We start from the raw sequence: 72089 nt of genomic DNA on the forward strand, positions 1-72089 counted from the left end.
TATTTACATGCTTTGATTTATATATGAAATAATTCTTTTGAATTATATCATTATATTTTGGGTGATGGAATTATATACATGGTGGATATTATTTATTGAAGGAATACATGTCCTGATAATATTCGGGTTAATGATGTCCCCTTGAAAGCTCAAAATGATTTAATTATGTGAAACCCTGCAGGTGGAATTTATTCTGGCATAATTAAATAAAGGTTGAGTGGATGATCAAGGATAAACGATATTAATTAAATAAATTATCAGTAATTTATTTAATTAATGGACATATGATATTTTAAACATGGGGAATTTAATAAGCAAATAATATTGGAACCGAATTAATTAAATTACGGTATTAGGAAAGGTAGTACAAATATTAATTCTTTAGTGGATTGAATTAATATTTAATTACATTGGGCTAGGATCAAGATGTAATTAGAAGGCCCAAACTAATTATCCATGGTCCCTATTGTAGCCTATATATATTCTTATTCTCTTCTTGCTTGGAAATTGTGTGGAAACATATTGTAGCCATCAAGGAGCAAGAAGAGAGGATAACTTGAGAAGACGGAGGCCACACTTCGCTCAAGGGAATTTGGGAATACAATAGAAAAGCGTGGAATCAACCATTAACAAGGTAATCCTCTTTTCGTAATCTTTATCAGAAAAACATAGTAACACCCTAAGTCCGTGGTTCCCAACAATAAAAACCCACTCCCCCTTCTTTTCTTTTCTTCACCCGGCTCTACTCTCTCTCTTCTCTCACTTTCTCTCATCTCTCTCTCTCGTCCTCTTGGTATATTGCCTCTCTCTCTCTAATTCTTTGAAATCTTCCATCAAACTTCATCCTTGTTCCATATATATGCTCCAATTCATGTGAATGTGTGTATAAATGCTTGCATGCGAGTGTGTTTGTGTGTTTGGGTTCAGTTTTGAGCCAAGGCCCGAGTTTTTCTTGATCGATTATGTTTCCGTGATTTTTATGATGAAATCATATTGTATGCAGTTGTTCTGCATTTTTATAGAAAAATCGGAGGTTTTAAGGTTGGAAACCCCCGAATGGGGGCACCACCGTGAAACCACCGCCACCAGTGATGAACTCCGGTGAACCGGTGGTGAGTAGTGATGTATAAACTGAACTCTAGAGCACTAAAACTCAATTTTCTGTAGTTGCATGTGATGCTTCTTTAAAAAGTCGAATGGTTCTTAATTTTGAAAAGATTAAGTCAATTTTTGTTGATGTAAATGGTTTATTATTGATTGTTTTTAGAAATTATAGAATACATAGATTGAGTTGTGGTTTAAAGATCCAAAGTGATGCATGCATGTTTCGTTTCTTGGAAAATTTGAATGTTCTTACTTGTTTTTAAGAAATTAAGTTGAATAATGTGCTAAAGTGAATGATCAACCATGTTTAGGATCTAAATTTTGTGTTTAAATGGGTTATAAGGATGAAATCGAATTGGTTTGGGGTGAAGTATCGAATGCATGTTAAGTTATAACCTTGCATGTAAATATTTGAGTTAAAAATGATGAAAAAGGATAAGTGAAGACTTGATCTCAAGTTTATATGTGATTTCATTACTTGCATGTCGTTGTTCGATTTTTGATTGTGTTTTGTGATCATAGCTGTATGGTTTTAAGTATAAAAGTAATCGATTTGATTCCAATATCTTACCAAGTGAATACATGTGAGATTTCTAAAAGTTATGTGATGTATTTGTTTGTTTTGGTTCGAATTAAATGATATAAAAAGGAAGGATTGAGTCGTTTTGATATGAAATGGTATACTTGCTATTATAACTCGAGTATAGAGTTTGGATACAAGGATTATATGCTATGTGTCGTAATTGCGTCACTATATGTGATTCGATGACTATTTGGTTAAAGTATACAAGTCATGGTATATCATGCTTTGTGTTATAATTGAGTATATATATGCACTCTTAGGGTATTTGTCACACCCTAACTTAAACAGCAAATTAAATATAACTATTATAACATTTAATAATAAATAAACATACCCAAATCCAAGATCTTACAGTTTAGGGTTTGGAACAGCCTAACACTACCATCTGTTACAATTGATTGTAAATATCGAGTCCTCACACAACTACTATCATTTATTCTACCTGAGCTCGAACATAGGCATCGACATCACAGGTCTTACGGGCAGTCTGCTTGAATCTAACCATAACTGCTAGCTGTAATATCAGGGTAAAGCAAGGAGTGAGCGAAATGCTCAACAAGTGCTAAACAATACGATACAAAACATAAATCGAGAGATATATATTAAAGAATGTCAATGGGAGGACATGACCAATGATAATGAGAGAATAAAACTTTGGGTGATGGCATCATTTTGTTGGTATAAAAACAATTTAAAAAAAATCATATCTTAATAAAATTATTTTATGACGCTACGGATTACAGCCGGTGATCAGCCGCGAAGTAATCCCAAACCTCGCTGGGTTCTAAAACATTAATGGGAATCCCTAGGCAACTTTTAAGCCTAATATAAGTGTAGAAAGGACTCACGTCTCAGTCCAGATCCACTATTCAAGAAAACGTTTATCCCCCTTTGGGACTGAAAACCCACATTTTATTAATTTCAAAAACTGATGCCGAATTATAACAAAATCTCTTTTAACGGAAACATTTTATCAAGGAATTATAGATCTACTCGAAACACGGGAAAGATGGTACTAAATTTCAGGGCCATGATTCACAAAACTATACTCTATTAAAGTAACTGAATGGTTTTCATATATCAAAGATTGGACAAGGGGATTTAGTGAGGCTATTGGATATTATAAAGGGTAATGCCAAATTGGGCTTAAAGCAATGGTTTCTCATCAGGGTTCAAGTGCTGTATCATCAAGAAGATAAGCTTCATGAATACTAAGGGTGTTAAGGTATGCAGAAATGATCTTTAACTCTGCATATATACGAATTGTCAAGCTTCAGGATAAGAAAGAGGGGTATCAATCAATGAGGAATCACTTTGATAAGTATCTGGCTTTTAGGGTTCAAGGTAATGTTCTAAAGGGGTTCAAGTATCAGGATGAGATATCAATACTTAGGAATCATCAGCATGTTAATCAAGAGAATCAACCAAGAGTTATAACTACCCTTTCTTTTATCCTGGCATTCGAATTACTTTAATATACTATCATGATAAGACCACTTTGCAATACGTACTCGAGGGTTCATGGCATTTTTATATAATTCAAAGATAAACATAAGATACGCTTGATTTAATATATCAAATGACACAGGATAGTTGCAGCAATGTATGAACTATTAGCAGTAAATATGAAGGACAAGTTGAATCACTTGCCTTGAGAAAGGCTGGTCTGGTCTGACTGGTAGGAGCAACTGGAGCTTCACTCGACCTTTATGGCAAGTTTTCCCTCGACTCGAGATCCTACATAAATAATAATAATCCTCATTATAATATATTCTCACCAACTTAACCTATTTACAACCCGAATTTAAACAGGGATGGCACTTAGGCCTATATGCACTTAATTTATATTCACCTTTAATTTATAATTGCACACACATAGCCACATAATCATATATCATATATTAATACCAAATAACACCATATACACCATAATGCAACACTAGGCTTGGATGATCTCGATCCCCCAACTTAAGTCACTTGGTCGCTAAACTAGACAAAGTCTTCTAATTTTGGCTTCCTAACTCGATGTGCCTTTACTAAACTATCCAAGACCTATTGACCCTCACTTGTGCCTTTTATTCTACTGACCTTATACTATCTTACAACTATGGTGGTTAACCAAGACCACACTCCTAAGTGTTGTAAAACTATGCGATGAGTGAAAGTGTTTACTGGTGCAAATTTCAGAATGACATCCATGGTTTCTTGAGTGCATTTGACACCATCAAACTATAGGTTTTCCTTCAAAACTTCTTTTTTTATCTTGACCGGGATCTCATAAGTCTCTTACACAAGACTCTCCTGACTTAAGGGCATCTCCCAAACTTGATGTGGCTCAAGGGCCTGGCTTGGGCCTTCTTGGGCCTAAGCTCAAAGTCTATGGTTCCCCTGTTTTCCTTGGCAGAAAATACCCTAACTTGAATTAACTTGTGACACATGGTTCTAACTCACATCCTATGAAATATGGTTGGAAAAACTTCTCTGACACTCCCTCTAACTAAGGCCCAACAGGGAATAATGAGGGCCTACCCATGACATGGTCAAATCTCCCTATTTCTAAGTTGCAACAAAACTGTCCCCTGCTGGACAGATTTTGTTATTCTACTTGTGCACCTAACCAAATGACATGCAATCCTCCAACCAACGCCTAAAACCTTTTATATACTCCTAGTACTAACTTCTGGTGGCTTGGGCCTCAAAGTGCACAACAATGACATGGTCAAAACTCACTCTAAACCTCAGGGTACTAAACTGATTTTCTGCAGAAATTATAACTCTCCTTTCTCCAAGGTTTTGACTTGACAAACTCAACCACCAATAACCCAATACCCAAACCAAGACTTAAACATGGTGATCTACTAAACTAACTCCCTTATACTCAAAATAATCTTGGTGGAGATCATCCTTACCTAAGGTGCAATCATGGCAAAACAAAAGAAACCACATTTCACAACTCACAAATCATCAAGTTTTTGAAACAACAAGTTATGCATTTTATAAAAGATATACACGACTTATTACCATGCATCAAGAAGCATTAATCAATATTAACACATTATTCCTACTGAAATTAAAGCTTACTAATAAAATCTTTCCAAATGATCAAAATCTTATAACATTCTAAGTGAAATCCATATGAATGCATGTCTTCGAGTTTTGCAAGCCAAACAACATGTTTTCTAAATATGTTTTACCAAGAAATTTACATGCAAGCCCAGCATGAGCTATATCTAGATGATCACTTAGCATGCAAGGAGTTTCATCAAATTTTTACAAAAAATTCAAGCCATTATCACATAAACATGCAAAAATTGAACAAAGCAACAAGAATGGTCTCAAGAACCATTCATTCGGCTCCCCTATGGTCATGGCCGAATGAAATGGAAGGAAATGGCCATTTGACATCAAGAGTTTCCTTCTCAAGACTTGGCACTTCACCATTCCTTGTATTCCTCTAAAAAACAACCTTAAACTCACAAGAATCAAGGTTGTACTTTGAATTTCAACTAAAACCTTAACATGCAACCTTAAAACTTAAACTTTCTACTCAAAACTCTTTGAAATATATGTGATCATGGTATGGGAAGTAATATTTACTTGTGTAGGAGGTGGGAACTTGATTGATAAAGAAAGAAAATGGGGAGGGGGGTGGTTTCGGCTGAAAAGCCGAGAGTGAGAGGGTAGGAGCCGAGAGTGAGAGAGAGGAGGGAGAGAAGAAAGAGTGTGGTGTGGGTGATGTGTGAAATGATCATGTCTTTTACTTGTTTTATGGTTTTTGTTTTGACAAATGTGAGTGGGAATAGGAATTGACATGACTACCCTTCCACTTATACTTGGATCATTTTGCATGCAAGGGTAAAGGAGGAATTTGGCTAGAAAAATAAGAGTTAGTGGGGTGGTAATTGTCTCTTTAGCCCTTTTGGATTGAATAGAAAGGATTTGCATGCAAGGACAACTATGTCATTTGCTAATTATAACAATTAACATTTATAAATATTTATTTTTGTAAAATAAAACACAAGTTCAAAAATTATAAAATTTATACCATAAAATAATTTGGATTTTTAGAAATTTTATAAAACTACTTTTGAAATTTGTGAACAAAATAACTTTTAAAGAGAAATTTATTCAAGGTTTAAAATATTCCTTATAAATCAAAAATCAAAGAAATAAATAAACTTTTGCTTTGAAAATTCATATACCACATAACGAAAATTTAAGACGCAGAGTTCTCATTCACACAAGCATACAATAGTTGCATATATTGGCATTCGACTTTTAAAGTTGTACTAAATTTACAATTAATATTACACAAAAATGTCGGTTGTAACATCCTCTCCCCCTTAAGGGATTCTGTCCCCATAATCTAAGAGAACATATGAGGATACCGGGAACGCATATCAGACTCTAACTCCCAAGTCGATTCTTCGACCTTAGGGTTCCTCCAAAGTACTTTTATTAACTTTACTGACTTATTTCTAAGACTCTTCTCTTGCCAGTCGAGTATTTTGACCGGTTGCTCCACAAATGACAGGTCTGCCTGAATTTCTACTGGTTTATATTCTATTACATGGTTAGCATCAGGATTGTACTTCTTAAGCAATGACACATGGAACACATTATGCACGTGCTGATACTGAGGTGGTAAGGCCAACTCGTAGGCCACCTTCCCTACTTGACTTAAAATTTCAAAAGGATCTATGTATCTAGGTGCTAACTTCCCTTTCTTGCCAAATCTAGACAACCCTTTTCTAGGTGACACCTTCAACAAAACAGCTTCGCCAATTTGGAATTGAACATCCTTACGTGCCGGATCCGCATACTTCCTCTGTCTATCTTGAGCAGCAAGTAGCCTTTTCTGAATTAACTTGACTGAGTCATGCAATTGTTGTACCAATTCTGAGCCGAGAATCCTTCCTTCTCCTACTTCATCCCAACTTGTTGGTGATTTACATTCTCGCCCGTACAAAGCTTCGTATGGTGGCATGCCGATACTGGAATGATAGCTATTGTTGTAAGAGAATTCAATCAACGGCAAGTGGTCATCCCAACTTCCTGCAAAATCGATTGCACAACTACGCAACATGTCTTCGATTGTTTGAATTGTCCTTTCGCTTTGTCCATCAGTCTGCGGGTGGTACATCGTGCTCATATTCAATTTCGTGCCAAGACATTCTTGAAATTGCTTCCAAAATCTCGAGTTAAATCGGGGATCTCTGTCTGAAACTATTGATACAGGTACTCCATGCCTTAGTACGATTTCGTGCACATACAGATGAACCAATTTGTCTAATGACGACTTCTCGTTAATTGAAAGGAAATGCGCTGACTTTGTAAGACGGTCAACTATAACCCATATAGCGTCATGCCCGGATTTCGTTCGCGGTAGTCCTACTATAAAGTCCATAACAATATTTTCCCATTTCCATTCTGGAATCTTTAGGGGCTGAATTAATCCGCTTGGTCATTGATGTTCTGCCTTCACTTTCTGAAAAGTATAACACTTCGCAACCCATTCCGCTACGTATCTCTTCATATTTGGCCACCAAAAGTTTTTCTTTAAGTCCCAATAAATCTTGGTACTTCCCGGGTGGATTGAAAATTTCGAATTGTGGGCTTCGTGTAGGATCTCATTCTTTATTTCAGGTACATGAGGAATCCATATTCTGGAAGAAAACCTTAGTATCCCTTGCTCATCCCTTTGAGTATTAATCTCCTCTCCAGATAACTGATTCTTCTCTTTCTCCATTACTTCTTCTTGAGATTTCTTTATCTTTTCCACTAGTGTTGGCTGAAAAGTCATTGCACGACAAACTTCTTCAACTTTTCCACAATCACAAAGTTCCAGTTCAAATCTCTTGATTTCTTCAGATAATTCCTTTGATGTTGTCATCATATTCAGTCTCTCCTTCCTACTTAGAGCATCGGCCACAACATTCGCCTTTCCAGGATGGTAATTTATCGAACAATCATAGTCCTTGATCAATTCCAGCCATCTCCTCTGCCTCATATTGAGCTCCTTCTGAGTGAAAATGTACTTTAAACTCTTGTGATCCGTGTAGATTTCACACTTTTCTCCGTAGAGGTAATGTCTCCAAATCTTAAGTGCGAACACTATGGCGGCTAGTTCCAAGTCATGCATCGGGTACTTCAACTCATGCGGTTTCAACTGTCTTGATGCATACACGATCACCTTACTGTGTTGTATTAACACACAACCCAATCCCTTATGTGAAGCATCGCTGAATATCACAAAGTTTCCTTGGTCATCTGGAAGTACTAACACCGGAGCTGTTACCAATCTCTGCTTCAACTCTTGAAAGCTATCCTCAGATTCTTCACTCCATTCAAACTTTTGATTCTTTCTGGTTAACTTGGTCAATGGCGTGGCGACTTTCGAAAAATCCTTGATGAACCTTCTATAGTATCCTGCCAACCCTAGAAAACTTCGCACCTCCGTAGGAGTCTTTGGCCTCTCCCAACTCATAACTGCCTCAATCTTTGCCGGATCCACTTTAACTCCTTCATTTCCAATGACATGCCCTAAAAATTGAACTTCCTTTAACCAAAACTCACATTTGGTAAACTTGGCATACAACTTCCCTTGATGAAGTATTTCCAATGCTATCCAGAGGTGCTGTTTATGTTCTTCTTCCGACTTAGAATAAATAAGGATGTCATCAATGAATACCACTACAAACTTGTCCAAATACTTCTTAAATACTCGATTCATCAGATCCATAAATACGGCCGGGGCGTTGGTCAATCCAAACGGCATTACTAGGAATTCATAATGCCCATATCTGGTCCTAAATGCTGTCTTGGGAATATCTTCTTCTTTGATCTTTAATTGATGGTATCCTGATCTCAAGTCAATCTTTGAAAAGCATTTTGCTTCTTTCAGCTGATCAAAAAGGTCATCTATTCTTGGTAGCGGATAGCGGTTCTTGATCGTTACCTTATTCAACTCTCGATAATCTATGCATAGTCACATACTCCCATCTTTCTTCTTGACAAACAGAACAGGTGCTCCCCATGGCGACGTACTTGGCCGTATCACTCCTTTATCTAACAATTCTTGTAGCTGGCTCGCCAACTTTTTCATTTCTGCTGGTGCCATCCTATATGGGGCCTTTGAAACTGGTTCCGTGCCTGGAGCAAGGTTGATCTCGAACTTGATTTGTCGATCTGGTGGTAAGCCTGGTAGTTCATCTAGAAACACATCGGGAAACTCGTTAACTACAGGGATATCTTCTATGTTGGGGTTGCCCTTTTCTGAATCTGCTACATATGCTAGGAACGACTCACAACCTTTTCTAAGTAGCTTCTTAGCCTGAACGATTGTGATAAATAGTTGTTCTTGCCTCTGCCCCTTAAATACTATCTTCTCTCCACTCTTCGCCTTTAAATACACTTTCTTGGTCTTACAATCAATCTGAGCGTTATTTTCTCCTAACCAATCCATGCCTAAAATTATATCAAAGTCTCCCAACTTGAAGAGTATCAAGTCGGCTGAAAACTTATACCCCGAAATATAAATCTCACACTTCGGACATAATTGATTCACATGAATCTTCTCTTGGTTCGCAATTACCATATTTACTACCTCGCTCATAATCATTTTATCACATTGAAGCTTATCAACAAAAGTTTCTGATATGAAAGATCTTGTTGCTCCCGAATCAATCAATACTTTAGCTTTGACATTATTGAGTAAAAGTGTACCTGCTATCACCTCAGAATTCTGAACAACATCCTTCATCTTCAGATCAAATGTCCTTATTGTTGCTTGCGGGGTTGGTGTAGGTGGTGGAGGTAATGCCAATACCTCAACTGGCACGCTCGCACTGGTGTTTGCCACATTCATCAAAGCTTTGACTGGTCCGATTGCCTTGCACTCCCTAGCTATGTGTCCAGTTTTCCCACACTTGTAGCACGTAACTCCTGGCTTCGGCATCTTGCACTCATTTTCCAAATGTCCCTTCTGATTGCACCTATAGCATGTCATGCTCAACTTATTACACACTCCGGGGTGCCTTCTTCCATAGTGCTTGCATTCGGGTCTCTGGAATCTATTTTCTCCAACTTGTCCTTGGCTTACCTGGTTGTTCCCCTTTGATTCTTGCCTTTTACCCAAATTTCCCTTCTTTTGAAAATTTTCGCCCTTCTGGAATCCGATCCTCTTTACATTCCGATCTTGTAAACTTCCTACTTCAGACTTTTCTCCATAAAATGGAACCTTCCTCTTCTTGTTATCCCTCTCCTTCCTTGACTGCATCCCATTATTCTCAATCAGAGCAGCTTTCTGAACTACTCCCGCATAAGTTTCAAGCTCAAACATAGCCACTCTATCTCTGATCCAAGGCTCCAATCCTTGCTGAAATTTCTTTGCTTTTTCATCCTCGGTGCTGGTATACTTTGTCACAAACCTTGACAACTCAGTGAACTTCTTCTCATACTCCAGTACAGTCATGTTCCCTTGCTTCAGCTCCAAAAATTTAAGCTCCATCTGATTCTGCGTGTACTTAGGGTAATACTTATCCAGAAATAACTTCTTAAATCTCTCCCAAGAAACCTATTGAGTTGCTTCCATAGCTTTTACTGATTCCCACCAATAGATGACTTCGCCCTTCAAGAAGTAAGTAGCATACAGTGTCTTCTGATCGTCTCCTAACTGTACCAACTCAAAAGCCCTTTCCATCTCCTTGATCCATGTGTTAGCTATTACTGGATCAGTGGTATCATGAAATGCAGGTGGATTCACATTCTGAAAAGCCTTGAAAGTGATAATTTGTCTAGGTGGTACTGGTGGTTCAGGTGGTTGGTGTGGTTTACGGTTATCTTGGTTTTCAATTCGCTGTTGAGGAGTTAGTTGTTGTTGGGCTATAGCATTGGTTTGCTGTTGCAAAGTTTCCAGTAGTCGAAGAATATTTGGGTCTGTGGTGGATGTGGTTGTTGGGTTCTTCTTTTTGGGAGGCATGATCCTGAAATAAGAGATATGTCGAAACAGATATGAATAATAAAACAATTCGAGGGTATCGCATGACATTCTTATTTACATGTGAGGTCAGGTTTCAAATTAAGCAGATATGATGATGCATATAAAAGCGTATAATAACAGTTGAGAGCAATTGGAACAATAGAGCATGATTATTGAAATTTAAAGGTCACAATACATGGGATTAGAACAAAGTCTGATTCTAGGATCAACAGGCTTATTTAAAGGAAATAACGGAAACAACTGGGGAATTCTACAGAGTCTGATAGTACAACAACATGAAAGGTAAATGGAAAGAACTAAGGCTCCACTCCATCTGAACGGAGCTTGGTAGTCTTTTCCTCTCGAAGCGTCTTCACAATGCTTTGGAGCTCATCCGCCACCATCTGAATGACATACTGGCTGGTGCGGTCCCGGTGTGCTGGCATCTCCTCAAGCTTAGTGTTGACGTACTGAACCAAGGTCTCAAGTCTCGCAGTCATCTGCTCCTTGGGCTTCCCTTCATAGTTTCGGCTGTCCGGGTACACGTTCTTCAGTCGGTCTATCAGTCGGTCGTACTTTCCCTGAAGCATGTCAAACTCGCGCCTCAACTTAGCATACACAGTGAAAGCAATAGTGTCGTCCGAACCAGAGGATGACGAGAAATGCGCCCTTTGCTGACAAACCAATAAGAGGAGTATTAATAATAAACTTACTTAACCTACTCTCTCGCATATTATCTATAACCTACACATATACCCTTTAACCTATTTGGGCTGTCCAGGGACTCTAAACCGTAGCTCTGATAACAAAACCTGTCACACCCCAACTTAAACAGCAAATTAAATATAACTATTACAACATTTAATAATAAATAAACATACCCAAATCCAAGATCTTACAGTTTAGGGTTTGGAACAGCCCAACACTACCATCTATTACAACTGATTGTAAATATCGAGTCCTCACACAACTACTATCATTTATTCTACCTGAGCTTGAACATAGGCATCAGCATCACCGGTCTTACGGGCAGTCTGCTTGAATCTAACCATAACTGCTAGCTGTAATATCAGGGTAAAGCAAGGAGTGAGCCAAATGCTCAACAAGTGCTAAACAATACGATACAAAACATAAATCGAGAGATATATATTAAAGAATGTCAATGGGAGGACATGACCAATGATAATGAGAGAATAAAACTTTGGGTGATGGCATCATTTTGTTGGTATCAAAATAATTAAAAAAAATCATATCTTAATCAAAATTATTTTATGACGCTACGGATTACAGCCGGTGATCAGCCGCGAAGTAATCCCGAACCTCGCTGGGTTCTAAAACATTAATGGGAATCCCTAGGCAACTTTTAAGCCTAATATAAGTGTGGAAAGGACTCGCGTCTCAGTCCAGATCCACTATTCAAGAAAACGTTTATCCCCCTTTGGGACTGAAAACCCACATTTTATTTATTTCAAAAACTAATGTCGAATTATAACAAAATCTCTTTTAACAGAAATATTTTATCAAGGAATTATAGATCTACTCGAAACACGGGAAAAATGGTACTAAATTTTAGGGCCATGATTCACAAAACTATACTCTATTAAAGTAACTGAATGGTTTTCATATATCAAAGATTGGACAAGGGGATTTAGTGAGGCTATTGGATATTATAAAGGGTAATGCCAAATTGGGCTTAAAGCAATGGTTTCTCATCAGGGTTCAAGTGCTGGATCATCAAGAAGATAAGCTTCATGAATACTAAGGGTGTTAAGGTATGCAGAAATGATCTTTAACTCAGGATATATCATAATTGTCAAGATTCAGGATAAGAAAGAGGGGTATCAATCAATGAGGAATCACTTTGATAAGTATCTGGCTTTTAGGGTTCAAGGTAATGTTCTATAGGGGTTCAAGTATCAGGATGAGATATCAATACTTAGGAATCATCAGCATGTTAATCAAGAGGATCAACCAAGAGTTATAACTACCCTTTCTTTTATCCTGACATTCGAATTACTTTAATATACTATCATGATAAGACCACTTTGCAATACGTACTCGAGGGTTCATGACATTTTTATATAATTCAAAGATAAACATAAGATACGCTTGATTTAATATATTAAATGACACAGGATAGTTGCAGCAATGTATGAACTATTAGCAGTAAATATGAAGGACAAGTTGAATCACTTGCCTTGAGAAAGGCTGGTCTGGTCCGACTGGTAGGAGCAACTGGAGCTTCACTCGACCTTTATGGCAAGTTTTCCCTCGACTCGAGATCCTACATAAATAATAATAATCCTCATTATAATATATTCTCACCAACTTAACCTATTTACAACCCGAATTTAAACACGGATGGCACTTAGGCCTATATGCACTTAATTTATATTCACCTTTAATTTATAATTGCACACACATACCCACATAATCACATATCATATATTAATACCAAATAACACCATATACACCATAATGCAACACTAGGCTTGGATGATCTCGATCCCCCAACTTAAGTCACTTGGTAGCTAAACTAGACAAAGTCTTCTAATTTTGGCTTCCTAACTCAATGCGCCTTTACTAAACTATCCAAGACCTATTGACCCTCACTTGTGCTTTTTATTCTACTGACCTTATACTATCTTACAACTATGGTGGTTAACCAAGACCTCACTCCTAAGTGTTCTAAAACTATGCGATGAGTGAAAGTGTTTACTGGTGCAAATTTCAGAATGACATCCATGGTTTCTTGAGTGCATTTGACACCCTTAAACTATAGGTCTTCCTTCAAAACTCTTACACAAGACTCTCATGACCTAAGGGAATCTCCCAAACTTGATGTGGCTCAAGGGCCTAGCTTGGGCCTAAGCTCAAAGTCCATGGTTCCCCTGTCTTCCTTGGCAGAAAACACCCTAACTTGAATTAACTTGTGACACATAGTTCTAACTCACATCCTATGAACTATGGTTGGAAAAACTTCTCTGACACTCCCTCTAACTAAGGCCCAACAGGGCCTAATGAGGGCCTACCCATGACATGGTCAAATCTCCCTATTTCTAAGTTGCAACAAAACTGTCCCCTGCTGGACATATTTTGTTATTCTACTTGTGCACCTAACCAAATGACATGCAATCCTCCAACCAACACCTAAAACCTTTTATATACTCCCAGTACTAACTTTTGGTGGCTTGGGCCTCAAAGTTCACATCAATGACATGGTCAAAACTCACTCTAAACCTCAGGGTACTAAACTGATTTTCTGCAGAAATTATAACTCTCCTTTCTCCAAGGTTTTGACTTGACAAACTGAACCACCAACAACCCAATACCCAAAGCAAGACTTAAACATGGTGATCTACTAAACTAACTCCCTTATACTCAAAATAAATTTGGTGGAGATCATCCTTACCTAAGGTCCAATCATGGCAAAAGAAAAGAAACCACATTTCACAACTCACAAATCATCAAGTTTTTGAAACAACAAGTTATGCATTTTATAAAAGATATACACGACTTATTACCATGTATCAAGAAGCATTAATCAATATTAACACATTATTCCTACTGAAATTAAAGCTTACTAATAAAATCTTTCCAAATAATCAAAATCTTATAACATTCTAAGTGAAATCCATATGCATGCATGTCTTCGAGTTTTGCAAGCCAAACAACATGTTTTCTAAATATGTTTTACCAAGAAATTTACATTCAATCCCAACATGAGATATATCTAGATGATCACTTAGCATGCAAGGAGTTTCATCAAATTTTTTACTACAAAATTCAAGCCATTATCACATAAACATGCAAAAATTGAACAAAGCAACAAGAATGGTCTCAAGAACCATTCATTCGGCTCCCCTATGGTCATGGCTGAATGAAATGGAAGGGAATGGCCATTTAACATCAAGAGTTTCCTTCTCAAGACTTGGAACTTCACCATTCCTTGTAGTCCTCTCAAAAACAACCTTTAACTCACAAGAATCAAGGTTGTACTTTCAGTTTCAACTAAAACCTTAACATGCAACCTTAAAACTTAAACTTTCTACTCAAAACTCTTTGAAATATATGTGATCATGGTATGGGAAGTAACATTAACTTGTGTAGGAGGTGGGAATTTGATTGAGAAAGAAAGAAAATGGGGAGGGGGTGGTTTCGGCTGAAAAGCCGAGAGTGAGGGGGTAGGAGCCGAGAGTGAGAGAGAGGAGGGAGAGAAGAAAGAGTGTGGTGTGGGTGATGTGTGAAATGATCATGTCTTTTACTTGTTTTATGGTTTTTGTTTTGACAAATGTGAGTGGGAATAGGAATTGACATGACTACCCTTCCACTTATACTTGGATCATTTTGCATGCAAGGGTAAATGAGGAATTTGGCTAGAAAAATAAGAGTTAGTGGGGTGGTAATTGTCTCTTTAGCCCTTTTGGATTGAATAGAAAGGATTTGCGTGCAAGGACAACTATGTCATTTGCTAATTATAACAATTAACATTTATAAAGATTTATTTTTGTAAAATAAAACACAAGTTCGAAAATTATAAAATTTATACCATAAAATAATTTGGATTTTTAGAAATTTTATAAAACTACTTCTGAAATTTGTGAACAAAATAACTTTTAAAGAGAAATTTATTCAAGGTTTAAAATATTCCTTATAAATCAAAAATGAAAGAAATAAATAAACTTTTGCTTTGAAAATTCATATACCACATAACGAAAATTTAAGACGCAGAGTTCTCATTCACACAAGCATACAATAGTTGCATATATTGGCATTCGGCTTTTAAAGTCGTACTAAATTTACAATTAATATTACACAGAAATGCCGGTTGTAACAGTATTACGATAAAGGGAATTGTTAAGCGTTCTGGGAAAGTCGAGTGAGAATCTAATTAGGGTTTGATTGTTGAATTTTTGATTAGGAGCGTGAAGGCATTCGGGCTAAGAAAGGGAAAAGTGTACTAGGTGGCAATAGTTCAACCCTTGTGAAACAGGAAAGCGAATTTAGGCAAGTAACTCTGTTTACTTGTATAAATTGTTATATAGAGGATATTGTTCATGCCATGATAGAGTATTGAACTTTATAGCACTTGTGAAGATGTCATTGATTCTTGAACCTTGATATTGAATTCTTATACCATACCCGTTATTGATTCTTGAGAAAACCTGTTATTGTTCCATGTGAACCTGGTATTGATTCTTGCAATGATTTGATATGCTTATTGCCCAAACCCTTGTAGTAACCCTGTTGATTCATATTCTAATTACTTACTGATTCCTTTGGATATCCTGAATGCTCATGATCCTTATAAGAACCTTTACCCATTTCCCTTGCGTATTGTTGATTAATCTTTCTTTTGTATACCCTATTCTGTGATGATCCTTAGAACTGTTTTGATTCACTCTCTGGATACCCTGTTTATTATTTGATCAAGATCCTTGGTATTGATCTTTGCTTACTTTTGATACGATCACTTTCTTTGAATTCTTCAATTGAAATTAAGAATGAGTTTTGACTTGAAAGAGTCCGAATGATTTCATATTCTTGGTAATGTTAAAATGAACTTAGTAAAACCATTCTTTCTTCCAAAGGTTTTTCAAATGAATTCCTGATGGATTGTATTAAGGCATAAGAGACTAGTGGGAGTCCATCCATATAAGAGACTAGCGGGGCTAGTCCAATTTAAGGCTGAAATTATGCCATATGTACCTTAACGACCAGATGGAGGTCGGTACGGGTTGATCACCCGTAATATTATTGTGAATTGAAAGTTAAAGTAGTCCAATCAAGGGTTCCTTACCATATAACAAAGAGAAATTGAATACCTTATTCAGCAATAGATTCTTTAAAAAGGAAATGGTTTAAAATGATTTGTGATGAGTTGATTGAGATATTGTTTGGTATACAACTTTGAGAACCCTGATTCTATTCTGATATTGATATAAATCATATAATTTCTTACCAGAGTTAGATATATTCCTGCTTTCCTGGTGAGAGATCCTTTGAGATCCAAATGTTGATTTGTGATGAATGTCGGCTTTCACCCTATCTTGAGCCTTGATAACTAAAAGCCCAAACCTTTCTTCATAACCCTTTCATAGCCCAAAGACAGAAATCTGCCACCTAGAGATTGTAAAGTAGAATGCCTTAAAAGCAATAATGGTATATTGTTGATATTGTATCATAGAACTGTCATATAGTTACTTGGTGAGTTTTATACTCACATGTTTTGCTTTGTTCTAACCATGAAAGTTAAACAAGAGGATGGCCAGACTTAGGCGCACTGCTCGTAAGAGCGTACCTGGTGGCCCCTACCGTGTTGTAGGATTCCAGATACCAGAGCAGGTAGTACAGGTTATATATGAGCAAGCGCTTAATCCGAAAGTGTGTAAAGATACAATGGGTTATCTGTCGGTTCCAAGCCGGAATCGATCGTGTAAATTAAATATTATTTTGGGTTGTAATTTATATATTATGGTTGGTAGTTGTAATCTTGTCTCAAACTTTATCCTGTTAGATCCTTTTATTAGTTAATCGGAGTTTATGCGTATTTAATGATAGTTTAATGTTGTGTGGGTCCTCATTTCATAACCCCGAGATTGAGGGCGTCACAGAGACTTTTCCCATTTTCTCTGAGGGATATAGCTAAGAGCGGGTTACACTCTCTACCAGCTGGTTCTATTGCTACTTGGGAAGATCTTGCTTAGAAATTCCTTACTAAATTCTTCCCTATGGCAAAGATAGCTGCAATTAGGAATGCTCTGACTCAATTTGCACAGCAATCAGGGGAATCTCTATGTGAAGCTTGGGAGCGCTATAAGGAGATGCCTAGGAAGTGTCCTTATCAAGATATGCCTGACTGAATGGTGATCAATTGCTTTTATAATAGTTTGAGTGCACAGTCAAGACCTATGCTCGATGCGGCATCAGGTGGAGCATTATGGGATAAGAGCTATGAGGAAGCTTATGATCTAATTGAGATGATGGCTGCTAATGAATATCAGAATCCAACTCAGAAACTACCGCCAGGCAAGGTGGCAGGAATTCTGGAGGTGGATACAGCTACGGCTATCGCTGCTCAGCTAAAGGCGTTGACTATGAAGGTCGATTCTCTGACCAACTATGGTGTGCAACCGATAATGAGTGTTTGTGAGCTTTGTGCAGGATCGCATGTGATGGAGCAATTTGCTATATCTAGTGAATCAGCTTAGTTTGTGAGCAACTTTCTGAGGTCGCAGCAACCTGTTCCTGCTACTTATCATCCTAACGACCGCAACCATCCTAACTTTAGCTGGAGAATAATCAGTGTGGTATGCAACAACCACAACATCCATATCGGCAGTTTGGGAACAAGCAATTCAATCCTCATAGTTTTCAACAACAGTATGCACCAAGGCAGCAATTTTAGCCACAGGGAATGCAACAACAATCCCATGGAGGTGCCGGTCGCTCTTCTAAAGAAAAATCTGAGGAGTTGAGGCTTATGTGCAAAAGCCAAGCGGTTTCGATCAAGACTCTGGAGAATCAAATAGGGCAGATTGCTAACGCCTTATTGAACCAACCACAAAGAATGTTTCCGAGTGATACGGAAGCTAATCCAGACAAGAGGGAAGTCAAGGAACAACTTAAAGCAATCACCCTGAGGTCTGGAAAGGTCGCGAGCCCTCAAAATCAGCAAAACAAAGAATCTGAATTTTTTTTCCAGAAGGCAGGTGCGCCCTCGCCCATACCAAGCACGCCCGCGCCCTGTCCTTTTCCAGAAATTGAAAATTCTGCTGAAATGGCTTCGTTAAGGAATGGCGAGGTGGAATCGAAGAAGAATGATATTTAAAACACTCCTCCTAAGGAGAATACAGGAGACAAACAAGTCTATCCTCCACCTCCATATAAAAGGCTTCAGAAGCAGAAGTTTGACAAGCAGTTTGCTAAGTTTTTGGAGGTTTTCAAGAAGTTGCACATTAACATACCTTTTGCGGAAGCTCTAGAATAGATGTCGAGCTATACTAAGTTTATGAATGGTATTGTATCTCGGAAGCTAAAACTTGAGGAGTTGGAAACCGTTGCTCTAACGGAAGAGTGCAGTGTTGTACTGCAACATAAACTTCCTCCTAAACTTAAAGATCCAGGAAGCTTCACGATACCTTGTACCATTGGAAATCTATCTTTCGACAAGTGTTTGTGTGACTTGGGATCTAGCATCAATCTGATGCCCTTGTTCGTTTTCAAGAAACTTGGTCTTCCTGATCCAAAACCTGTCAACATGTTTTTACAACTGGTTGATCGATCCATTACTTATCCACAAGGTGTAGTGGAGGATATCTTAGTTAAGGTGGATAAACTCATCTTCCCTGTTGATTTTGTCATTCTGGACTTCGAGGAAGATACGAAGATTCTCATTATATTGGGGATACCATTCTTAGCTATAGGACGAACTCTGATCGATGTACAGAAGGTTGAGCTCACTATGAGAGTTTAGGGTCAGGACGTGACTTTTAATGTCTTTAATGCAATGAAAGTCCCTACTAATGAAGATGAGTGCTTTCAGGTAGAGTTGGTCGACTCTGTAGTGACTTCGGAGCTTGATCAAATGATAAGGACTGATGCCTTAGAGAGCCTTAATATGGGATTCTGATAGTGAAGATAAAGGAGGGGTAGAGCAACTGCAGTATTTGAATGCTTCACCATGGAAAAGGAGATTGGATTTGCTATTCGAATCTCTTGGATTATCAGAGCTTAAAAATTCTCAGGAGCGTCTCAAATCATCTATTGAGGAAGCTCCTACACTTGAGCTCAAACCATTACCTGATCACTTGAGGTATGCTTTTTTAGGCGATGCATCTACTTTGCCTGTTATTATTATATCTGACCTTTCAGGTAGTGACGAAGACAAGCTCTTGAGAATTTTGAGAGAGTTTAAATCAGCAATTGGATAGACTATAGCAGATATCAAGGGAATCAGCCCTTCTTACTACATGCATAAAATTTTGCTTGAGGAAGGAAGTAAGCCAACAGTTGAACACCAGAGAAGACTTAATCCTATCATGAAAGAGGTTGTGAAGAAGGAAATTCTCAAATGGCTGAATGCAGGGATCATATATCATATTTCCGACAGTTCATGGGTAAGTCCGGTGCAGTGTGTGCCTAAGAAAGGAGACATTACAGTTGCAGCTAATGAGAAGAACGAGCTCATTCCTTCTCGGACAGTTACAGGATGGAGAGTATGCATGGACTATCGGAAGCTTAATAAAGTCACCAGGAATGATCACTTCCCGCTTCCATTCATTGATCAAATGCTTGACAGGTTGGCTGGTCATGAGCATTATTGTCTTCTAGATGGGTATTCGAGCTATAATCAAATTTGCATTGCTCCAGAAGATCAGGAGAAGACCACCTTTACTTGTCCTTTTGGAACTTTCACTTTCTGTCGAGTTTCTTTCGGACTTTGTGGTACACCTGCTACTTTTTAGAGATGCATGATGACCATATTCTCAGATATTATTGGCACTAATATGGAGGTGTTTATGGATGACTTCTCTGTGTTCGGGAGTTCGTATGATGAGTGCTTGCATAATCTTGGTTTGGTGCTGAAAAGATGTGTTCAGTCCAATCTGGTGCTCAACTGGGAAAAATGTCACTTCATGGTACAACAGGGTATCATTCTTGGGCACACGGTATCTAGAAAAGGTCTTGAAGTGGATAAGGCCAAGGTGGGGGTTATTGAAAATCTTCCTCCACCAATCTTAGTTAAAGGAATCCGTAGTTTTCTTGGTCATGCGGGCTTTTAACGGCGATTCATCAAAGACTTCTCCAAAATCTCTAAACCCTTATGCAATCTGCTTGAGAAGGATGTTCCCTTCAAATTCGATGAAGAAATATTAGCTGCTTTTGAGAGCTTGAAGAAGAGTTTGACTACAACACCTATTATTACTGCACCTGATTGGAATGAGTCATTCGAGATGATGTGTGATGCCAGTGACTATGCAGTTGGAGTAGTTCTTGGCCAAAGAAAGTAGAACATATTTCATGTGGTTTACTATGCTAGTAAAACCCTTAATACTGCTCAACTGAATTACACTACTACAGAGAAGGAGCTCTTGGCAATTGTCTATGGGTTCGAGAAATTTTGATCTTATTTGCTTGGGACAAAAGAGATAGTCTTTACTAATCGTACTGCTATTCGATATCTGGTCTCGAAAAAAGATTCAAAACCTCACTTGATTCGATTGATTCTATTGCTTCAGGAATTCGAGCTAGAAATCAAAGATATGAAATGTATAGAAAACCAAGTAGCTGATCATCTCTCACGTTTGGAAGATCAAGGTAAGGCTTCACATGATAACACATTGATCAATGAATCTTTTCCTGATGAGCAACTTTTTGGGGTGCTGTTGAGTGGAATTTATGACACTTTATTATGCTCTAATAAGCTTTGAATTGATGCATTTGTACTCAAGTTGTTAAGTGTTTTAATGTGTTTTTGAGTGTTTTTGCATTCCAGGCATTATCTAGGTAATCAGGTGAATTAGCATTATTTTGGTGCTAATTTGGTGTCAAGGTGGTGTTGGAATAAAAGCTCGTTGAAGCCGGCTCGAAGCTGCAAAAAAAATGAAGAAAATAAATTATGGCAGAAGCCCAGCGCGCCCGTGCTGATTAAGGATCAGCGCGGGCTGCGCCGTGTCGGGATGACAGAATCCTATTTCTACTTGGTTTCTGAGAGAAAGAATTCTACACTGCATGGGGCCGCTATATAAACATCTTTAGGTCATTTTTAATAATATATCAAGATAAATCAAACCAGAGACATATCAAAGAGAGCCGTGAGAAGACCGTATTAGCACGATTCAACGAAGACGAAGAAGATCTTGTTTTTACTTGAGAACCTTTATTTTAAGTTGTTTTTGGATGCTAGTTTTCTTGCTTGTGAACCTTAATCTTGTTTTGTACTTTGTTTTATTTATTCGTTATAAAGACTACGTTTGTTATATCATGTTTTCATCGGAACCCTCGTTGATGATGAGTCTGATTATGGGCTAATCGTTATCGTGGTGGTTCTAGCGGATTTATTTATGGATTTCTTCAGTTAAATTGTTTCGATGCCTTAGTATGTGGTGATTGTATGATATCCTAGTATTGGTTGTGCGTATTCGTCTTATGAGCGTCGCGAACTTACAAGATAGTGTGTTAATTCTTAATGAAGCGAAAGTGAATTTAAGGATTTAGAACTTGCCATGCTAGCATAGGTTCATGTATTTGTTATGCATGATTCATAGGTAATTTTAACCATCTTACTTGCCTTATGTAATCAAGATAGATTACTTGTGCGTAAACAGTTATGTTGTCAAATTTTATAGACACATAGGGTCTCAATATAATTGGTATTTATTCAGCTTCTATCTCTTTTGTGGATGTCTGGTAGTATGGTACTCGTGCAACGAAAGTTGGCGTTTATCAGTTTCGTGTTGTCTGATTAGTGTCATCACCATTGCATGCTAAGGTTAAGAACAATAAGGCTATTGAAGGAAGTATATAATGAAGTTAGAATCCCATATATGTCATATATATTAATTCAGTCAATATTAATCTCGTAGTTATAATTATTAGTTTAATTCGTAGTTAAACAACCTCAATTTGTTATCATCTTAGCATTGAATAATAACCATACATTGTTGCTTAAGTGCGTGAAGTAATTAGTTAACCAATATAGTCTCTATGGGAACAAACTAGAAAATATTATATACTACTTGCGAACTCATATACTTACGTGTATTATTAGTGCGTGTTTAGCGACTAACAAGTTTTTGGCGCCGCTGCCGGGGATCGAACCCGGGTCACCTGCGTGACAGGCGGGAATACTTATAACTATATTTACCATTATACTTTTGCGTGTATTATTAGCGCATGTTTAGCGACTAACAAGTTTTTGGCACCGCTGCCGGGGACTGCAGTGTTAATTTATAGTTTATGTGCTTTCCATCAATGGTCGTTAAAGTCCATTGACTCGGACATTGTTACTTATCTTTTTCCTTGTCTTATTTCAGGTATTCTAGCGAGGGTGTATGCATACGTGTTCGCGTACTCGTAAGAGAATACTGGATAAAGCCGAGGAAGAAGTTGTGGTAGTTCGAAGGGAACTTATTGAGGAAGAAAAGAAGGTAGAAGAAGAAGAGAAAGTTAAAGAACCAGTTATAGTAGCGATGGGAGATCAAGTAGAAAATCTAAAGGCTTTGATGGACTATTCTCAGCCTAAGATTAATGACATTCAGTCAAACATCATAAGAACAGCCATCAAGGCTAACACTTTTGAGATCAAGTCAAGCATGATTCAGATGATACAGAACTCAGTTCAGTTTGGGGGTTCTCCTACTGAAGACCCCAACATGCACATCAGGGATTTCATCGAGATCTGCGACACTTTCAAATTCAATGATGTGACTGAAGATGCTATCAAGCTACGCCTCTTCCCATTCTCTCTGAGGGACAAGGCTAAGTGCTGGTTACACTCTCTGCCAGCAGGATCTATCACCACTTAGGAGGATCCTGCTCAAAAGTTTCTCACTAAATTCTTCCCTATAACACAGACTGTTGTAATCAGGAATGCTCTTACCCAGTTTGCTAAGCAAACAGGAGAATCTCCGTGTGAGGCTTGTGATCGATATAAGGAGATGCTAAGAAAGTGCCCACACCATGACATGCCTGATTGGATGATTATCAACTATTTTTATAATGGATTGGGTGCTACTTCTAGACCCATGCTTGATGCAGCATCATGAGGAGCCTTGTGGGCTAAAATCTATGATGAAGCTTATGAATTTATTGAACTGATGGCTGTTAATGAGTACCATAATCCTTCCCAGAGACTGACTCAGGGAAAAGTCGCAGGAATTCTGGAGTTGGACGCAGCAACTGCTATCGCTGCCCAACTTAAGGCTTTGACGATGAAGGTGGACACTTTGGCTAATTATGAAGTTAATCAAATCGCTAGTGTCTGCGAGCTATGTGCTGGTGCCCATGAGACTGATTAGTGCACAATTTCTAGTGAATCAGCTCAGTTTGTGAGCAACTTCCAGCGATCGCAGCAACCAGTGCCAGCCACCTATCATCCCAACAACCACAATCATCTTAATTTCAATTGGAGCAATGCTCAGAATGCGGTTCAACAGCCTTATCAGCAATATCTAGCTAAGTAGTACAACACCCAGGTTTTCAGTAACCACAGTATGCACCTAGACAACAACTCCAATTGCAACAAGCCAATGAAAAATCTTAATTAGAGGAGTTGAAGCTTATGTGCAAAAGTCAAGCTATTTCTATGAAGACCTTGGAAAATCAGATTGGGCAAATTGCCAATGCCTTGCTAAATCGTCAACCTGGTACACTACCTAGTGACACTGAAGTGCCGGGAAAGAAGAAAGCTAAGGAGCAGGTAAAGGCAATCACTTTAAGTTCTGAAGAGGTTGCAAATCCCAAACAAACTCAAGTGTTGTTTGAAGAAGCTGGGGCTGAGAAAGAAGTAGAGCAGCAGGATGAAGAAGTGGAACCAAAGAAGACTACTGTTGAGCGCACTCCGCCTGAGGGTAATACAGGGGAGAAACATATCTATCCTCCACCGCCTTTTCCTAAGCGGATACAGAAGAAATAGATGGATAAGCAATTTGAGAAGTTTCTGGAGGTGTTCAAGAAACTTCATATCAACATACCTTTCGCTGAGGCTCTTGAACAGATGCCTAGTTATGCAAAGTTTATGAAGGGTATTCTCTCTCAGAAAGTGAAGCTAGATGATTTAGAGACAGTCGCTCTTACGGAGGAATGCAGTGCTGTGTTGCAACAGAAGTTACCTCCGAAGCTTAAAGATCCAGGAAGCTTCACTATTCCGTGTACTATTGGAAAAATATCTTTTGACAGATGCTTATGTGACTTGGGAGCTAGCATCAATCTGATGCCCTTTTCAATCTTCAAGCAATTGGACTTACCTGATCCAAAACTGACTTATATGCCCTTGTAGTTGGCCGACCGCTCTATTACATATCCGCGAGGTATTGTGGAGGATGTCTTGGTCAAGGTTGATAATCTCATCTTCCCTACTGATTTCGTAATTCTTGATTTCGAGGAGGATAAGAAGATTCCCATAATCTTGGGAAGACCTTTCTTGGCGATTGGCCGAACCTTGATAGATGTGCAGAAGGGTGAACTTACAATGCAAGTGCTGGATCATGATGTAACTTTTAATGTATTTAATGCTATTAAATTTCCTACGGAAAATGATGAGTGCTTAAAGGTGGAGTGGGTGGATTATGTAGTTACTTCAGAACCTGATCAATTGCTAAGGTCCGATGTCTTAAAGAAAGCCTTATTGGGAAATTCAGATAGTGAAGATGATGAAGGTGAAGAACAATTAAAGTATTTGAATGCTTCTCCTTGGAAGAGGAAGAGAGATATGCCTTTTGAATCTCTTGAAATGGAGGAGTTGAACAAGGCTCCTAAACGCCTCAAGCCATCTATTGAGAAAGCTCCCACTCTTGAGCTTAAGCCTTTACCTGAGCATTTGAGGTATGCGTTTTTAGGTGATGCATCTACTCTGCCTGTTATTATTGCATCTGACCTTTCAGGTAGTGATGAGGAAAAGCTTTTGAGGATTCTGAGAGAGTTGAAATCGGAAATTGGATGGACTATAGCAGATATAAAGGGAATCAGCCCTTCTTAATGTATGCATACAATTCTGCTAGAGGAAGGTAGCAAGCCTACAGTCGAGCAGCAAAGAAGACTTAATCCAATCATGATGGAAGTGGTGAAGAAAGAAATTCTTAAGTGGCTAGATGCAGGGATCATCTACCTTATATATGACAGTTCATGGGTAAGCCCGGTTCAATGTGTGCCAAAGAAAGGTGGTATTACTGTGGTAGCAAATGAGAAGAATGAGCTTATTCCTACTAGAACAGTCACGGGGTGGAGAGTTTGCATGGACTACAGGAAGCTGAACAAAGCCACTAGGAAGGATCACTTCCCTTTGCCCTTCATTGATCAAATGCTTGACAGGTTGGACGGTCATGATTACTATTTTCTTCTGGATGGCTATTCGGGTTACAATCAGATTTGTATCGCTCCAGAAGATCAGGAGAAAACTACCTTCACTTATCCATTTGGTACTTTCGCCTTCAGATGAGTTTCTTTTGGTCTGTGTGGTGCACCGGCCACATTTCAGAGATGTATGATGGTCATCTTTTCTGACATGATTGGCCAGAATGTGGAGGTGTTCATGGACGACTTCTCAGTCTTTGGCGATTCTTTTGATGAATGCTTGCAAAATCTTGGACGTGTTCTCAAGAGGTGTGTTGAGACCGATCTGGTTCTCAATTGGGAGAAATGTCACTTTATGGTGCGTTAGGGCATTATTCTCGGGCACACAGTTTATAGTAAGGGTCTTGAGGTGGATAAGGCCAAGGTGAGGGTCATTGAGAATCTTCCTCCACCCATTTCTGTTAAGGGAATTCGCAGTTTTCTTGGACATGCGGGTTTCTACAGGCGTTTCATCAAAGACTTCTCTAAGATTTCGAAGCCATTGTGCAGTCTTCTAGAGAAAGATGTTCCTTTCAAGTTTGATGACAAGTGCCTCGTAGCTTTTGAGACATTAAAGAAGAGTTTAATCACGATACCGGTTATAACTGCACCTGATTGGAATGAACCTTTTGAGATGATGTGCGATGTAAGTGACTATGCAGTTGGAGCAGTTTTTGGGCAGAGGAAGAACAACATATTTATGTGGTCTACTACGCTAGTAAAACCCTAAATGGTGCTTAACTGAATTATACTACTACGGAGAAAGAACTTTTGGCTATTGTCTAATGTTTTGAGAAATTTCGATCTTATCTACTTGGGACTAAGGTGACAGTTTTCACTAATCATGCCGCAATTCGATATCTTGTCTCAAAGAAGGACTCGAAGCCTAGATTGATTAGATGGGTTCTTTTGCTTCAAGAATTTGAACTAGAGATCAAGGACAGAAAGAGTACGGAAAATCAAGTCGCTGATCATCTCTCGCGTTTAGAGAATCCTAATGCTACTTGATTGGATAAGACATTGATAAATGAATCTTTTCCCGACGAGCAGCTATTTAGAATGCAAGAAGAAGAACCGTGGTTTGAAGACATTGTGAACTACCTTGTGAGTAATATCATGCCTCCCGACTTATCTTATGCTCAAAAGAAGAAGTTTCTACATGAAGTGAAATGGTATATGTGGGATGAGCCATTTTTTTTCCGACAAGGAGCTGACCAAATCATCAGGAGATGTATTCCTTATAGCGAAACAGGGAGGATCTTGTGAGATTGCCACTCAACGGCTTATGGAGGACATTATGGTGGAGAAAAGACAGCGACTCGTGTTCTTCAAGCAGGTTTCTTTTGGCCAACCTTGTTTAAAGATGCTCATCAGTTCATTTTAAAATATGATCGATGTCAACGTGTGGGTAATATGTCCAAAAGGGATGAGATGCCTCTTAATGTGCTTCTCGAGGTTGAGGTCTTTGATGTTTGGGGAATTGACTTCATGGGGCCTTTTGTCTCCTCTTGTAACAATCAGTCTATCTTGTTGGCGGTTGATTACGTGTCAAAATGGGTTGAAGTTAAGGCGTTGCCAATGAATGATGCAAAAGTGGTGCTTAATTTTTTTCACAAGCAGATATTCACAAGGTTTGGAACTCCAAGAGTCATAATCAGTGATTAGGGGTCGCATTTTTGCAATTGCAAGTTCACTGCTATGATGAAAAGGTATAATGTGAATCATCGGTTTGCTACAGCTTATCATCCTCAGACAAATGGTCAAGCTTGAAAGAGATGTGTCCTAAGTCCAATCATGTATGATGATTTAGGAATAACTTTTATGTAATCTGTTTTGATTTCATTGATATTAATAAATGACTTGTTTTGGTCTTATTGCGGGCTTTATCTATTTAAGTATTCAAATAAGATATACCGTAGTTTAGAGTAATACTTTTTATGGATTATGATGAGATCATAATAATGAGACCTAAAAGATGATAACTTAAATATTTCCTGGTCGTAGGATTACTAATTGGTAATTAGTAATCCACAAAGATTGGTACATACTATGCTTGCTTCATTATGAAGGATGTCTGTTCTCATAGACATTTGTGTGGTGACATTATAGCTAGTATGTAGGTGCTTATTATAGAATAAGTTTACTGAACATGACTCACATAGCTGAACAACTGATGGAGTTCACTCACGTGTCAGCAGATGTTCACATAGTGATAGTTGTACAAGTATCCTTAGACTTGAGGTCATCATAGTCATCTTGTATACTCTGAACTATACTTTGGTTTAGTTCTTAGTCTCCAGGAACAATAATAAGGGCTCTACTGGGCGTAGGAATTTGTACACGAAGATAGTATATGATCAATAAAGGATCTACCCCTTCCAGTGAAAGGAAGAGAATGTTCAATACTGATCCACTTATGCTAGTTCAGGAATCCCTGGCCATAGTGAATGAAATTAGAAAGGATTTCTAATTCACATTAATTAGAACTAAGCATAGTAAATGGGAAAACATATGATTAAAATAAGATAGGCTTGACACGAGATCCATGCCTTGTATTTAATCATGACATTGCAGGGTAGAAGGAATTAATTATACGGTAACTATTCACTGAATAGGTTCTTGGTATTCTAAGCAGTGAATTCGTATTATCCGGATAGTCGTGATATGCTGAGAAGTATCCCCCACGATGTAGAATAAACATGATTAATTTATTAATTAATCATATTTAATAAATTAGAGAATTTATATAAATAATGAAAAAATAGTTTTATTATTATTTATTTCTACTACCGGCTTAATATTGAACCTACAGGGTCACACCATAAAAGAGAATGATTTAATGGTGGAGGAATTAATTAATAATGGCTGGTAATTATTTATTTGTGAAATAAATAATTAATTAGAATATTTAATAATTGATTAAATGAGATTTTATTAATTATAAATTAATTAAGAAAAGTTCTTAATATTATTAATTAAGAATTTAATTTTGGAAATTAAATCAAGTGAGAGAATTATTTTTCTAAGGTGTTTAGAAAATCAGTTAATGATTAAAAGGTGTTTTAATTATTAGTTAATTGGTTAATAAGAATAATCAATTAAAGGGTTAATAACAATAATATTTTATGGGAAAATTTTCAGCTGAAAATTTTGCCTATAAATATACTATTATAAACCCTATTTGCCTCAACCCAAATAAAAAACCTTAATTCTAAAGTAGAAAAGAAAATGAGGCAACTAATTCTCTCAACCTCTTCCTCCCTCCATTATTTTGATCTCTTGGTGGATACCGGTGGAGTGCTTCACAATTGAGGAGCAGCTGCTAGGGATCTCCATTCATCGTTCTTGGATCGCTATTAAAGGTTAGTAATCGATCCCTCAATTTATTCACGATTTGTATGCGTTTATATGGATTTTATATCAAGAAAATGTTTTACCATGCTTCTGTGATGTATAAAATCCTACAATGGTATCAGAGCATAGGTTGTATGCATATAGATCCGTGATAAAAATTTCAGAATTTTATGATCTTGTATGAATTTATTATGATTTTTGCAAGTTATATCATGGATTAATTATGATTGATTAGAAATTGTTTCTCAAAATTGTTTTGACTGTAGATCTGGGTTCTACAAGTGTTGTAGATCATCTGGGTATTTTTTTCATAATTTTCTGATGTGTGGATTAATTATTATGATTTTTTGAAGTTGTTTTAATTAAAATTCGTAATTAAATATGTATATATATATATATGTAATCTGTTATGTATATATATATATGTTATATCCTGCTGTAATCAAGAAAAGGTGGGTGGCACGGCGTTCTATAAAGCGGCAGCGGCGGCTGTTAATAATAATAATAAAAAAAATGCAGAAGATAAAGGAACAGGCGCGTACAGCGCACGTGGGGAAGGGGGTGTCGCACATTCCGGGAATGCGTTACACCCTGTGGCGCATTCACGGAATGCGTTACACCTTTTAATGGCTTGAAAGGGTTGTAACGCATTACCGGAATGCGTTACAGGGCTTGTAACGCGTTCCTGTAATGCGTTACAGCCCATCTGTTTTTTTTAATTTGATTTCTGGGAGTTTCGTAACTCCATGTTGGGCGTGCAATATATCGTTGGATTCGTTTTTCCGAGACTGATCTAATGGAGTGGTCAAATTTTTTTATATATAAAAGTTTTGAACTGTTTATATTCCCGAAAGTGTTTTAAAGCATGTTTTAATTGTTTTAATTGCTTTTAAATGCTATAATAAATTCATACATCATTATATCAATGTGTGACATGATATTGCTTGCATGCTTACTTGTTTATTTATTTTTATATATGAGATATATGCCTATGTTTACCATGCGATGATAGATTTAGGTGAACTTAAATCAATATAAGGCGTGCTCTAGAAAATCTAGAATATGAATCATTTCTTGCCTTAACAATAATATTATGAATACAATCATGAGATTCTTGTGTTTATGGAACACGTAATTAAATATGAATTTTTAATATTGAGAGAAAGGATGATTCTGTCAAAAGCATATTTCTATCTGTAAGAAAGGGGTATTAAGTGACGCCTTTTGAGAATGCTCCCCCCGATCTGGGAATCATCTGATTATCGATTATTGATTTGAAATATTTAATTTTAAAGGAAGAATCTCTTTATAATATGATTATGATTGTAACATAATATAATCCCTCTAAAATTAAATAATATCAAGTAGTAATTAGCCAATGACATAACGGGCTTGTGTCGGTCAAAGCCTTCCAACATGGTAGAAAGTAGTTCTTATTTTTAAATCATTGTCGTTTCGTGCTACAGCCGAGGGTTTTGAAATAAGAAATACTTGTATATTACATAGAGATGTGTACATTGAATAAGAATCTTAAGGTCGTTACGTGCTACAGCCGTGGGCCGTTGGAGACTGATTCAATTGTACGAAATGTTGGGTTAGAGTTGACTTAGAATATTGAGTCTGTCGTGCTACAGCCGTGACTCAATTATTCATGAGGCTAAAGTTTTATTAGGGAATAACATAAGATGTAATTGACAGGAGTTATCTGCCTATTGAACATCACATGACGTTTCGTGCTACAGCCGAGGTTGTGTGATGGAATGTAGGATCCCTATTCCCACTAGCATTATGAATGCTTAATTTTTCACTTAAAGGGGTTATATAATTTAGATAAACTAGTGGGAGCCACTTATGAATAAAGACCCGATTCATATAGTGTTTTGAAATGAAATTGAATATTTGCTAAGTGTTGTTATGTGTTCATCATTTACAGATTTACTATATACGTTATGTCTTCTGCACTATCACTCCGGAGTATACTAGATGCTCACAAGTTGACTGGTTATAATTTTGTTGTCTGGCTTCGAAACTTGAGAATTGTTCTCAGGGTTGAGAAGCTGGAATATGTGCTTGACTCACCTAAGCCTACTGAACCTGCTAGCGATGCACATAATGATGAACATGTTATGTATCGTAAGTGGATAGATGATGCAAATGTTGCTCAATGCATCATGCTAGCTTCCATGAACATTGAGCTACAGAAGCAGCATGAGCATATGGATGCTCACACTATCCTTATGCATCTACAAGAGTTGTATGATGTGGTAGGGATGACAGCTCGATATGAGATATCGAAGGAGCTGTTCGATTGTAGGATGTCTGAGGGATCATCTGTGAATGACCATGTACTTAAGATGATCAATTTGATTGAACGTCTTGGACAACTTGGTTTTGCCATGGATGGGGAGCTGAGCCAAGACTTGGTCTTGCAATCACTTTCGGGTTCGTTCTCGCAGTTTATTGTGAACTTTCACATGAATAAGCTGGATGTCAGCCTGCCTGAACTCCACAACATGTTGAAGACTGCGGAATCGAATTTTCCCCCTAAGAAGAGTTCTGTTCTTCTAATTGGTGAAGGTTCCAATCCTAAGAAAAGGAAGAAGAACCCTTCCAAGAAGAAGAAAGTAGGTGAGAAAAAGCCGGTTCCACCAAAAGCTGAAGACCCCAAGCGCAAAGCTGTTCGCTTTCACTGTAACAAAGTGGGGCACTGGAAGAGGAACTACAAGGTTTACCTTGCAGAATTGAAGAAGAAGAAGGGTAGTGAGACTACCGCTTCTGTTTCAGGTATGTTCTTGATTGAATTGAATATGTCATTAAATCAAATTTCTACTTGGGTATTAGATACCACCTGTGGTTCTCATATTTGCAATTCGTTACAGGGACTAAGGAGAAGTAGGACTCTTGAAGAAGAGGAGGTGATTCTACGGATGGGAAATGGAGCAAGAGTTGCTGCTGAAGCTGTAGGATCATTTCATTTACATATGCCTACGGGCAAGACTATTGTTTTAAATAATTGTTCTTTTGTTCCCTCGATTGTGAGGAATATTATTTCTATTCCCATGTTAGACTTGGCTGGATTTTCGTTTGTTATTCAGAATAATAAATGTTCAATTCTTAGAGATAACGTTCTTTATGGAAGTGGTATTTTAAACAATGGTCTGTATGTATGTGAAGTAGAGCATAATTTACTACAAATTGAACATACTAATAAAAGAAAAAGGGATGATGAAAATCTCACTTTCTTGTGGCACTGCAGACTTGGTCATATTAGTGAAAATAGACTGCGGACATTGCATAAGGAAGGGTTACTTGACCCCTTTGATTTTGAATCATATCCTACATGCGAGTCTTGTCTATTGGGTAAAATGACCAAATCTCCATTTAGTGGACATGGAGAGAGGGCTGCAGATTTGCTAGGATTGGTACACACAGATGTATGTGGACCAATGTCTACGCAAGCCATGGGTGGATTTTCATATTTCATTACTTTCATAGATGATCGATCTAGATTCGGATATGTGTATTTGATGAAACACAAGTCTGAAGCCTTTGAAAAGTTCAAAGAATATAAGTATGAAGTGGAGAAACAAACCAAACATAGTATTATAACTCTTCGATCAGATCGAGGTGGTGAATACTTGAATGGAGAGTTTCTAGCTTATCTAAAAGAAAATGGTATAGTCTCCCAGTAGACTCCTCCATATACTCCACAGCTGAATGGGGTATCTGAAAGGATAAATCAAACTTTGTTAGACATGGTTCGGTCCATGATGAGCTATGCGAATCTTCCAGTATTCCTGTGGGGTTATGCATTGGAAACCTCAGCATATTTACTGAATAAGGTGCCTTCCAAATCTGTTCCTCAAACTCCATATGAGATATGGAAAGAAAGGAAACCGAGTCTTAAACACGTTAAGATTTGGGGATGTCCAGCTTATGTCAAGAAAGTTGACCCAGATAAGCTGGAATCTCGATCCGTAAAATGTAATTTTGTGGGATATCCTAAAGAGATTTTAGGGTATTACTTTTACACCGATCATAGGGTGTTTGTCTCCAGACATGCTACCTTCTTGGAAAAGCAGTTTATCCTTGAAAGAAATAGTGGGAGCAAGATTGAACTTGATGAAGTTTAAGAAGCACAAACTACTACGGTTCAAGTGGAAACACCTATTCAGACTGAACAACCTTCTGTGGAATAGCCCATTCGTAGGACAGGGAGAGTGTCTCGCCAACCTGAGAGGTATTATGGCCCTGTCATTGAGAATGACAATGAGTTGTCAATCATTGATGATGAAGACCCTATGACCTATAATGAGGCTATGAGTAGTGTTGACTCAGAGAAATGGCAAAGTGCCATGAAATCCGAAATGGAATCTATGTATGCCAATCAAGTATGGACTTTGGTTGAAGCACCTGAGGGTGTGAAGCCTATTGAGTGCAAATGGGTATACAAAAGAAAGATTGGAGAAGATGGCAAGGTGGAGACCTATAAGTCCAGGCTCGTGGCAAAAGGATTCAAACAAAGGCAAGGGATTGACTTTGATGAAACTTTTTCACCTGTAGCCCTGTTAAAATCAATTCGGATTTTGCTTGCGATTGCTGCTTACTACGACTATGAGATCTGGCAAATGGACATGAAAACGGCCTTCCTCAATGGGAAACTTGAAGCAGAAGTGTATATGACACAACCAGAGGGTTTTCTTTCCAAGGGAAATGAACACCTAGTATGTAAGCTGCTGTGAACCATATATGGTTTAAAGTAAGCTTCTCGTAGATGGTACATCCGTTTTGATGAGACAATCAAATAGATTTGTTTTATCAAAAACATAGATGAACCATGTGTCTACAAGAAGGTTAGTGGGAGCGCGGTGACATTTCTTGTATTGTATGTGGATGACATACTTCTTATAGGAAATGATATACCGATGCTGCAATCAGTCAAAGTGTGGCTATCGAAGAACTTCACTATGAAGGACTTGGGAGAAGCATCCTACATAATCGGAATGAAGATCTATAGAGATAGATCTAGAAGAATGATAGGTCTTACCCAGGGTACATACATCCAGAAAGTTCTTAAAAGGTTTAGCATGGAAAACTCCAAAAGAGGTCTCATACCGATGAGCCATGGAGTGTCCCTTTTCGAAAAGATGTCTCCTAAGACACCTGAGGAAAGAGAGCGTATGAGTAAGATTCCTTATGCTTCAGCAATAGGATCTTTCATGTACGCGATGTTATGTACTAGGCCTGATGTTGCTTATTCAATAAGTGTGACGAGCAGATATCAGTCCGATCTAGGTGAAGACCACTGGAAAGCAGTGAAGAACATCCTTAAGTACTTGCGAAGGACTAAGGATATTTTTCTTGTTTTTGGTGGTGAATCTGAGTTGAAAATAGAGGGTTATACTGACTATAGCTTTCAATCAGAAAGTGATGATAGAAAATCCATGTCAGGGTACGTGTTTACTCTGAATGGTGGTGCGATTAGTTGGAAGAGTTCCAAACAGTCTACAACGGCTGACTCCACAACGGAAGCAGAATATATAGCTGCAAGTGAGGCTGAAAAAAGCCGTTTGGATGAGGAAATTTGTTTCTGAGTTGGGAGTTGTTCCTAGCATTGAGGAGCCTATTGTGTTGTATTGTGATAACAACGCAACAATAACACAAGCCAAGGAACCGATGTAATATCCGTGATATATCGTGTAATTATTTTTGCTAATAAATAATTATTATATGTGTTCAGTATCTATTCTGTGAATTAATTGTTAAGTGTTAAATGTGTTTGGATGTTTAAAAATATTATTAATTGAGTATTTTAATTTTTATATGTCCAAAATAAAATATAGATAATTATCATATCTTCCTAATTATTTTTATGTTGATTTATGAATTTATAAGAATCATGTGAAATTTATAAAATCTTTTTCCGAGTATTTAAAATCTATTTTATAAAAACGGGAACCAACCGACGTCATCCGTTGTTACGTTTTTGGAACCCGAAACTCTTTCGAGAACTCCTTCCTAACCTAATTGTAATATTCCGAGCATATTCCATGTTTCGACTTTTTCGATCCGGTGTACGATTTGTCCTGCGCGGGTCCCGGCGCAATATTTTCGATACAATATTCGTCTCGGTAAATCAATAAAACCCGTATTTTTCAATAAATGGGAGCTTTGTGTTAAACTATCCCAATTATCACCTCGTAGTACGTGTAACCAGGCGCTGAGACCAAGACCGCAGTACAAATTGTACTGATTTGGATAATTGTCCCGAAAATCGATACCGTTTGGATCAGTTTTTACAAATAAATGTACCATTTTATATCCAGAATGATCCAACGAGATACTAATTTTCCGTAATTATAAATAGCCTTTACCGTATTTTATTTCGTATCAAAAATCATTTGCAGTCAGTAATTATATAAATTTCCAGAGAAAATTCATATATTCATAAACCTTTCTGAGAATCAAACCAACAATCGGAGGTGTTACCGGAGTCCGTTTGAAAAGCTCGAGTACTCAAAACGAAGGTCTTGAGGTGTTCTATCAGATTCTGTGTTCCAAATCACTGCAGAAATCAAGGTTTATTTTCTGAAAAATTATTTATTTTTGAATTAATTTTATTAAAAATATGAATTTTTGTTCAGATGATTGTTTGTATGATTTGATGCTTGCATGTTGTAGAGCTTGTTTTCCTGATGATTTTCATATGTCATACGTCTGATTTTGAGTTCAATAACATGCTCAAAAGTGGGTTTAATTCTCGAATTTTAAAATTATGGTTTATAACCTGTATGAATGTTTTCAATTGAAATTTGGGCCTTTTTGATTTAGGGGTTATTAGCTGTTGATTTATAGTGGATTATGTTCCTTATGAAATTTGCAATCAATTGGTATATAGCTCGTTCACAGAGGATGTCTGAATCGAAGGGAGTTGTGTTTTGAAAATTTCCGAAGTTCGCCGGAAACCGGCGATGTTCTTGGCCAATTTCCGGCCAAGTCTGGGGTTATTTGAATGATTTGATTGCATGAATAAGTTCATGGTATTTTGTAGATTAAATCTGGAGGTGATGGTGGTTCGAGGATGCCGGAGGCGAGTTCTCCGGCCACCCCCGATTGTTTTCCGGCGACCCCCTGGAAAAAATTGCAGTTTAGTCCCTGACGTTTTCAGAGTTTTCAAAAATAGGATTCATGTTTTAAAAATATTCAAAAATCATATTTCTTATTTATTTTTATTAAAAAAATTCAATTTTAATTTCTGAAAATTCCAGAAATTATTATTTTAATTCAAAAATAAATCTGAATTAATTAGTTAATTAATTTCAGTTAATTTTTAATTGATTAATTAGTCAATTAATTCGAAAATTAATTGATTAATTGATTTAATTAATTATTAATTGATTTTAATTAATTATTTAATTAGATTTAACTATTTAAAAATGATTTAAAAATTCCGAAAAATAGTTTCGAGCTCTAAAATATTATTTTAAATTATTTTCAAGGCATGATAATTATTATGAAATTGTTTTGAAGCCAGAATTGGCCAACCGAACCCTGTTTACTACTTCAAAATTGATTCAACGATCTGTTTTAATTCCGAAAAATGTTTTAAAAATCATTTTAAATATCCGAAAGCCTATTTATGAACCGAGACTTCTTTATAAATGATATATCATTGATTATGTGATGTGTTATGTGTTATATGTGACTTGTTGGTTAATTGTCGGTCTATATATTCGATGTTTACTTGTTTATTGCATAACTTTCAATCCGCTAATCGGATTTGGGTGAAACGAAGGGTAGATAGAAGTATGTGTCGAATAGAATCGTATGAGTTAAATATTGATAGATGCTTATGATATGTGAGCAGAAGAGGCAAGGTGTAGGAAAGGGAAACAGATAGTCAAGGAGTAAGACAGTGGTGATTGAGAGCAAGTGCAGTGTAGTAAGCTGGTACCAAACAAGTGTTCTGAACTTTCTCGAGTAACTGTAGTGATTGATATTCCTGTTTTATATTGCAAGTGCTTTGAAGCACTAAACCCTAAACCTTGATTCCAGTTATTGATCTTGAGCCATAAACCTGATTCTTTCTAGACCATTGATTGTGGTATACCCAAATATGAACCTCAAATATACGATACTACTCCACAAATATATACAAACTAAATATTAAATACTGAACCAGATTGCTTACACATTCAAACCATTGTATCTTATGCTTTGAAAGACCAAATCCTTGGAACCCTGAAATGTTGATTCCTTTGTTATCCAATTCTTTCATTACCTAACAGCCAAGCTTTGGAAATGCCATATTGATCTTTATACAGATTGAAACCATTTTCATTATTGAACGTCCAATGTTGTTAATGATCCTGTTTATTGTTCATTACTGCTTATTCTATTATTATGGTAGAATTGGATTGTTTTTATAAAATTGTGGACCAGATTCGTGGTCAGACCATATAATGGTCAAGTTAGGCCAATGTGTGCCTTGGATCCAGTAGTTAGAGCAGTGCTGTGTGCTTTGCTCGGGGTTACTGCGTGACTGATTAGCAGCCTAATCTTGGTTTTTAAAATGAAAATATAATATCCAATTCTATATCATAATCCATTGTTCACTTGATATCATAACCATATTTACCTGATGATCATTATTCTCAGTTTTGTCATTGTGACTTGCTGAGCTAGTTAGCTCATTTGTGCGATGTTGTTTATGTTCTTTTCCAGTTAAGAAGGAACTGGTTTGTACCGAGGATCCCCAGTCCAGCGTGAGAGCTAGGGGTTCAGGTTGATCGAGTTGAGCTAGTAGGCTTCTTTTGGAATAATTTAAGTTTGTAAAAAGTTTGTAATAATGTTTAATACTCAGTTCTGAGTTGGATAGTTGGGATTTGAACGGTTTGTAATATAAGTAAGTATGGTTGGCTTGTGTGCATACTTTAACCTGTTGCGGTCCGTGGTAGTTGGTAAGTAGGGTCACTGCATATCATTATTATTATCTTTACCATTGTTATAAGCAGGTTATTAATAAGGTGTGTGTGTGTAGACTCCAAACTTCTGACCCGGGTTTGGAGGGTGCCACAACCAGGATCTCATAAGAATTCCAAGCATGTTCTGCGGTGCTTTCATATGATTAGGGAGATTGTTGAAAGAGGAGATGTCAACGTCAAGAGATTTGACACACATAACAACATAGAAGACCCTTTAACAAAGCCACTTTCTCAAAGTCACTTTGATCGTCATAAAGACAAGATGGGTATTAGATACCAGAGTGATTGGCTTTAGTACAAGTGGGAGATTGAAAGAGATGTGTCCTAAGTCCAATCATGTATGATGATTTAGGATTAACTTTTATGTAATCTGTTTTGATTTCATTGATATTAATAAAAGACTTGTTTTGGTTTTATTGCGGGCTTTATCTATTTAAGTGTTTAAATAAGATATACCATAGTTTAGAGTAAAGCTTTTTATGGATTATGATGAGATCATAATAATGAGACCTAAAAGATGATAACTCTGAACTTAAATATTTCCTGGTCGTAGGATTACTAACTGGTAATTAGTAATCCGCAAAGGTCGGTACATACTATGCTTGCTTCATTATGAAGGATGTCTGTTCTCATAGACATTTGTGTGGTGACACTATAGCTAGTCTGTAGGTGCTTATTATAGAATAAGTTCACTGAACATGACTTACACAACTGAACAACTGATGGAGTTCACTCATATGTCAGCAGATGTTCACATAGTGATAGTTGTACAAGTATCCTTAGATTTGAGGTCATCATATTCATCTTGTGTACACTGAACTATACTTTAGTTTAGTTCTTAGTCTCCAGGGACAATAATAAGGGCTCTAATGGGTGTAGAAATTTGTACACGAAGATAGTGTATGATCAATAAAGGATCTACCCCTTCCAGTGAAAGGAAGAGAATGTACTTATGCTAGTTTATGAATCTCTGTCCAGAGTGAATGAAATTATAAAGGAGTTTATAATTCACATTAATTAGAACTAAACATAGTAAATGGGAAAGCATATGATTAAAATAAGATAGGCTTGACATGAGATCCCTGCCTTGTATTTAATCATGACATTGCAGGGTAGAAGGAATTAATTGTACGGTAACTATTCACTGAATAGGTTCTTGATATTCTAAGCAGTGAATTCATATTATCCGGATAGTCACGATATGCTGAGAAGTATCCCTCACGATGTAGAATAAACATGATTAATTTATTAATTAATCATATTTAATAAATTAGAGAATTTATATAAATAATAATAAAATAGTTTTATTATTATTTATTTCTACTACCGGCTTAATATTGAACCAACAGGGTCACACCATAAAAGAGAATGATTTAATGGTGGAGGAATTAATTAATAATGGCTGGTAATTATTTATTTATGAAATAAATAATTATTTAGCAAATTTAATAATTGATTAAATGAGATTTAATTAATTATAAATTAATTAAGAAAAGTTCTTAATATTATTAATTAAGAATTTAATTTTGGAAATTAAATCAAGTGAGAGAATTATTTTTCTAAAGTGTTTAGAAAAGGGGTTAATGATTAAAAGGTGTTTTAATTATTAGTTAATTGGTTAATAAGAATAATCAATTAAAGGGTTAATAATAATAATATTTTATGGGAAAATTTTCAGCTGAAATTTTTTCCTATAAATATACTATTATAAACCCTATTTGCCTCAACCCAAATAAAAAACCCTAATTCTAAAGTAGAAAAGAAAAGGAGGCAACTAATTCTCTCAACCTCTTCCTCCCTCCATTATTTTGATCTCTTGGTGGATACCGGTGGAGTGCTTCACAATTGAGGAGCAGCTGCTAGGGATCTCCATTCATCGTTCTTGGATCGCTATTAAAGGTTAGTAATCGATCCCTCGATTTATTCACGATTTGTATGCGTTTACAAAGCTGAGGTATCTAATAGAGAGATCAAGCGCATTTTAGAGAAAGTGGTGTGTCCCTCGATGAAAGATTGGTCTTTGAATCTTGATGAAGCTGTTTGGGCATATAGAACAACATATAAGACTCCATTGGGAATGTCACCGTTTCAGTTGGTTTATGATAAGGGGTGTCATTTGCCTGTGGAGCTCGAGCATAAGGCATATTGGGCTTTGAAGAAGTTGAATCTTGACTTGGATGCGGCTGGAAAGAAGAGGATGCTTCAATTGAATGAACTCGACGAGTTTCGACTTCAAGCTTATAAGAACAACAAAATGTATAAGGAGAAAGTCAAGAGGTGGCATGATAGGGGTCTACTGCTCAAATCATTTGTGCCAGGACAACAAGTTCTTTTATTCAACTCTCGTCTCCGTCTTTTTCCTGAAAAGTTGAAGTCAAGGTGGTCAGGGCCCTTCATAATCAAAACTGTGTTTCCACATAATACGGTGGAAATTTTTGAGAATGATCTGGGCCAAACATTCAAGGTAAATGGTCAAAGGTTGAAGCATTATTATGGTGACACGGCAAACCGCGAGGTGGTTAGTGCCGTTTTATTGTCCAATTGATCTCGAGATTCTACGTCGAGCTAGCGACATAAAAGAAGCGCTTCTTGGGAGGCAACCCAAGTATGTTGTACATTAGTAGGTAGAAGAAGCAAGAAGAAAAGAGAAAAATGCAAAAAAATCAGAAAAAGAAAAAAAATCAGAAAAAGAAAAAAAATCAGGGCCAACTATAGAAGCTGGGAGCACCCGCACTGACAAATTGTGTGGCCGCGTCATTTTCCCAGTAACCAAGTGCGCGCGCACTGATCCAGCTCGCGGCCGCGCCGGTTTTCCAGAGAGTGAGCTCGCCCGCGCTGTCCTAGTACGCGGCCGCGTCGGGTCCTTATTTAAAAAACAATAGTTTTAAGAGAAAATCGGGGTTTCTAACCAAAAATCAATTTCAACCCGATTTTTACTCTTCCACATCCCATAATTCCATCTCCTAATCAATTCCATTATTCTCACGATTCCCACAATCAATTCCCACTTCTATTCCTTATAGAATTCACACCTCTCCACCTATAAATACATACACTTATACATAACTTGTCCACCATATCACAAACTCTCAAACACAAATTCTCTCTAAACACTTACACTTTTATTCTCTCTTCTTCAATCCCGATGGCACCCAAGAGACAAAGAACACAAGTTGGAAGCAGCACCACCGATTCTTTATCTGCGGGTGGTGTGAGGCCCAGGTTTTCTACTCCTGAGGCTGAGGAAGAGTAGATGAGGCTTCTCTCGAAGCCTATTTCTAAGGAGGAGCGAGGTTTTCTGCCATCAGGGAAGGATGGTAAGCTGTTAGAGATGATTCTTAAGATGGGCTGGGTTCCTTTTTGTGAGTCACCCGCTGTTGTGCCCATGAGTGTTGTGCGGGAGTTCTATGCGAACGCCAAGGTGGAGAAGAATGGTTTCATGGTGGTGAGGGGGAGAACTGTAGAGTACAGTGCTGAAGCTATTAGGACGGTGATTGAGCAGCCCGCGATGAAGGTGGGTCAGGACACTTTGAACGATAAGACTCCGGAGGACTTCAATTTGGATCTCATCGTTGCTACTTTGTGTGTGCCTGAGACTCATTGAAAGTTCAAGAGGGGCACTACTGATTACTCCACATTTCCTGTATCGTGCATGAACAGGTTTGCACGGGCTTGGAACTCGTTTATTTGTGCTAACATTATGTTATCTTCGCATGTGCATGAGATTACTGGGGAGCGTTCTCGTCTGCTATGGGGTATTCCTCAGGATGATTACATTGATTTGGGGATGGTGATATATCAGGGGATTTTGAGATTTTTGAGAGGAGGTACTACATGTGCTATTCTGTATGCGACCGTTGTGACGAAGTTGAGCATGGGAGTTGGTGTTCATTGGCCCACACATGAGCAGCTTCAGATTTCCAATGCTTCTATTGATAGTTCTACGCTGCATAGCATGGTTGAGTGGGGAGGAGGTAAGCCCGATCCTAAGGGGCTTGGTTACACGTTTGATAATCTGCCAGGAGGTGTGCCCTGCGATCAGATGTATGCTAGTGGTACGCAGCAAGCAAGTAAAGCAGCTTGGAGAGCTCAGTTAGGAAAGGAGGCTGGACTGTCAGGATCACAACCACAGCAGCAGGAGGGAGCAAGAGCAGAGATGGGAGCTGGTTTGAGTTCGACGCAGTATAGGCGTCTCGCGAGGAGGATAGATGCGATGCACGACATCCATAGTCGGTTTGCACACAATCTCACCCAGGCACTTGGGACAGCTTTCAGAGCCACCGGCGTTGACATCCAGTGGCCAGTATTTGGTGAAGATTCCGTGTATCCGCCTCCAGACATGCTTGACACTCCACCCATTGAGGGTGAGGATTCTGATTCGCAGTAGGTATGCCTGATTCCTTACTATTACCTTCACTGGGGACATTGAATATTTTAAGTTTGGGGGTAGTAGTTGAAGGAATATGTTTATGTGTGAGTCTCATATAGTTGCATATTTCATGATAGTTTAGTTCATATAGTTGCATATTTTACCATGTAGTTTTATTTTATTTTTTTTATTTTTGGTAGTTTTATGATATTTTGTTCATGTAGTTTCATGCATTTGCATTATAACATGATCCCTTAGATAATTTTTCGATTAATTGGTGGTATTGATATGAGTGTAGTTATGTCGTATTTAGTGATGTTGAGTCTTATTGGATTGATTTGCATGTTAGAGACACTTGTATTTCTCTAAGTCTTATAGGTTTCTAGAGTGCTAGATCATGGTCGTGGTTTGTTTGTTTGTTGAGGTGTAATCGCTTGTTTATCTTTAGAATTTAGGGTATTCTCTTAATAATAAATGACATGGATATTTAAAAATTAGAGAAAATTGGATTTTATTGCTAGTTGTATGGCTAGGTGTCAAATGGCTAGTAGTCAGCTCATATTTATATGAGTAGTCTAGGGTTGAGCGAGATGGAGTGAAACACACTCGTTCAGAAATTTGTTAAAAAAAGAAAAAAAAGAAAAAAAAGGAAAAAAATAGTGTTATGCATAATTGATCACGAGTGGGCTCTTTAGTACTCGAGTTATTAAGTTCTTAGGGGACTTTGTGCCTAGTGACCTAAGGCTTTTATAGTCTGGGATCCGCTAACCTAACGCTCGCTACATGGGTACTATTATATAAGTCTTTTGTAAACCTCACTCATTACACAATCAAATAAGCATACTTGTGTTGTTTTATTGTGAATAAAAGCATGAATCCATAAAAAAACTCTGATATAAGAATTGAAGTGTTATAAGTTATTTTGTGTCTAGCTTTTATTCTATTTATAAGCTTGCGATTTTTTTGATAAGTAGTGAGTCATGATTGTCGATGTAGTTGCGATAGTATATCTGTAAGCATTTGCACCCACGCACGTCTCTGGTTTGTATGTTGATTTGTGAGATTTGATTGCTCTTTATGCGAATAATTGCATTTGCTGAGGTGTTGCTTGTTGATTGGTTTAGTTATTCTATGGGGATCGTTGCATTCATATTAGTTGCATTCATGCATTTTTATTTCTTGTTCTTTGAGTCTGTTTATGCTTGAGGACAAGTATCGATTCAAGTTTGGGGGTATGTTGAGTGACATTTATGACACTTTATTATGCTCTAATAAGCTTTGAATTGATGCATTTATACTCAAGTTGTTAAGTGTTTTAATGTGTTTTCGAGTGTTTTTGCATTCCAGGCATTATCTAGGTAATCAGGTGAATTAGTGTTGTTTTGGTGCTAATTTGGTGTCAAGGTGGAGTTGGAATAACAGCTCGTTGAAGCCGGCTCGAAGCTTGAAGAAAAATAAAGAAAAAAATTCTGGAAGAAGCCCAGCGCACCCACGCTGATCAAGCGCGCGGCCGCGCCGAAGTACAGAAAGCCAGCATGCCCGCGCTGATCAAGTCGCGCCATATCGGGATGACAGAATCCTGTTTCTACTTGGTTTCTGAGAGAAAGAATTCTACACTGCACGGGGATGCTATATAAACATCTTTAGGTCATTTTTAATAATATATCAAGATATATCAAGCCAGAGACATATCAAGGAGAGCCGTGAGAAGACCGTGTTAGCACGATTCAACGAAGACGAAGAAGATCTTGTTTTTACTTGAGAACCTTTGTTTTAAGTTGTTTTTGGATGCTAGTTTTCTTACTTGTGAACCTTAATCTTGTTTTATACTTGGTTTTATTTATTCGTTATAAAGACTACGTTTGTTATATCATGTTTTCATCGGAACCCTGATTGATGATGAGTCCGATTATGGGCTAATCGTTATCATGGGGTTCTAGCAGATTTATTTATGGATTTCTTCAGTTAAATTGTTTCGATGCCTTAGTATGTGGTGATTGTATGATATCCTAGTATTGGTTGTGCATATTCGTCTTATGAGCGTCGCGAACTTATAATATAGTGTGTTAATTCTTAATGAAGCGAAAATGAATTTAAGGATTTAGAACTTGCCATGCTAGCATAGGTTCATGTATTTGTTATGCATGATTCATAGGTAATTTTAACCATCTTACTTTCCCTATGTAATCAAGATAGATAAGTTGTGCTTAAACCGTTATGTTGTCAAATTCTATAGACATATAGGGTCTCAATATAATTGGTGTCTATTCAGCTTCTATCTCTTTGTGGATGTCTGGTAGTATGGTACTCGTGCAACGAAAGTTGGTGTTTATCAGTTTCGTGTTGTCTGATTAGTGTCATCACCATTACATGCTAAGGTTAAGAACAATAAGGCTATTAAATGAAGTATGTAATGAAGTTAGAATCCCATGTCTGTCATATATATTAATTTAGTCAATATTAATCTCGTAGTTATAATTATTAGTTTAATTCTTAGTTATAAACAACCTCAATTTGTTATCGTCTTAGCATTGAATAATAAACATACATTGTTGCTTAAGTGCGTGAATTAATTAGTTAACCAATACAGTCTATGTGGGAATGAACTAGAAAAGATTTTATACTAATTGCGAACTTGTATACTTGCGTGTATTATTAGCGCGTGTTTAGCGATTAACAGGTGCAAGAAGAAGAACCATGGTTTGCAGATATTGTGAACTATCTTATGAGTAATGTCATTCCCTCAGAACTCTTTATGCTCAAAGGAAAAAGTTTGTACATGAGGTGAAGTGGTATCAATGGGATGAGCCGTTCTTGTTCATACAGGGAGCATATCATATTATAAGGAGATGCATTCCGTATAGTGAGACGGAGGATATTCTGGAAGACTGTCATTCTACTGTGTATGATGGCCATTATGGTGGAGAGAAGAAAATTGCCTGTATTCTTCAAGCGGGATTTTTCTGGCCTACGTTGTTTAAAGATGCTCATCAGTTCGTGCTGAGATGTGATCACTGTCAAAGGGTTGGAAATATGTCTAAGAGAGATGAGATTCCTCTCAGTGTTCTTCTTGAAATTGAGATTTTTCATGTTCGGGGAATCTATTTCATGGGGCCATTTGTCTCATCATGCAACAATTAGTATATTCTTTTGGTAGTGGATTATGTGTCCAAATAGGTTGAGGTTAAAGCTTTTCCAACCAATGATGCGAAAGTGGTGCTAAATTTTCTTTGTAAGCAAATATTCACATGTTTCGGTACTTCAAGGGTTATAATCAGTGATGAAGGATTGCATTTTTGCAATCGCAAGTTCACTGCATTGATGGAAAGATATCATGTGAATTATCGTGTTGCCACAGCTTATCATTCTCAAACTAATGGGAAAGATGAAGTCTCTAATCGAGAGATCAAATGAATCTTGGAGAAGGTTGTGAATCCATCAAGGAAGGATTGGTCGTTAAAGCTCGATGAAGCTATTTGGGCATATAGAACAGCATTCAAGACTTCTCTAGGAATTTCTTTGTTCCAGTTGGTATAATGGAAGGTGTGTCATTTGCCTACGGAGTTAGAGTATAAAGCATATTGGGCTTTGAAGAAACTGAATCTTGACATGGCAGCAGCTGGAGAGAAGAGAATGCTTCAACTTAATGAACTCAACGAGTTCCGTCTTCGGGCTTATGAGAACAATAAAGTATACAAGGAGAAGGTCAAGAGATGGCATGATAGGAGGTTAACGCACAAGTCATTTGTGTCTGGTCAACAAATTCTATTATTCAACTCTCATCTTCGAATTTTTCCAAGAAAGCTTATTTCCAGGTGGTCAGGTCCATTCATTATCAAAACTGTGTTTCCACATGGAGTGGTGGAGATTTTTGATAAACATCTGGACCAAGCGTTCAAAGTAAATGGAAAAAGGTTGAAGCATTATTATGGTGATACGGTGAACCGTGAGGTGGTGAGCGTCATTCTTTTGGCAACTTGAGTTTGAAGTTTCACGTCAAGCTAATGACATAAACCAAGTGCTTTTTTGGAGGAAACACATGCGTAATTGTTGTATAGTAGCTGAAAAAAATCAAAAAAATCAAAAAAATGAATTTTTTTTACGAAAACCCGGCACGCCCGCGCTTGAAGTGGGGCGGCCGTGCGACCCTCCTGGAAAAGAAAGAAAAAAAAATAAAAAAAAATAGAAAAAAACAATTTCACCCAAACCCCAACCCGAAATTAAACATATTTCTACCCTAATTCTACACCCTAAACACTTGTAAACCCCCACCCATCCCTTTACCTATCCTATATATACATCTTCTCCTAAACACCCATATATCTCTTATTCTCAAAACCCTAGCTTCTCCCATACACTCTAATCTCTATTCACTTGTTGATATGGCACCCAAAAGAGCGAGAACCGCGGGAAGTAGCAACACTCAACCCTCGTTTACCGAGGATTCTAGCATGGGTGGCACGTCTAACAGATTTTCTTCTCCGGAGGTACATTCAAAGTTTACTTGGTTGATGTCTAAGTCGATTGCGAAGGAGAGGGGTTTTTTACCCACGACAAAGGATGAGAATCTTTTGGAGATGATTATCGAGTTGGGGTGGCAGAATTTCTGCGAGACACTCACTGCAGTCCCAATGAGCATTGTTCGGGAATTTTATGCGAATGCTAAGGCGAATAAGAATGGGTTTTCTGTGGTTCGTGGGTTGACTGTGGATTATACTCCTGAGGCTATTCGTCGGGCTATCAGTCAACTCGCGAGGAAACCGACTGTTGAGGACTGGGTGCAGAAGACTAGGGAGGATTTTGATCTGGATTATATTTTGGTTGAGTTATGTGTTCCAGGTACAGAGTGGAAGTACAAGGCGGGTACAAATGAGCCGCTTACTTTTCCTGCTTCGTGTATGAACAGGTATGCTAGAGCATGGAACCTATTTGTGTGTGCCAATATCACGCCATTTTCGCACTCACACGAGGTTACTGTGGATCGTACTATAATGCTGTGGGGGATTCTGAATGAAGAGTATGTGGATCTCGGCTTTGTGATTCATCAGAGTATGTTGTGTTTTATGCAAAGATGGACCACATGGGTGATTTCTCATGCCTTCATTATTACGAGGTTATGCATTGCAGTTGGTGTTAGGTGGCCCGAGCGTGAGCAGCTACAGATGCCGAGTGCTCATATTGATATCTCGACGATTCACCAGCTGAAGGAGTGGTATGATGGTAAGGCCGATGAGAAGGGCTTGGGCTACATATATGATCATTTACCGGGTGGCCAGCCAGCGGATCAGACTTATACATGGGGTTATTCTCAGGCACATCAGGCAGTTAGTAGATCCTCTCGTTGAGCTGCTAGATCTTCGCGTGCTCAGAAGATAGGGGAGAGCTCTGGACTTGGAGATGCGTAGTACAGGCGATTGACCAGGCGCATGGATGCGATACACGACATTCAGAATCTTTTTGATGCGGATTTGACACAGGATTTTGGTACTGCTTTCCGGGCCACTGGTGTCGAGGTCTATTAACCTATATTTATCATTGATTCTGTGTACCCGCCACCTGATACTCCACCTGAGGAGGGTGATCTTTCTGACGATTAGGTATGCCTTATATCTTTATTATTGCCTTCGATAAGGACATTGAAATTTTTAAGTTTGGGGTGATAATGTAAGGATTAGTAGTGTGTGTTGTGTTCATATAGATTCATATTGCATGTTTAGTGTAGTTCATTCATATTTTTGCATGATTGTTCATATAGTTGTTTGCATATTTGTTCGTGTTACTATGTGAGTTCATTTAGTTGCATTTGCATGCATATAACATGATCTCGTAAGATGAGCTGTTTCTAATTGGTAGGTTGGTGTTGATTTGAGTGTAGTGATATCGAATAGAGGGATGATTAAGTCCTAATAAATTGATTTGCATGCTCAGAGACAAAGTTTTTTCACAAAGTTTTATAGGTTGCTTTTGAACTAGATCATGATCATACTTGTTTGTTTGTCGGTACTCAATCACTTGGTAATATTTAGAATTTGTGATATTCTTGTAATGACGTAGGAACACTGATTTTTTTAAACTGGAGAAAAACTTGGATATCATTGCTTATTATGAATATAGCTAGGCATCAAATGGCTAGTAGCCGACTCATATTTTTATGAGTAGTCTAGGGTTGAATGAGATGGAGCGAAACGCACTCCTTCATAAATTGAAAAACAAAAGAAGAAAAAAGAAAAAAAGGAAAAAAATGTGTTAGTATGTGCAGAATTGGCCAAGAGTGAGCTCTTTAATACTCAAGCAATTAAGTTCTAGGGGACTTTGTGCCTAGTGACCTAAGGCTTGTATAGTCTGGGATCCGCTAACCTAAAGCTCGCTATATGGGTATTATTGTATAAGTCTTTTTGGGACCATATTCATTGCATTGTCAAATAAGAATTTGTGTTGATGTGTTTCACTATAATAGCATGAATCCATGTATAACTCTAGTAAAATTGAGGAGTTGTAAGTCATGATGTGTTTAACGTTTATTCTATTTATAAACTTTGTGATTGTTTTGGCGAAAAATAGGATATGATTATTGATCTAGTATTGGGAGTAAATCTGTTAAGCATCTCACATGTTTCTGGTTTGTAAGTTGGTTTATGGTATTTAGTTGAACTCTCTTTCGAGTAATTGCATTCTTAGCGATATTTGCTTGTTGATTGGTTATGGTTATTCTAAGGGGATCGTTGCATTGTCATTTAGTTTTATATTCATATTAGTTGCATTCATGCATTCCTTATGTTTAGTGTCGAGTTAGTTTATGCTTGAGGACAAACATCGGTTTAAGTTTGGGGGTGTGATAAGTGGAATTTATATCTACTTGGAATGCTTCATATCGGCTTAAGTTGGTGTCTTGGACTCAAGTATGTGGTGTTTTTAATGTGTTTTTGTGTTAAGTCATTGCAGGGCACTAGTCAGAAGGAGGAAATGAGTTTTTCAATGTTTGTATGCTAATAAGAGGTCAGGAATGGGGTTTCGGAAGATAAAACGAAGAATGGAGTACAAGGGAGGAAAATGCAGACAAAACAACAGAACTTAAGCGCACCTGCACCTGAAGCAGGGCGGCCGCACCATGTTTGTTAGAGAGCCAGCGCGCCCGCGCCCATAAAATCTTACAGAATCCTGTTTCTATTACTATTCTAATTTTCAAAAAGTCCAGGTCAACCAGGAGCCTATATATAAAGAGAAGAAGATGTATTTTATAACAAGGAAGCCATGGAGAACATTAGGAAGACCTAGAGCACACAAGACGTCTAAGGAGAAGAAGATTTAGTTTCATACTTTTGTATTTTTCGATTTAGGTGATACTTTTGGATGCTTGTTTTTTATTTGTTCTAAGCCCTAGTACTTTTGTATTATCTCATAGTATTTTGAACTTATTTATTACCATGTTTTTATTGGAACCTATTGTGACAATGTGTTCGATTATGAACTAATCATTATCATGGGGTTCTAGCGGATTTATTTATGGATTTCAATAGTTAATTGTTCTAAATCTTTAGTGTATGGTAGTTTATGATTTCCTAGTTTGGTTGTGCTTATTCATCTTTGATGCCTAGATAACATCTAAGATTGTTTGTTAATCTCTATTGAAGCGACAGTGAATATAGAGGTTTAGAACTTGCAATGCTAGAATAGGTTTATGAATGAATTGACATGCATGATTCGTAGTGTAATTTTAACCATCTTACACACCCTATGTAATCACAATAGATAACTTGTTCTTAAACGGTTATGTTTTCAAATCTTATAGACATATAGGGTCTAAGCATAATTGGTGTCTATTTGGCTTCTATTTTGATTATGGATGCTCAGTAGTAGGGTATACGTATATCGAAATATAGCGTATACTAATTTCGTGTTATGTGATTAGTTATCATCACCATCGCATGCTATTAATAAAGATATAAACTTTGAATGAAGTATTTAATGAAGTTAGAATCCCATATTTTATTCTCATATAAGTAATTCACTTTTCATCTCTTAGTTAATGCATGCTAGTATAATCTCTTAAGTAGTTAATCCAACTCAAATTTGTTACTTGTCTTAGTTGTGAACGATAATCATATATTGTTGCATAAGTGCATAATATGAACTTAACCTAAACCATTCTTTGTGGGAATGAACTCGACTTAAATCTTATACTACCAATGATCACGTACGTTTGTGTGTATTTTCACGTGTGTTTTAGTGCATGCGAACAGTGATCACCCCCGGTCCAAGCTTTTGAATCCATTGATGAGTGCTTTCCCTTAAAGTTGCTGCCAAGAGTCGGCATCGGGCCAAGTCCGGAACTTGATACACGTCCATCTCTATATTAAATTGACCCAAAAATTCCACAGGATCTGAACTTCCATGGAACCGGAGATCGCTAGTTGTGTTACGATATTCGGCCCGTAACTGAGCTTCTCTTATAGCTGCAGAGAATGGTGAAGGAATTTCAGCCGTTGTCGTTACTCTTCCTCCTAAATGATTGAGCAGCCTCTTCAGGTCATCCACATTAAATGTTCCCACCTGGAGGAGCCTGTTGTTGATTAGTGTTGGGGCATCAGTTTGTCCTCCTCCAGGTATCACTACTACCTCTTGGTTTTGCCCTTGATCTCCTTCCGGATTTTCTCCTTGACCTCAGCCGCAACCCTGAGGCATTTGTCGATCATAATTCTGGACATCCCTATGACCGTCATTCTTCGTATAGTTATCTCTTTCAGTCCGGTTGTACGTGCGAGTATCCCTATAGCCACGGTATTTATCATGACGATATCCGTTCAGGTATCTACCTCGGTTCGCCTCTTCCCCTCCACTGGGGTCTTCTCCAACAATCACTTCCATATCCACGACCATACCGGTCCATCGATCCATGAGGAGGAGATCTCTCATAGTCGCGGTGCCACTCCTAATTCTCAAGGGGATTCAGGGGCACATGCGTTGGACTATGGGGCGTCACATCTCCGCAATTGACATTCTTTGCCATTCCAACAGTAACATCCTTAGATCATCATCTCCCAAGAGGATCCCGAAGTGATCCTTCAAAGCAGCGAAACCTCATTGTTCATTTGCCGGCATAGATTCTGCTTGCCGACATTCCTCAAGAGTACACTCGGATCGGTGTGGGTGAGTGATTACCTGGTTATCTGCTTGCAACACCTCTCACCCATCAATATCTTCATCAACAAGTTCAATGATCGGGGTTGCATCGTTGGAGTAATTCATACATCACAGGGTTGGTATATGCCCGCCTTCAGTTCGACCACGACCGATCAATGCATCTCTCTCAGTCATGGGAGCTTTACCTGGTGCGTGGGTATGACGATTATGATGAAGGCCTCTTCTGGTCTTACGTCATTCCACTGTGCTCAACCTTGAGTCAAATCCATTCAGAGAATCTCCCATGCGGTATAATTGCTCCAGCAGATCAACGTTACTGATCAAAACAGGTGGTTGACCCCCAATGTCTGGAGTGGGGTGATCATTCGTAGGCGGAACATAAGGCCCATGGCGATCATAGCCATGATCAGACTCCTCTTCAGAACTTTCATCATAAAAACTTCCATCACGATATTGAGACATCTTTCCTCCTAGATGCAGATCTTGATTAGCCCCTCCTTCTAGCGCCAATTTATTGACGAAGGAATTTGGTAGCAACAAAGTTTGAGGTTCATAACTGGAAACAAGATCTGTGATGATGGTTCTTCGTCGGAAAACGTGAATAGTAATCGTCATATTTTATGAACAGTTTTTGGTGGTGGTGATTATTGGTGGCTGAGATTGCTTAGGGTTAGTGGTGGCTCCTTTGCGCTCTCGCTTCTGACCCCTTACAATTTGCCTACGTATCCCTATTTATAGGAAATCAAGCCAAAATAGTTATTGGGGAACAAGAAACCTAATGTGCTTATATTTCCTGTCCCGAGGCGCAGTAGGAAACCTATTGGAAACCATCTTCTACTAGCTTTAGGAATGTCCATCGATGAGGTCCAACCACTTAGGCCCAAGGTTCGTCCATGGCTTCGAGAATTCACGGATAAGGTATCTCCCTGGCCAAGGATAATCTTCCGCTACCAACTATTTTTCTAATCCGTGGATGCAGATATAACCGTGCTTCACCCCAAATGTTGGACACATCCTTGTCCCCCGGATAAGGAGCCCCTACCAGATTGCAGGACAAGTGATCCCAAGCTTTTAGGTGTAAAGTGCAGGATACTCCGAAGTCTCTCAACGAGGACACCCGTTGACTACAGAGACAGAGCTCCCAAAGCACACACCAGAGTTTACCCCATATCCCAAATGAGAACACTCATTGACTATAGGAGGAGGCCTTCCGTCCAGGCATATCCCTGGAGGTCGGACACCGCCTTCCCGTGGTTGCATTATAGGAAGGAGTTCTTCAATAGAGTACCTGCAGCAAATACGTTAGTAATAATCATCTCCATCTTCCTTGAATGCTCCAGAAGACCCGTCCAAATAGCCAAGCTAATATCAAATCAAGTCATTCTTACTACCTTAGGGCGCGCCCTAAGGCCTTCCATTGGAAAACGATCTCCCCAAACATACTATAATAAGCACTCTTTTTAGCAAAAGGGCGTACCTCTCTCTCTCTCATGAGGGCGCGCCTTGATATGGTTATAAAACCAACCCACCAGGCCTTCAAGGTAGTCAATTTGATAACTTACTCCTCTCTTTCAATCACAAGGGCGCGCCACTACCCCATGTCCATAGGGCACGTCTTCCTTCTTTCTATTAACAGATTCTCCTTTCCATATTTTTAGGTATAAATCTCTCAATTGAGATCTAGTTGACCCGGTTTTGATCCGAATAATACTTATACCAAATTTCAGGCATAACAGCTGTATACTCGTAATTCATTGTTAAATAAAATGTGTAGGATTTTTTTACATGTAAAAATATTCAATATATGAATATCGTCAAGTAAATAATGTATTTAAATTAAAATTATTAACTAGTATGATATTATGAACATGATAAATCATTTTAACATTATGTGATTATGTTGAAATAAGCTCAAAAATAAATAATTAAATAGTGCACGTTAGTATGAACTAAAAATATATAATTTATATGCTTGTGAATGACACCCCCCACCGCAGGTAGCTAGATTCGATAGAAAATGATATAGGACCAAGCAATATAGTGAGTAAATTGGTTTATTTGTCTTTCGATTAAAGGATCGATACAATTGGCTGGTTTTGGTTGGATTTAACTTTGATTATAGGAAAATTTATAATTTGATATGATTGATATAAAATTTAGTATTTAGTTTTAAATTTAAATTTAAATTGTTAATTAATCGTGGTTGATATAAAAGGTTGAGAATGGTAAAGAATGAAGTTTCCTACTATAATGTGATTAGTCTAAAATTTAAAATTTTCTCTAATAGATCTAAAATAATTTTAACTTTCTTATTGATAAATTAATATTTTACCCATGTTACAAATCGAATAAATTTTTTTGTCGATTTTAAAATACAAAAACTTGGTATTTATTATAAGTGAACACAAAATTATTTACAAAATCATCTTAAATACCCATTATCCATGATCAGAGGCCTGTTATACAACTTTTCAAAAAAAGAAATCTATTTATTTATCTTACCGCCTAACCTATATTTGCATTATAATCTAGAATAAAAATAGGAATACTTGTATTTTTTTTATCTCTAAAGTCAACTAAATATATAAATTTCTAATTAATAAAATATTTATATTAAACAAAAATAGGTTAGTTGTGTTAAAATAAACAAATGACCCCGTATGAATTGTAATTTTAAATTCTTCTGCACAACTCCAGATAATAAAATGTTAGATAACTTTATTAGTGATATGTAAATTGACGTGTCGAACTGATTTCTTAACGTTTGATTTTTTATTTAGTATAATTAAGAAAAATAAAATTAACACAAATTGATATTAATTATAAAATTATTTTAACATAATTAAATAAATATATACACAACTTGTGACAACTAAGATTTTCGCAATGTAATTATATGAATAAAATATAATTCTGAGATCTATTGTGAATTATGTAGATTTATGAGTATAAAATATAAAGTTATATAATTTATGGCTTGTGTGTAATTTCTGTGAAATAGTAAAAGAGAGCGTAAAATGTCTCGTTCCAGTTTGACGAGACTGTAAAAGACATAAGCTATGTTTAAAAGCGTAATTAAGTCATTTGTTGTCGGGCCATCAGATGACAGGTGACCCGTTATGTAAAAGTGGACTAAACGAAATGACTGGAATAGGGAAATTAGTGGATTATATTAAGATATAAAAGATAGCAAGTCCTTTCTGTGTTTATGTTGTATAGATTCGTAATTGTGAAAGTTATATTGTTATTTGAATTGCCGGGCAATTGTTATACGCGTAATCAACAAATAAAAGGGAAATTATGTGTTAAGGTGTATAAATATGAAATGTGGTTGATGTTATTATGTGAATATATTTTATTTGAAAGATAAAAGTGTGAATCTGTGGTTCACGAGTTTTTAAATATTTTTAAGAGGATTTATTTGGTAAAAATAAGGATTATTTGATCCTTACATATTTTTATACAATCATCAGAATATAATCAAAATGTGAAATTTATTTTGTTATCTATGGAATGGTCCTAAATACTGTTTAAAAAAAGGATAATGGGATTTATTTTGACATTCTGGTACTTTAAAATAATTTTTCAAGGTTTATTTCTATTATCTGTGACTTAATTGTAAAATTCATAAAAAATAATTTGTTTGCTCAAAAATCATATTAAAATGTGGAGAGAAGGATAATTTCATACTCTTTAATTAAAAATAAAATTTGTGATATTTTCAGATTTTTCAAAACTGTTTTTATATTATTGAATTCTAGAAGTTTATGTATAAGAAAAAGAAAAAGGGGGGGAATCAGATTTTATTCTAAATTACCTTTTTGCCCTCCATCCACCTTATATCTTCTCCCTCCTCCTTCCTTCCCTGGCTTCACTCTCTCTCTCTCTCTCTCTCTTGGTAATTCTCTCCCTCTTCGTTCTCTCTCATTCCTTGATCATTTTCGAATCTGAGACCATGGTTGAGTCTCGTTTTACTTCTAGTTTCCTGTTCCTGGCTTGCATGTTGTTTTTTTATTGATTGAAAATCGAAACCCTTAAACCCTTTTTCGAGTTTTAGACTCGGGTTTGGGTGTGGGATTTGGTTTTGATGAAAAGGAATGTGTTGGTGTTGATTATTAGGAAGAATCAGTGGTTTTCGTGTATGAAACCCTCGATTTTGAGGGCCCCATCAAGAACCACCATCACTGGCCATGAACTCCGGTGAGTCGGTGGTGAACGATGATGCTATTCCTGAGTTCTAAAAGTTTAAAACTACCTATTTGAATTGTTGCATGTTGATTTCAAAAATTTCTCGGTTTAGGAATTTTTTTTGGTTCATATTATATGTTTAAATTCGCTTGTTATCGATTTTAATGTATAAGTTTGGTTTGAATGAATACGAGTTTGATATGTGATTTGGTGAATGTGTTAAGTAGGTAATTTTAGAATTTTAAAGTTGAAATAGTACTTGGTTTGGGATTGGATTCGAGGTTTTGTTATAACTCGGCTACAGATTATGTGATTTCGTGATATATGAGATGGATTAAATGTTGGATTGAATTTGCATGTATGGTACATGATAGTGATTCTTGAATTTATGTAGTAAAGGCCTATAGTCAAATTTTAAAGGGAATAAATCAGTCCCTGAAATCGAGTCCTTTGTTGATTGATATGTTAGGTGACATTTTGGTGATCGTATAGGGTCAAATTGCCTGTTACGTGAATTATGTATGAATGACTGAATGGTTGATTATTTTGGTGGTAGAATAACTAGAGATGTAAAAGATATGCATTAGAAAGTGATACAAATCATTGTTGATTGTTGTTGTTGTTGAGAAAGGGATAACGTATTTAAGAATACGTCATGCCTAATTTTTGAGAGAAATTATAGATATGTATCAGGACTATAATCGATATATTTTAACGAGTATTGGACATAGATAAACCCTGCTTGATTATGTGGATACGTGATTACGTGCTACGTGTAAAGTAATGATGAGTTGATGGTATAAAGTGTATAAAGGTGCTAAACCTATTATATGATATGTGTGGTATAAGTATAATATGAAAAGAAGATAATACGATTAGGGTAGAAATTTAGACGTTCTGAGAAATGTCTAGAGTTGATAAGGTTTCTAATTAGGGTTTATTTTGTATTGTAGATTTGGAAAATAAAGGTGTTCGATCTAGGAAAAGAAAAGAGGTTTTAGGTGGCAGTAATTCAAATCCCGTGAAAAAAGAATGCTTTGTGAGGCAAGTAACTCTGCCTTGTTATTGTGATTTGATCATAGAGAATTGTTTATAATATGCATTGATAAAGTAAAGGAATCTCCTTACTACTGTTATTGAATCCTGTTGATAAACCTTATTGTGATTTGATCATAGAGAATTATTCATAATATGCATTGATAAAGTAAAGGAATCTTCTTACTACTGTTATTGAATCATGTTCATTTATTTCAAGTACATTTACCATGTTTCCATTTCTTGTTATCCTTACGATCCTTTGACCCTATGCAATTTGATGAGTCCTTCTTACTTAATGCATTGTTAACCTAGATCCGTACAATAGTGAACGTGTGCCTTGATAACGTATTGTTCCTTGAAACTACTTGGATAATAGCCTTGTTAATACCCATGCTTGATGAATTATCAATTTCCCAACTTACATACCTTTCGTTCCCAATTGCTTATTTCTCTTGAATTCTTGAATTGAATCTAAAAATGATTTTCGACTTGAAAGAGTCCAAATGATTTCAAATGCTGGTATGTTTAAACTGTTAGATATTGAATGCAACACAAAGGGTTGAATGTGTTTCTTGGATTTTTAGCCTTTTTAAACTTGTTTGGATTTTAGGTGAACAAAAAATTTAGATTTTGAAGAGATATTGTGTTTACAAAAATAAATCAACAAGCACAGTATTGTCAAAACTCACTTAATTTGTATTAATTAAGTTGGTCTTGCTACAAATTCTGTGTTCTTAAGGAATTAAGAACTCAGCTTCTCTCTTGAGAGAAGACAAGAAAATCTGAATCTGTTTTGCGAGAATACAAGAAAATCTGGACCAGTGCATGCTTTATAGACTAGTAGCATGGGTTTACAAGACTTGCACTAAAATGTACTAAACTACTTTCTAAAGCAACCTTATTCTATTTCCATTTCTAGCTTAGCAAATTTGTGTAAAATCTTGCAAGTCCGTAACCATCCTTTGTCCAGTTAATCTTGGCCCTTGATCTTGTATTCTTCCAGCTACTTTGTAGACTTTTCAATCTAGTGAATAGATCATTTGTTGACTGATAATATTAAATCTTGAACTTGTCTGCATTCTGTATTTGAGAAGTATGTCGAGATCTCTAATTTGTTCTATAGAGAATTGACATCTCGATAAGTATAATGACTTATCAAGATCGCTGAGTTCTCTCTAGGTATATTTGACTTGTCGAAGTCTCTAGATCCTTGTATGTGAAATGACTCGTCGATATGTCTGAGATCTCTACATGTAGAAATGACTTGTCAATATCTCTGAGATCTCTATATACATATTTTGACTTGTCGATATCTCTGAGATCCTTATATGAGAAATTAACTTGTCGATATCTCCAATTCTTTACATCTTCATTTGACTTGTCGATATCTCTAAGTTCTCTACATATAGAAATGACTTGTCGATATCTCCAGTTCTCTACATCTTTATTTGACTTGTCGATATCTCTGAGACTTCTGTATAAGCCATTTTGGACTTCTCGATAAGTCATTCTGTACTTCTCGAATGAGTTCTCGATATAACTTGATCTGTGACTTATCGATATCTTGATTTAGAATATTTTTAATAAAACAGCTTTATTCAACTCCAAGCTTCTTCACTTTTTTCTGAGGCATGATCATGGCTTGATCTTCTTCTAGAGTTTATTCCTTAGCTTGAATCTGTTCACAAAAAAATCCTCCAGTCTAATCTTCTAACCTTTTTCAGACTCAAGAAATACAATACTATATACAAAATTAATTATCAAACAACTAAATCTTAGGGTTGTCAAAGTAACTTAGTCTTGTTATTATACATGCATGTCTTGCATGTCAATCTTCCCCAATTTGTGAAAAGATTGCTTATCACAAATTCATGCCTGATAATAAGACTAAACCCAAGCTAAAATAAAATACATAAAAATTGACAAATTTACAAATACAATTTTTTTATACATTGAGTAGTTACATCAGTTCAAACATTACAGACACTAGGTGAATTTTTCATAGCCTGATTCTTTCCTAATGAAGTCCTTGAGATTTACCAGCACTTGGAGTTCCTCAATTATTTATGTCCCTCTTAAGGCTTCTACCAGCTTGATCCATTCATCTAATGAGTAACTCTTGAGGTAACCAACTCTGAACCTTGAAAATATGCCAACTTGAATGTTTAGAAAATGTCCATCTTTTGATACTCTACTCAGCCCCCTTCCTTGAGTTCATTTGATCTATGTTCAAATATCTCTATCTCCCTGGCATATTTCCTTTCCCTTTGCTCCTTCTCATCCTTTATTCTTGCATATCTTTCATTCATTTCTCTCAGCCTCTCAGACATTACAACCTTCGATATTCTTGCACTTGTATCCTTGTCCTTCATCAAGCTAATCACCCTCTTCAATTTTGTGGTTGTAAATGTTTCCATTACTTCCATGCTAAGCAAAATGAAGGAGCCATCCAAATTGTAGATTCTGACTTCTACCAAAGAGATAACCCAAACTTTGACAATTTCTTCAGATACTTGTTGGAAACAGTCATCATCTATTATGCTCATGGTTAGAGGCAGAAAGTCATCTTGATTGAAGCAGTTCCATATGACACCAACATCGACTTGCATTTTCCTAGGTTTTCTCCCAACAATCTTGAAGTGAGTTTTGGTTGGAGGCTTGAATGTAGGCAGGATTGTGATTTTCTTCAATGTGACTTGGCTGGATCTGATTGGTATCTTGAGTAAGGATTTTGCAGTTTTTCATACAAGAATTTAGGTTTTTGAGGTTGGATTGGTTGAGTGTTTATTTGGCTTGGCTTGGTGGTTTGAGTAGGTTGGATTTGTGACACTTTTGCTTCCTAGACATTCTGTTTCTGTGCCTCCCCTTCACCACTTCTCCTACTTTTATTTCCATCTTCTTTCCTCTCTTCTTTCCCCTTTGTCTTCTCATACACCTTGCTGCATGTTGCTTTAGAAGATTGACTTGGATTTGAGCCAAAAGATTTGTGTTCATCCTTCTGTTGCTCATCATCATCCAAATCATCTTTGGTGTTGAATTGAGTTTTTGACAACAAGTTATCAGCATTTCTCAAATATCTTCCCAATATCTTTATCATCTCTTTATCTTATATATTCTTGATCCTTTTGTGCTTCAAGTCAGCTTCTAATATCATTATCAGCCTCAAGTTTCCCATGACATAGTGCTTTAGAATCATGAAATGTTTGCACCTTTTGGTTGATAAACAGATGTAGGTCACTCCCTTGCTAGGTTGGAGATATGCTTCTGGAAAAGCAGCTATTTGAGCCTCTTTGAGTTCATTTATCAAGACAGTGTCCTCTAGAATCACCCTTTTGACTTTGTTGATTAGGATGTCCAGCTCAGATACTCTTTTAGATATGAGATAGTTGAGAGACACCTGCATACATCTTTCCACACCAGAGTCATTAATGTTTGCAACAATCCTCCCCTCCTCAAAGTTTTCTATAGTCACCATTATCACCCTTAGAAAGTTGATATTTCTGTATAAAGCCTTTTTATAGGTGAAGAAGTTATTGGTTAGAGAAACTCTGAGAGCCCTGAGCAATTTATCAAACTCTTTATCCAAACAGGGTTCCTCATATGCTTTCTATAGTCTTTCTTTTCCAACATCAACTTCACTTTTTTGAACTGTGGCTTAGCTGGATGATTTTAGCAGTCTGGATTTTATCTCTCCCTTAGTCTTGATAGAAGGAAAGATTAGAGGAGTAGGAATTTCAGGCCTAACTATTTCTAGCAAGGAAGGAAGAGGAATGTTCAAAGAACCAATAATAGCTCCCAGAGATACATAATTTTGCATTTGGAGGTGTTTGTGGGAGTCTACTAGGGTCTTGATATCTTGCTGTCAACTGAGAAACTTGAGTTGTCAAAGAATCATCGGAAGATTGTAGTGATGAGATTTGAGCTTGCAGATTTTGAATTTGTAGGGATGTTGATGTAGACAAGGATTGTTGTGGGCTAAATTCTGCCAAAGGACCAATAGAATTCTGCACAACATTCTTCACCTCCTCTATGACCAAGGTTGGGGGTTCAAACCTAGCTTTGTAAAGTTTGTAAGGTCCCGTAAGAGGGCTATTTTAAGCTAGAAGGGGGGTTGAATAGCTTAATTACCAATTTGAAAAATTTTGTGGAGTTTTAAAAATATTTTATCCCTTTTTAAAACTTTACCGAGTGGTTATGCAGTTTATATGTGCGGAAAATAAAGTGCAAGGAAAGAAAATACCACACGGTGATTTTATCCTGGTTCGTGATGGCGCAACCTCTAATAGATTCACTCACCCCTACTCCAGTCCCCGAACTCCTCTCCCGGACTCGGGATTTTCCCTTATAATAAACTCGCTCCTTTAGTAGGCGGAGAAGCCTTTACACCCTTTACAAGTATTTGTGTTGTGGATATGTTGTGAACTTGATGATTTTATTAAAAAACACCTTAGTAGATTTTACTTAGTGAAAATGTAGCACTCGATGGATAAGAAATATAGTCCCAACGGATGACTCAATATAGTCCCGACGAATGATGATTTATTATCCATCGAGTGAGTAGCTTGTGTAATAATGAGTCTGTAGCACATTTCTGCATACAGCTTGTTTAGATTCTGTAGTAGCACTCAAGTAATATTGACTTTAATTAGATATGTAGAATAGGTTGATTAATTGTATATAGATGATGTCTTATAATTATGCATAAATGAAATGAAGTCAAGTGCCAGATAGCTACCCGACGGATAAACAACAATGCCACTCGACGGATGATCAACAAGGCAACCCGACGGATGATCATGTACCCGACGGATAATCAATTCAAAAACCAGTTGATAGTGACAACACAGTCACATGCGTCGAGTGTATACAAAAGGAATGTGGAAGCCTATTCAACTGGGTTTTAGAGAACAAAGAAGCATTGTCATTTCCATGCTATTATGAAGATATTCAAACATGCTGGAATAGAGTAATGAAGCAGCATAGTATTAGACTTGATAGGTTTTGTTTTATTATCTTGTCTTATTACTTTGTAATCTTGGTGATATATAAACCAAGTAGCAGCAAATAGAACAACAAGAACACTAAGCAAGAAAATTCTCAGAGAAACATTTGTAAGCTGTATTTTTAGCATTTCTTTGTAAACTTAGTTGTTCACATTTGTAAGCAGCTGTGAGCAAATCTTGCTACATAGAGTTCTCTTGATATAATATATATCTTTGTTGGATACATTCAAATCCACCAAAACATTTTTAAGGACTTGTGTTTTGATTTTACTAACTTCTTATCCCACACTTTGCAAATCAAACACTTATATATTATTAAGATAGAACATTTTATAATTTGTGAAAAAATTTCAAGAATTCCATTCAACCCCCCTTCTGTAATTCTTGTTGCATTGTTAAGGACTAACAATTGGTATCAGAGCAAGCTCTTGATAAACAGAGAGTTTAAAGATCACAACAAAATAGCAAGATGAACGAGAAGGATGTTGGAGTCAAGATTCCTTTTCTGGATAAAGATAATTATCATCATTGGAAGGTAAAAATGCATCTCCATTTACTTTCTCAAGATGAGGCCTATGTAGATTGCATAGAGAGAGGCCCTCATGTACCAATGAGAGCTGCAACTGGAAATGAGCCATCAGTCCCCAAGCCAAGGCATGAATGGTCTGATTGTGATATTGAACAAGTCAAGAAAGATAAGAAGGCCATGAATATCCTATTCAATGGAGTTGATGGTGACATGTTTGATAACATCATCAATTGCAAAACTGCCAAGGAAGTTTGGGATACTATACAGATTATCTGTGATGGCACTGAGCAAGTAAGGGAAAATAAGATGCAGCTACTCATTCAGCAATATGAGCATTTTCATAGTGAAGAAAGTGAGTCTCTCACTGACATCTTTAGTAGGTTTCAAAAACTACTAAATGCTCTGAAGTTGCATGGAAGGGTCTATCAGACAAAAGACTCCAATCTTAAGTTCCTTAGATCTCTTCCAAAGGAATGGAAACCTATGATAGTCTCATTGACAAACTCTCAAGATTACAAGGAGTTTACTTTGGAGAGACTGTATGGCATCCTGAAAACTTATGAGCTTGAAATAGAGCAAGAAGAGAGGATGGAGAGAGGAAAGAAGAAAGGGGGATCCATTGCACTAGTTGCTGAGTTAGAGAAAGAGAAGGAGATGAAGATGGAAGCTGTTGAATCAACTTCAAAGGTCTGTGAAAATAAGGGAAAGGGGCTGGTAGCAGAAAATGAAGATTCTTTGAGCCAAGATGACATGGAAGATATTGATGAACATCTAGCATTTCTTTCCAGAAGATTTGCCAAGCTCAAGTTCAAGAAGAACTTTGGAGCATCCAAGCCAAATAGAAACATGATGGATAAATCTAAATTCAAATGTTTCAAATGTGGCTTGGCAGGGCACTTTGCCAGTGAGTGTAGAAAGTCAGATTCCAACAAAAAGAAGTTTGAGCCTGTGGATTATAAACAGAAATACTTTGAGTTGCTCAAACAAAAGGAAATGACTTTCATTACACAAGAAAATGACTGGACAGCAGATGGTCTGGATGAAGATGAGGATGTCAGCTATGTCAATCTAGCTCTAATGGCCAAGTCTGATGAAACAGAGACAAATTCTTCAAGTAATCAGGTAATCACCACTAACCTTGTACATTTATCTAAAGTTGAGTGTAATGATGTAATAAATGACATGTCTACAGAATTATATCATTTGCGTGTTACACTTAAGTCTCTTACTAAGGAAAATACTAAAATCAAAGAAAATAATGTGTTTTTAAGTGAGAGGAATAATGTGCTAGAGTCTCAGTTCATTGAATTTGAAAAATTAAGAATTGAGTGTAAAATTGCTAAGGATGACTTAACTGAGTCCTAGAAGAAAGAAGAGATCTTAAAGAAGGAGCTTGAACGAGAACATGAGGTGATTAAGGCATGGAAAACATCCAGAGATGTTCATGCTCAAATCACCAAAGTTCAAGGTATTGAGTCCTTTTCTGATGCACCCTGGAAGAAGAATAAGGAGAAGCTGGAATCCAATTTGGTTGAAGGATTGCTAACATAAGTGAAGGGTTTTTAGCACATAAACGCAACGAAAACGTAAATTTAAATCTTAAAAAAAACGAAACCCTCCGCAGGATCCATGCAAAAAATAATATTTAATTCGTAGTTCAGTATGTTTACCTTAAGAAGCTTTACGTTAATGGAAAGATGGAGGTCTTTAATAGCGATCCAAGAATGATGAACGGAAATCCCGAGCAGCTGCTCCTCAAGTGTGAAGCACTCCACCGGTATCCACCAAGAGTACAATGTGATGGAGGAGGAAGAGCTTGAGAGAATTAGTTGCCTCCATCTTGTTCTACTTTAGAATTCAGGTTAATTATTTGGGTTGAGGCAAATAGGGTTTATAATAGTATATTTATAGGAAAAATTTTCAGCTGAAAATTTTCCATAAAATATTATTAATATTAACCCTTTAATTGATTATTCTTATTAACCAATTAACTAATAATTAAAACACCTTTTAATCATTAATCCCTTTTCTAAACACTTTAGAAAAATAATTCTCTCACTTGATTTAATTTCCAAAATTAAATTCTTAATTAACAATATTAAAAATTAATTAAATCTCATTTAATCAATTATTAAATCTGCTAATTAATTATTTATTTCACAAATAAATAATTACCAGCCATTATTAATTAATTCCTCCACCATTAAACCATTCTCTTTTATGGTGTGACCCTGTAGGTTCAATATTAAGCCGGTAGTAGAAATAAATAATAATAAAACTATTTTATCATTATTTATATAAATTCTCTAATTCATTAAATATGATTAATTAATAAATTAATCATATTTATTCTACATCATGAGGGATACTTCTCAGTATATCGCGACTATCCGGATAATACGAATTCACTGCTTAGAATACCAAGAACCTATTCAGTGAGTAGTTACCGTACAATCAATTCCTTCTACCCTGCAATGTCATGATTAAATACAAGGCATGGAACTTGTGTCAAGCCTATCTTATTTAATCATTTGCTTTCCCATTCACTATGCTTAGTTCTATTTAATGTAAATTAGAAACTCCTTTCTAATTTCATTCACTCTGGCCAGAGATTCCTGAACTAGCATAAGTGGATCAGCATTGAACATTCTCTTCCTTCACTGGAAGGGGTAGATCCTTTATTGATCATACACTATCTTCATGTACAAATTCATATACCCAGTAGAGCCCTTATAATTGTCCCTGGAGACTAAGAACTAAACCAAAGCATAGTTCAGTGTACACAAGATGACTATGATGACCTCAAGTCTAAGGATACTTGTACAACTATTACTATGTGAACAACTGCTGACACATGAGTGAACTCCATCAGTTGTTCAGCTGTGTGAGTCATGTTTAGTGAACTTATTCTATAATAAGCACCTACATACTAGCTATAGTGTCACCACACAAATGTCTATGAGAACAGACATCCTTCATAATGAAGCAAGCATAGTATGTACCGATCTTTGCGGATTACTAATTACCAGTTAGTAATCCTACGACCCGAAAATATTTAAGTTTAGAGTTATCATCTTTTAGGTGTCATTATTATGATCTCATCATAATCCATAAAAAGCTTTACTCTAAACTACAGTATATCTTATTTAAACACTTAAATAGATAAAGCCCGTAATAAAACCAAAATAAGTCTTTTATTAATATCAATAAAATCAAAACAGATTACATAAAAGTTATTCCTAAATCATCATACATGATTGGTGTGGCGCCCCAAAACCCGGGGTCAGGAGTCTCGGAAGCCACGCTATCTAAACTCACACAACTCACACTACAATATGTAAATACTCACGCTTCACGACCCCACCCTTAACACACACACACTACAGGTTATTGTCTTGGAAAAGAACCATCATTTACTAGAGAAATTTTATTACAACCCAAATGTAATTTGTCTTATCGGGGGTGACCTTTAAGTAAGGTTAATCCACCGGCCGAATATACGCTTCTTATTTCTTATTTTACATAAACCATACTTATAAATAAGCCGAACTATAAACAACTGAAAACTAATCCAGCTTATTCCGACTACCTGAGGTACTGCACCAAACAATCTACGGAACAGCTGGCCATTTCCTACCCGTTTCTTGGCTGTGGTTCTCATGGCAGGCATCTTGATTCACTGTTGTGTTGTGTCAATTTAAGAAAACAAGTGTGAGCTAAGATGCTCAGCATAATAATGTACAGTATGAAATGACTGTATAATAACATCATATATTATATATATGTTTTATTTAAAAGTAGATTTCTCGGTGTCCCACACCTTCTTATGAGAATAATTCTTTTAAGGGGTTTTTATAACCTGCGAATACCTTAATATTAATCCCAGCACCTAGGCTTGGGTTACGGTATTGCATATCAATTCCAATTGGAAGATTTTGGACATCTCACAGGAGCCACCTCATACGATGATCAGTCGTCCTACGGAAAGTAACCTTCTTTACTAGTAAAAGGACTAATACCGTCATCTCTCGGGTATCACCCTGGCCGCATTCGGGCTACGTGTCCCATTTTCGGGTATATACATACTTCACAAGTTCCTGAGTACACAAAGTACCTTCGTCTGTGGTACCTTTGGTAGCCCATCCAGCACACGTAGTACCAGAGTCTACCCCTCCATTGTCCTTCAATAGAATTCTATCCATCCCGGGAACTTGAACCACATCGAAGTTCCCCAAGCGTTTTGCTTGTTGATAGAGATTATTTATCTTTTTAGAATATAAGTGCATATATATGTATATACGTACTTCCGAGAATTTCGGAGGAAGTACTAGGGATGTGAGTTGACCGTTGTCAACATATAATTAATAAGGGGAAAAGTTTCTTCTTGAAACTATATTCAATATAATAATAAGTCGGGATAATATTCACCGATGATCTGAAATTATTCGAATGATACTTCTAAATCAGAAGGTATATCAGGATCTATGATCTTTAAATCAATAAAAATCCTTAAATAGATAATCATTAATTAAATAGTAGTCTATAAATAATTAAATGATAATTGATATTCATTATACCTCGAATGAGTTATTCTTTTAAAAGATTTATTTAAATAGTGTTCCTCAACTAGTTTGTGTTTACATAATTAATAATCTATAATGATTAATCGGGTTGGAAATAAATAAACGTTGAAGTATACTACTCCTATAATAAAGGAATAAGTATTGAATATTTAATATCCGAATCAATAAAATATAGTTAAGGGAATATGCTCATTGGGAAATCGTTTTAAAAGTTCGAGGTGTTTTAATGTTTCGTAAGTGGACGATGAGTCCCTTTAAAACGTACTATTATGGACTGATATCCATCCTATAATATCTCCGCAACGATTCCCGGGTTTTATCTTAAATCCTGACCGACCCTCGGTCTTCTATCATACATTACGCTTAAAGCGAAATAACATTTCACGATATATACTTATCGTACAACATCGCTATATCATGCGAAAATTCAAAACTACGTATCATGGCAAACATAGTATTTATGCGATGATAGTAAAACAATCTTTTCACAACACAACAGTAAAATGGAGTTGCGTTTGTAAACTTGCCTGGGTATCTCGAGGTGGAGGATGCTCTAGGTTCCGCTCGGAAATCTATAACCATAAACACATTTCATTTCGTTAGGTTCCGTCCTAATTCACGGTAATTCGCACTCATGCGCTACTTATTATACACCCTCTCAACTCATACTACCCTTAACATTTCTTTTAAGTCATAAACACTTTATGGTCACTTCATTTTCCTAAGTATCTTGAGTTCATTCTCATTATCGTTGTCGGCTCCGCTTAAGGATTCTTACGGTTTCTACTCGCGCGGTCTCGGCTCCGACATTTTTATAAAATTGAGAAATCATTATTTTCACTTAAACTTTTTATGACAGTTAGGAAACTCCACATGTTACTCTCTGTAAAAATTTGATGATTTATGAATACTTTTAAGTCTATCCTTTATATTTTCAAAGTTCATGATTTGTAGTAGTTTTTGTCGCGTAAAACACTTTTACTAAAACGATCATAACTTTTGATCCGTAAATCGGAATTAAGCGATTCAAGCGACTAAACGATCCTTATAACATTTTCTATCTTAAAAAAATGTTATTTCTCAAGAATCTACAGTTTACAACTTCGAGACTTTCTGCAGAAACTTAAAGTTACGGTTTGTTATTTTTAACGAAGTTACGTTTACGATCGGGGTTTCGTTTATGCCTTAACTATCAACACAACCACCAACAATCATCATATCATCATCAACACACAAACTCCTCTCAAGAACATCATGTTCTTGAGGCAACAACAACCAACCTTAAATCTACTTAACTTAATCATCAAGATTTCATAAACAACACTTAGTAAGCTAGGTTTACTAACACCCACTAAATGGATCTTAAACATGAACCTTAAATAAAGTTAGGTCAAAGATTTTTACCTTTCTTAAAAGCTTGAGATGTGTTCTTGAGGATGAAGGAGTCTTGGAAGTGCTTGGTATGATTTTTGGAACCTAAAACCACCATTAAAATCAAGAAACCAAAGAGAGGTTACTATTCACTCTATTCACTAGTGAGTTTCTTGAAATTATTCCACCCATCAAACCTTGATAAAAAGAGATGAAAGATTTTTCTTACCTTATTTTAGTTGCTAGGAGGCTTGGGAAATAATTGTGGGATTTTACAAGAACTAGAGCTTGAAGTTTTGAATTGCAATTCCTTCTTTTTTTCTTCAAATAGTCGAATGGGAGCAAATGGGGGTGGGGGGGTATTTATAGCTCTTGGTTGCTTCTCTTGGATGAATTCTAGGTTGCTTCTTGGAAGGTGACTTGATATCTTTGCAAGTTGATCTTTATTCTTCCTAGGATAGCTTAGGTTTATTCCTTGTCTCCAAATCCTTGGACAAATCTTTGTAGCTTGCTAGCTTATAAGCTAAACTACAAGGTTAGCTCCTTAGCACACTATTTGCTAGCTAGCTTGGTCATCCTAGGGTTAGCTTACTATTTGATGAAGTAACCATGGTTACTTCCTTACCATGTTTTAGTTAGTGCGTTACGTTTAATTAATCGTTTACGCGTTCGCTCGGTTACTTAAACGTTCTCCGCAATACTTATTCGTAAATGGTTCGCAATGTAATTCTTTTCGTATTTATTCCTTATATTTTTATTTATCCTAATTGAATATAAATCCGTAGGATTTTAATCTCGTAATTATATTATGATTCCCGTAGTCCTTGATAAGTCGTAATTAAGGTTGTTTTTTAAAGTTCGTTTTCCTCGAAAACTAATAGCGTTTACATACACTTATTTGGTACGTATAGTGTTGTGAACATGTTGTGTACTTGATGATCACTTAAACAAAATGTCTAAGTAGATTTTACTTAGTGAAATTATGTAGCACTCGACGGATAAGAGTTTTAGTCCCGACGGATAACTCATTATAGTCCCGACGGATGATTAACTTATTATCCATCGAGTGAGTAGCTTATGTAATAATAAGTTTGTAGCACAGTGATGTATGCACCTTTGTATAGAATCTGTAGTAGCATATAAGTCATGTTGACTTTAACTAGATATGCAGAATAGGTTGATTAACTGTACATAAGCAATGTCTTGTAATTCTGTATAAGTGAAATGAAGTCAAGTGCCAAAATAGCTACCGACGGATGATTAACAAAGCTTCGACGGATGATCAAATGACTATCAATGGATGTTTAACATAGCAGTCGATGGATGATCAATTAAGTCATCGACGGATGATCTGAAAGTCGACGGATGATCATATCAAGATTCAAACATCAGTTGAACAGTGAAAGCTGACACACAGCCGTCGAGTTGGATACAAACACACTGTGGAAGCCCATTAACTGGGTAATAGAGGACGAAAAACAGCAAAGATCAAGACTGTTAGATTTTATATTTGTTCAGTTCTTTTGACTTTGTAATCTTGGTAATATATAAACCAAGAGAGTAGCAAATAGAAAATATAACTGAGATAGCTGAGAAACATAAAAAAACAGAGAAATCTTTGTAAGCACAATCTTTAGCATTTCCTGTATTCTCAGCAGTTCTATTTTGTAAGCAGCTGTGAGCATTTCTGCACACAGAGTCCTCTCGATATATTATATACATCTTTGGTAGAATTGTTTAAATCCACCAGAAAGTTTTTAAAGACTCCTGTTTTTAATTACTTATGTTTTGATTCATTCAAGTTTACATTCCGCATTGTGCTAATCAAAACAAATATATCCATAATCGAGTTGAACATTTTTATTTCAAGAAAAAGGTTCAAGAATCTCATTCAACCCCCCTTATGTAATTCTTGCTATATTGTTAAGGGACTAACAATTGGTATCAGAGCAAGCTCTTAATCTACAAAGAGTTTAAAGATCAAAACAATTCAGCAAGATGAACAAGAAAGATGTTGGAGTCAAGATTCCTTTTCTTGATAAAGATAATTACCATCATTGGAAGGTAAAGATGCGTCTTCATATGCTTTCTCAAGATGAGGCCTATGTGGACTGCATAGAAAGAGGCCTTCATGTTCTAATGAGAGGTGCAACAGGAAATGAACCATCTGTTCCAAAGCCAAGGCATGAATGGTCTGATCCTGATATTGAACAAGTCAGGAAAGATAAAAAGGCCATGAACATTCTGTTCAATGGTGTTGATGCAGACATGTTTGATAACATTATCAACTGCAAGACTGCCAAGGAAGTTTGGGACACAATACAGATAATCTGTGATGGTACTGAGCAAGTAAGAGAAAATAAAATGCAGCTCCTGATTCAGCAATATGAGCATTTTCACAATGAAGAAAGTGAGTCACTCACTGACATTTTTAGTAGATTCCAAAAGCTACTAAATGCTCTTAAATTGCATGGAAGAGTCTATCAGACTAAAGACTCCAATCTGAAATTTCTCAGATCTCTTCCAAAGGAATGGAAACCAATGACAGTCTCATTGAGAAACTCACAAGATTATAAGGAGTTTACTTTGGAGAGACTGTATGGCATTCTGAAGACCTATGAGCTTGAAATAGAGCAGGATGAAAGAATGGAGAGAGGAAAGAAGAAAGGAGGATCCATTGCACTAGTTGCTGATCTGGAAAAGGAGAAGGAAGTGAAGATGGAAGCTGTGGAATCAACTTCAAAGGCCTGTGAAAGCAAGGGTAAAGGGCTAGCTGCAGAAAATGAAGATTCATTGAGCCAAGATGACATGGAGGACATTGATGAGCACCTAGCATTCCTTTCAAGAAGATTTGCCAAGCTCAAGTTCAAGAAGAACTTTGGAGCTGCCAAGCCAAATAGAAACATGGTGGATAAATCAAAATTCAAGTGTTTCAAATGTGGCTTGGCAGGGCATTTTGCAAATGAGTGTAAAAAGTCAGATTCCAGTAAGAAAAGATTTGAGTCTGTAGATTACAAGCAAAAATACTTTGATCTACTCAAACAAAAGGAAAGGGCTTTTATTACACAAGAGAATGACTGGGCAGCTGATGGCTTGGATGAAGATGAAGATGTCAGCTATGTCAATCTAGCCCTTATGGCCAAGTCTGATGAAACAGAGACAAGTTCCTCAAGCAATCAGGTAATCACTACAAACCTTGCACATTTATCTAAAGCTGAGTGTAATGATGCAATAAATGACATGTCTACAGAATTGTATCATTTGCGTGTTACACTTAAGTCCCTCACTAAAGAAAATGCTAAAATCAAAGAAAACAACTTGTTTTTGAGTGAGAGGAATAATGTGCTTGAGTCTCAGTTTGTTGAGTTTGAGAAACTAAAAATTGAGTGTAGAATTGCCAAGGAGGAATTAACTGAGTCCTTGAAAAAGGAAGAAATTTTAAAGAAGCAGCTCGATCGTGAACAAGAGGTGATTAAAGCATGGAAAACATCCAGAGATGTTCATGCTCAAATCACCAAGGTTCAAGGAATTGAGTCTTTTTGTGATGAAGCCTGGAAAAAGAATAAGGAGAAACTAGAACCTATTTTGGTAGATGGGTTGCTGACAGATGTAGACTCGACGGATGATGAGGACTATCCGTCGGATAACAAAAAGTGTTATCCGTCGAATGATAAAAATCCTCATCCGTCGGCTGTAAGCAAACCCATTAGCAAAGCCAAATTAACCAAGCTAAATGATAAGTATGGGTCTGTTTCCAAGAACTTTGTTTCAGGAGAGTCAAGTCAAGCCAAGAAAGGGAAGAAGGCTA

The 72089-nt window shown here is 36.9% G+C and overlaps 2 non-coding genes across 2 annotated transcripts; both read right to left on the bottom strand.

Moving 5' to 3' along the window:
- Nucleotides 1-17413: 17413 nt before the first annotated feature.
- Nucleotides 17414-17520, bottom strand: LOC141709685 (small nucleolar RNA R71). The gene has a single exon (XR_012570250.1). It is a non-coding gene; the product is annotated as a small nucleolar RNA R71 (small nucleolar RNA).
- Nucleotides 17521-23251: 5731 nt separating this feature from the next.
- Nucleotides 23252-23358, bottom strand: LOC141709378 (small nucleolar RNA R71). The gene has a single exon (XR_012569958.1). It is a non-coding gene; the product is annotated as a small nucleolar RNA R71 (small nucleolar RNA).
- Between the last annotated feature and the right edge of the window lie 48731 nt (nt 23359-72089).

This window comes from Apium graveolens, chromosome 2 (genome assembly GCF_009905375.1).
Source record: "Apium graveolens cultivar Ventura chromosome 2, ASM990537v1, whole genome shotgun sequence".
Classification (NCBI taxonomy): domain Eukaryota; kingdom Viridiplantae; phylum Streptophyta; class Magnoliopsida; order Apiales; family Apiaceae; genus Apium; species Apium graveolens.